The sequence below is a fragment of the Coregonus lavaretus genome (genome assembly GCF_964263955.1).
Source record: "Coregonus lavaretus genome assembly, chromosome: 34".
Lineage (NCBI taxonomy): Eukaryota > Metazoa > Chordata > Actinopteri > Salmoniformes > Salmonidae > Coregonus > Coregonus lavaretus.
In genome coordinates, this window is record NC_140021.1 from 32,350,668 (window position 1) to 32,422,756 (window position 72,089).

General features: G+C 43.0%; 1 protein-coding gene across 1 annotated transcript; it reads right to left on the reverse strand.

The window, feature by feature from the left end:
• Positions 1-13,608: 13,608 nt before the first annotated feature.
• LOC311109034 (CYFIP-related Rac1 interactor B-like) lies at positions 13,609-58,660 on the reverse strand. The gene is made up of 12 exons (XM_084151819.1): positions 58,576-58,660; positions 39,461-39,554; positions 24,827-24,909; positions 24,341-24,462; positions 23,940-24,045; positions 21,031-21,170; positions 18,861-18,938; positions 16,948-17,064; positions 16,723-16,802; positions 15,220-15,346; positions 15,031-15,101; positions 13,609-14,383 (listed from the first exon to the last, which is right to left on the reverse strand). Exons 3-12 carry the CDS (start codon positions 24,897-24,899, stop codon positions 14,320-14,322), a joined length of 978 nt encoding a protein of 325 aa, XP_084007945.1. The 5' UTR covers positions 24,900-24,909; positions 39,461-39,554; positions 58,576-58,660; the 3' UTR covers positions 13,609-14,319.
• Positions 58,661-72,089: the final 13,429 nt, after the last annotated feature.

Here is a 72,089-nt window from a genome sequence, read left to right on the forward strand (position 1 = left end):
ACTGTACTAGAACAACAAGACTCTAAAACGGCCATCTGTTATTTAAAACTGAAATGCTTCTAAGAGACATATACGGTTATTCTTCCCTGGAAAGAGAAAACAGCAGAGGCAGTGGATGAATGGCATGGCAGTGTGACAGCCAGGGCTGAACCAGGCTCCACTCTAACCTAATGTAAGATGAGTCAATTGGGGAAAGAGCAATGGTATTAAGGGTGGACATGAAATTGAACAGCATGGGCAGTGCTAGATAACTACTGCCATGGGGCTTGATTACAGTAATGTGATCAGGAAGGAACAGCTGTGCTGCCCTGTCCTGAGCTCTCTCTCTCACTTACTCTCTCACTCAAAACAGAACAGAGCAGAGTACCACATGGATCATTGTCAGGGGAAAACTGAGGTGGTGTCCCAAATGGCACCCTATTCCCTTTATAGTGCACTACTTTTGACCAGGGCCCATAGAGCTCTGATCAAAAGTAGTGCACTATATAGGGAATAGGGTGCTATTTGGGACAACTCCCTGGAAACTCTGAATACAAGTGCTGGATACAATTTGGAAATAAAGTACTACATGTCGACCTCAGAAATTATACAAATGATTTATATAGCAGATTTTGTATGACTAAATGGAACAACTAAGTTAAATAAAACATATTTAAATATCATATACCGTAGGGCAGGCTATATTCAGTTATCATAAATTCACTGACTTCATGTGTTACATTGCCTCGTAATTGCATTGTTAGATTGTTGGTCTCGATTTAAGGCACAGTGTATTGGTACCCTATTTCTTTATGGCAAAATTCCCCTTCTCACACTTTCCCTTTGTGGTAGCTTTGACTTCCCTGTTTTATCGTCATTTTTCACAGAAACTGTACCAGTACCACAGGTCCTACCAGGACCACCACTGAAACTGAAGGCCAAGCTGAAACATCATCTCATTGGCTGGGAGAGAGCACACCCTGGGATATTTCACACACCCAGACATCTCATTCGGATGTTCCATCAGACATCTCAGTATTGGGATGGCTGAGGACTAACCTCAATTTTGGAGACCTCAACCACAGTTGCACAGTCATCAGGGGTCTCACTATGATTTATGCCTTCCAGACTGACAGTAAACGGTCGCCTCCCCTTCTGAACCACACTCTGAGGAAGTTGGTTTTGCCACTGTAACAGAACAGGTCTGTGTCCCAAATGGCACCTATTCCCCAATACAGTGCACTACTTTTGATCAGAGCCCAAATGGCTCTGGTCAAAAGTAGTGGACCATATAGGGAATAGGGTGCCATTTGGGACGCAGTTAAGGTTGATTACAGTAAATCTGCAACTGGAAGTGCATGTGATGTGATAGTGTTGGGGGCTGTTCTAAAAACCCAGTACGTGTTTTTAACACACTAAAAACAGGAAGAAAAAACTACGTCATCCTAACTGACGATGAATTGAAAACTTTATCATAGTGAAAAAAAGATTTGGAAAAAGATCTAGTACTGTGTTTTGAAATTGAGCATGTCTGCCATGATCCAATCTATGTGCATTACTGAGTGTCTGGTTGCTGATAGCTCTCCCCTGGTCTGATTCAGAGCAGAGTCACTGAAGGGAAGGGTCTGGCTGGGCCAGAAAAACCAGCAGCCCACATACTCTGGATCTGAAAGATCAGATGGTGTCTTGGTGAAGTGATTAGATTATGGGTACGTCCCAAATGGCATTTAGTGCACTATTTTTGACCATGACCCATTTCACTATGTAGCGAATAGGGTGCCATTTGGGACGTCGACCAGGAAGCAGGTAGCCAGTACAAAAAACATAGATAGACAAAGGGTGTTTCTCAAAATGCATACTACCATGCATCGATGCAAGCTTCAAAGGAAAGTATTCACAGAAATATGACGCAACCATGTAAAAAATGACTCAACATTTCTTGAAATCAATGCCGGACATTATTTGAGCGGTAGCGAGAGAAAATACACTACGACTTCGGAATGAAATGTTGCTGGTTCTCGTTATTTTTCTTTTCTTTTTTAGGGGCTAGATCAGCTTTAATATTGCAGATTGACACTACAAGCTTGGCACACCTGTATTTGGGGAGTTTCTCCCATTCTTCTCTACAGATCCTCTCAAGCTCTGTCAGGTTGGATGGGGAGCGTTGCTGCACAGCTATTTTCAGGTCTCTCCAGAGATGTTCGATCGGGTTCAAGTCCGGGCTCTGGCTGGGACACTCAAGGACATTCAGAGACTTTTACTGAGGAGTGGCTTCCGTCTGGCCACTCTACCATAAAGGCCTGATTGGTGGAGTGCTGCAGAGATGGTTGTCCTTCTGGAAGGTTCTCCCATCTCCACAGAGGAACTGTGGAGCTCTGTCAGAGTGACCATCGGGTTCTTTGTCAACTCCCTGACCAAGAACCTCCCGCGATTGCTCAGTTTGGCCGGGCGGCCAGCTTTAGGAAGAGTCTTGGTGGTTCCATACTTCTTCCATTTAAGTATGATGGAGGCCACTGTGTTCTTGGGGACCTTCAATGCTGCAGACATGTTTTTTTCCCCAGATCTGTGCCTCGACACAATCCTGTCTCAGAGCGCTACGGACAATTCCTTCGACCTCATGGCTTGTTTTCCACTCTGACATGCACTGTCAAATGTGGGACCTTATATAGACAGGTGTGTGCTTTTCCAAATCATGTCCAATCAATTGAATTGACCACAGGTGGACTCCAATCAAGTTGTAGAAACATCTCAAGGATGATCAATGGAAACAGGATGCACCTGAGCTCAATTTCAAGTCTCATAGCAAAGGGTCTAAATAACTTACGGACAGGTATTTTTATTTTATTTTTTATTGTAAAACAATCTAAAAACCTGTTTTTGCTTTGTCATTATGGGGTATTGTGTGTAGATTGATGAGGGGATTTTTAAAAATAAAACTTTTTTAGAAAAGGCTGTAACGTAACAAAATGTGGAAAAAGTGAAGGCGTCTGAACACTTTCCGAATGCACTGTATATATAACATTCTATTGGTTACAAGAATTTTGTATAATAATTAAAATTGAAAAACACTAAGTTTTGAATCTAGCGTCATTTTGTGTATCAGTTCATAAACCATGTGCCTTGGTATCGGTACATCAAAAATCTCTTCCCAACTATTTTGCAATCTACAGTCTTTCGCACAGCTGTACGGTCTTTGGTCCTTAAATGAAACTGGTATACTTTTTTATTCATCACTATTTCTATAGCCAATTTTGATCTTCAATGCCGACAGACAAGTTCCTTACTTTCTCCCCCTTCCACTTCCCTCTTCCATTTTTGCGGTAATGCTGTAATTAGTTGGTTGTAATTTTGAGTAGAGCAGACATTTCCATATATTTTTGTTAGCTGCATGTGTGACATAACTCCACCAGTCCTATTTATGATATCATTTACAAAGATATGCTGTTATACTGTTTTTAAATTTGTTTTCCAAAAATATAGTTTTTTTATATTTGAGTTTAACCATAATATTTGTTGTAATATTTGTTCTGTCTTTTCCGGTGGATTAAACTGAAATTGCAACCAATCTTCTATGACTAGTTTTTAAAAAATAGCAATATTCTGGAGATAATTTCATTTTCAAATAACCGAAAGTTAGAGGTTGTAATCTGAATAAAGGGAAAAAGGCCGAGACATTCTTACTAATCTGCTATAAAACCAGTTCGGATTTAAGTATAACTTTTGTATGACTGAAGCCTTTAGTGAGAGGTCTAATGCTTTAATATTTAATAATTTCTTATTAGGACCATTTAATTTTGTCTGGCTTGCTGTTCCAACTAAAATGGAATATTTTTTGCTCATATAATTTAAAAAACAATATGTTAGGTGTAGGCAAGGCCATAAGCAAATAGGTAAACTGGGATATGACTAAAGAGTTAATCAGGGGGATTTTTCCACAAATAGACAGGTATTTTCCTTTCCACGGTAGCAAGATCTTATCTATTTTTGCTAACTTTCTATTAAAATGTATTGTAGTGACATCATTTATTTATTTCGGGATATGAATACCGAGTATGTCCACTTTACCATCAGACCATTTTATTGGTAAACTACATGGTAATGTAAAAGTGTTTGTGATCCAATACGTAATATAGTACACATCATAATTTGGTTGTAATCCAGAGAGGTTAGAAACATTATCTAGATCCTCTATGAGGCTGTGGAGGGATCCAAATTGTGGATATAAATTAAAACATGAATCATCAGTGTACAATGACACCTTTGTTTTTAAGCCCTGGATTTCTAGGCCCTTGATATTATTGTTGGATCAGATTTTAATAAGTAACATTTCGATGGCCATAATAAATAGATATGCCAATAGTGGACAACCTTGTTTTACTCCTCTTGACAGTTTAATACTTTCTGAGAAGTAGCCATCATTTACTATTTTACACCTAGGGTTACTATACATAACTTTACCCAATTGTATAAGAGATTCTCCAAAATTGAAATATTCCAGGCCTTTATATATAAATTCCAATCGTACTTTATCAAAAGCCTTTTCAAAGTCAGCTATGAATACCAGGCCTGGTTTCCCAGATTATTCATAGTGTTCTATTGTTTCCAATACTTGTCTTATATTATCTCCAATGTATCGTCCATGTAAAAAACCTGTCTGATTAGGATGAATAATATCATTTTACATTTACATTTAAGTCATTTAGCAGACGCTCTTATCCAGAGCGACTTACAGTTAGTGCATACATTATTTTTTTATTTTTTTTATACCCCCCGTGGGAATCGAACCCACAACCCTGGCGTTGCAAACGCCATGCTCTACAAACTGAGCTACATCCCCTGCCGGCCATTCCCTCCCCTACCCTAGACGACGCTGGGCCAATTGTGCGCCGCCCCATGGGTCTCCCGGTCGCGGCCGGCTACGACAGAGCCTGGATTCGAACCAGGATCTCTAGTGGCACAGCTAGGACTGCGATGCTGTGCCTTAGACCACTGCGCCAATACTTTTTAAATTCTATGCGCTATGCATTTTGCTAGAATTTTTGCATCACAACACTGAAATGTAAGGGGCCTCCAATTTTTTCAATGGACTGGATCTTTATATTTACCACTTGGGTCCTGTTTCAGTAATAATTTTCCAACAGTCTTGAGGGAGTTCCCACATATGCTGAGCACTTGTTTGCTGCTTTTCCTTCACTCTGCAGTCCAACTCATCCCAAACCATCTCAATTGGGTTGAGGTCAGGTGATTGTGGAGGCCAGGTCATCTGATGCAGCACTCCATCACTCTCCTTGGTCAAATAGCCCTTCCACAGCCTGGAGGTGTGTTTTGGGTCATTGTCCTGTTGAAAAAAAAATTATAGTCCCACTAAGCGCAAACCAGATGGGATGGCGTATCGCTGCAGAAATTTCACAAATTAACTTTTAACAAGGCACACCTGTTAATTGAAATGCATTCCAGGTGACTACCTCATGAAGCTGGTTGAGAGAATGCCAAGAGTGTGCAAAGCTGTCATCAAGGCAAAGGGTGGCTACTTTGAAGAATCTCAAATATAAAATATTTTTTGATTTGTTTAACACTTTCTTGATTACTACATGATTCCATATGTTTTATTTCATAGTTTTGATGTGTTCACTATTATTCTACAATGTAGAAAATAGTAAAAATAAAGAAAAAACTTGGAATGAGTAGGTGTGTCCAAACTTTTGACTGGTACACTACATGCCAATTATTTGATTGTCCGACCGCATTCTGTCCCCTATCAACACTTTGTTAAACTTTTGGTGGCAGCGAGAATGACATAAGAAAGTAGTCAAGATGACTAGCTTGATTGAGCCTCCGCCATGTATTGTATATCTCACTAGGTCAGGATATTTAAGCCTCCATATATCCACTAGTGCCAATATATCCATGACATTCGTCATTTCCTTAAGTGCATAAGGGTGATAATTTTTAGTCCGATTTCCTTTACGGCCCATTGAGGTATTTAAAACCATATTATAATCTCCCACCATAATAATAGAGTCTTGTATTGCTTGTAGGCTTGATCAATTATTATATTTATTTTCAAAGAAGCGTGGATCATCATTATTTGTACAGTATAGATTAATGAGCAAAATTTGGTTATGGTCAAATAACATATTTAAAAGAATCCATCTACCTTGCGGATCTGTTTGAACAATTTGCACATTCGGATCAAAATTATTGCTAATTAATATCATCACCCCTTTTATGTTGCCTGACTACAATATTTTATCTTGATATGTTAATAAATACATGCTGTGTTAGTTTTGGCATGTTTACCTGCCTACAATGCCCACTGTAGTGTGCGTAGATCGCAAGCCCATAGTAAGTCAATAGGGCTAACCAGATAGCCATGAAGAATTGTTAGCTAGCTAGCTACCCACGAAGAACTGACATCTACCTTGCATAACATTAGTTTTAGATTATTTTTGCCTGGCTAGCTAGATTATTACGATTCACATGTAGCTAGCTATGAAGTAAAACATTTGCTTTGTGTATATCTCTATTGTTGCCATTGTCCTGGCTGGAAGAAGGTTCAGTGAATATGGAGGTGAAGCGTGAGGTAATACAGTAGGGGGAGTGCGAGTGCTTCTTTCGTCCTCACAAGAACATACTCAAGAGTAGTAGTAGATTACAGTGACTGTTTCCCAACTGGCACCCTATTCCTTTATAGGGCACTACTTTTGACCAGGGCCCATAGGTAGGAGTGCCATTTGGGATGCACAGGTGATGTTACCTAAGCTCAGCCCAGCTCTTTATTATGCAGTGATAGGCCTACTGTTCATATTAACACAATTATTATTAACAAGTTAATAATAATATTATATTAAAACTCTCATGAAAAAACTATTTAGTAAACTGAAATAAAATAATTAATAAACATGTTTGAAAAACGAAAACTATACTGAAACTATTATCTTTGACTCCAAAACTAACTCAAATAAAATAATTACTGTATGTTCAGTTGTATACATTATTTCTAACAATTTTGGGCAAAACATTTAATGGGGTTTAAAAACATTTAATGGGGTTTAAAAACATTTAATGGGGTTTAAAAACATTTAATGGGGTTTAAAAAATAATCATTCTAATGGGGTTTTCAAGCTTCTGAATCTGGCAGGTCACATTGAGATTTACTTGTAATTTAAAATGTAGATTCAGTGAGATGACATTGCTACGAGCAGCACCTCAGATATTGGTCTCGCTCCCCTGCTCAGACGTAGCATGCATCAACCAATGGTTGCGTACCAATTAATCTACTATGTAGTCGGGCACCAGATTGCTGTAACATGTCATTCATGTTCCTCTGCTCAGACGTTGCTGGCGCATGCCAGATCTTACAATGCCTAGATAGGTATTATATGTATCAACTAACCGCGATACTTCGGCGCTATGGATTGAATCCAGCCCTAAGTTTGTTTGTTTATTTGTGTGTGTGTGTGTGTGTGTGTGTGTGTGTGTGTATGTGTGTGTGTGTGTGTGTGTGTGTGTGTGTGTGTGTGTGTGTGTGTGTGTGTGTGTGTGTGTGTGTGTGTGTGTGTGTGTGTGTGTGTGTGTGTGTGTGTGTGTGTGTGTGTGTGCGTGCGTGCGTGCGTGCGTGCGTGCGTGCGTGCGTGCGTGCGTGCGTGTGTGTGGAGTGCCGGGTGGTCTCGGAGGAGAACCGTTGACTTTCTTAGAAAAGTGAACCCATCTCTCTAGAGAACCAGATGAGCAATGTGTTAGGAGGCTGTGGTTTACGGATAGAGAACACTGTTGTTTTCTGTTGAGTTTTCACTGAAATGAAGAAGATACACATTAAAGACAAATAACTGACAGTTAGTTATTCCTCTTCAGTTTAGCACATGTTATTATGGTAGATATCACACTGTCAGCGTCAGACATTGGAAAATAAAGTAAACATTGGAACCAGATAAACTGATAAACACCGCATGAAATGCAGAGGAGTTCCTACAAGTCATAGTATCAATTTGAAATGTGAGTCAGAAATGGAAAGTACTTTCATTCTCAAAATTCTAATTGCCTGAGTTTCCTGAGAGACCCATGTGAAACGGTCGTAGCGTTGTTTAGTGTAGTAAGGGAGGGGATTAGTGGACCCTGTCGGCCTACCTAGAAGCATGACTGTTAATTAACCTGTTATTGGTTATTAAGGAGGCTGGTGAGGGCCCAAATCAACACTTTATTGATTAGTCACACCAGAAACACCATCTCGTAACTCTTGTTTCTCGATTTGACAACCTTGACAGGACACAGTTACAGCTCCTTCTCAAACACTCATTTGTGTCAGAGGATGCGTCACAAATTGCACCCTATTCCCTAGATAGTGCACAACTTCTGACCAGAGCCATATGGGCCCTGGTCAAAAGTAGTGCACTATATAGGGAACAGGGTGTCATTTGTGATTCACCCAGAGATGGAAAAGATGTTATACACCCTCAGAGCTCACACTGTACCAGCTCTTGTGAAAGTGGGCAGCAGACAGTTGCAGCTTGTGGTTTACCAGGGTCTTCTTGTATCACTATGTTGGCCCACATCTCAGATCTGAGAATAGACTGTACTAAAGACAAAGTGGGTGTCCGTGTTGACAGTATTCTAAGAAGAGATGGTGGACTGTTACGCACACCAGAGGAAATTCTGAGTATTAGAGACCTTCACCCTCAAGGTCGGCATTGCCAACAGGTACCCTGTTATACTGTAACTACAGTACAATACATTTACTATAATTACCTGTCCTGATTCAATACCAAAGTGATCAAACCCACTGAAGCCATTTAGGACCAGGATGAGCCATCACCATACATGGCATGATATACACTCTGTGTGTACCATAAAACATTCTCTATCATCTAGTTCCCAGGTCAAACTGTCATCCATCCATCTCGAGACGTCATGCATGATCAGCAAATCTGACAGAAATGTGTTGTTTCAAAATACCCCTAGATTGACCTCTGTCTGCCCTTTCACTGGCTGTAAGTGAAGCCATATCAGTCACCCTTAAATATGGCCCACCACAACAACTGTATATCGATCCTTTCTCAGAGAGCTGTGACAATGCAAGCCATATGGTGACACACTCCTAAACCCACAATGAGTGATAGGGGTCATGTGAAAGTGATGTACAAGGCTGTGGGGTGTGACCAACATCATAATTCACTATACCTCTGGGGAGCCCTCATCCAAAGGGAAGCCATGATGACTTGTCCGTCTCCCTGTGTGTCTGCCACTGTAAGTATGTTCTGTTCCCTTAGCTTAGCGGGAGGCCCTGAAGGTCATCATCTCCTCTGTTATTTTCTGTTCTCTAGCCCATCTGCTTGAGGTGAGGTGAGGTGGGGAATCAATAATTGGGAGCAGAGTACCCTAAAAACACCAGGGAATTACATGGTACTGTACAGGCTAACCATAATCGCAATTACAAGAAATTAGCATTTTGTAATGTAACATCTTGTCAATTACAATTATTGTCGAATTGTTGAAGATTTGCGGCATATTGGTCATGAATGATGCACAACCAAACCAAAAAACAACAGTAATAGACCATTAGATCTCGATCAGACTATTTTCCCACTGAGAAGGGGAGCTTTCATGCGGATATCACAGTGTTCCTTTCTACTGTAGCTCCATGGGAGCCTCGTGATAACTGATGAGAGAAGAGCGGAGAGCGGAGAGGTACTGCATTGTGTGTCACAGTGGGAGAGGGGCCGGCGAAGAGGAAGGTTGCCACAACACGCTGGGAGGTTGTCAGGGTGACGGAGTGCCATTCGAAGGGAGATGGTTCCACGCCCAACGAGCGCGTTATACATTTTGCATCTGAACTGAACTGTGGTGCTTTGATACAGTTGTATTCCATTTTCACTACCCAATCCTAGACTTTCTGTCTCCTTTTGATTTCCTCCTTCCCTCAAGGACATCCATAGGATGTAAGACCCCACCCAACACCAACCTGCTCTCCCTCTCTCTCCCTCCCTCTCTCTCCCTCCCTCTCTCTCCCTTTCCTTGCCCCTTACTTCTCCTCCCTCCCCGTCTCTGCAAGTGCAGTGATGCTGCAGAGCTGAGGGACACACCCATCAACATGCTCTCTCTCTCTCTCTCTCTGACCCTGAATGTTTCTCTAACATACTGCAGATAATACCGCAGTGCCCACCCAAGGACTAGCCCACTCTCTCTCTCTCTCTCTCTGGCAATGTCATATAAAAGAGAAGACAGTTCGGAAGAATTTCAGAGTGTTTCTACTGTTAGGGTCTTCACATTGTTTATGGGAGAATGAGAGGAAACAAGTGAATGTAGAGGGAGGATGCCAAAAGAAGTGAGCAATGTCACTAGAATGCCCTCTACAAGGAGAGGGAGGTATACTGATCATTCTCCCAGTGTTTTTAGAATTACCCATTAGGAGGAGAGGGCTATAAAAGAGGAAAGCCAATGAGTCAAACACGGTGACACATTCTGTGAATGAATGGGCGGACATGGAACTTGATCGATATCCCGTTAATATTTACAAGGAGAGAAATCGAGAGCTTGGGACTACAAGGTTCTATCTGTAAAAATATGATTCTGAGATAATTGGCTTTAAAGTTCCGAACCCTCATTGGTTTGAATGGTGTCAGCAATTTTTATATTGTATTCCTTTGAACTTAACAACATAAATTGGGGGTATTTAGAGTACTATATAGGTAGAGAACATTAAACAGAACAAGGCTATGTCAATAACTACATTTTGACAAAAATGCAGAGAGAACCTTGTAGTCCCAAGCTCTCGAAGTGTTTCATTAAGAACAAAAAGAGCGCACTAAATTGGAAATGGAAATGTTGACCTACGTGCCATGAAAGGGAAGTCCAATTTTAACGTTGAAGAATCGAACATGATATGAAACCGTTTGTTTATGGCCTCAAATCACTACTCTCTCTCTCTCTCTCTCTCTCTGACCCTGAATGTTTCTCTAACATACTGCAGATAGTACCGCAGTGCCCACCCAAGGACTAGCCCACTCTCTCTCTCTCTCTCTGTCAATGTCATATAAAAGAAAAAGACAGTTTGGAAGAATTTCAGAGTGTTTCTACTGTTAGCGTCTTCACATTGTTTATGGGAGAATGAGAGGAAACAAATGAATGTAGAGGGAGGATCCAAAAAGAAGTGAGCAATGTCACTGGAATGCCCTCTACAAGGAGAGGGAAGTATACCACAGATGTTCCATTATTTTGACCAGGCTCTCCATTGGCCACTCTAATAATGAAAATAAATGTCTTAAAAAATGGAAGGCAGTCGGGAGGAGGTAAGATCAGGTGGGACCATTCTAGTCAATGTGAGAGCAGATACACGTGCGAATAACCACAATGGTTATCTGGGATCCTTGGGACATGGTTACACATTCTGTGAATGAATAGGTGGACATGGAATTTGTTTGATATCCTGTTAATATTTTCAAGGAGAGAAGTCGAGAGCTTGGGACTACAAGGTTCTATCTGCAAAAAGAGGATTCTGAGATAATTGGCTTGAAAGTTTAATGGTCAGCAATTTTATCTTGTATTCTTTTGAACTTAACATGAACTTGGCATATTTATTGTACTATATAGGTAGAGAACATTATGTCATTAATTCAAATTTTGACAAAGAGCAAAAAGAGCACACAAAATTAAACCTGTCAATGTTGAAAGGGAAGTAACATTTTAACGTTCAAGAATCAAACATGATATTAAACCATTTGTTCTGGCCTCAAATCACTACTTCGCTGATGTTTTCCCATCTGTGTCCTTCAAAAAATACATGAAGAAATCAAATTTATGGCAAATATATAAAATTGACCCTTTATCTTGGAGCCAGATTCAATAAAACCTGCATTAGCAATGTTTATGCAGCATCTTTCTTTAGACAACTACACCTTGCACCCACACATATTTTTCTGAACTGGAAGCGCTTACCTGCTGTGATAATGTCACACACCTTTGCTATGTCTTATTCATCAAGTGTCTCAAAGTATGACTGCTGATCCAGGATCAGGTCCCCCCTGTCCATGTAATCATATTCATTGTGATCTAAAAGGCAAAAACTGATCCTAAATCAGCACTCCTACTCTTAGTTACCAAGAATAGCAATGACCAAACGCTGCAGATCCCGAGGACCAGAGTTGCCCACCCATGCCTTATACTGAAGAAATGGTGACCTCTTCTGGCCCTGCCTCCCATGTGTGGTGTGTAGATAGACTAACTGGTGGGGGATAATATAATTTAGCTTTGACTGATTGATCGGTTGTTGCCCTAGCAGTTTATTGCAGTTCCATTAAACTGGAACCTCCATACACAAATTAATGTTATTCTTTTCAGCAAGTCTGTTTGGTGAGTCAAACATCCCGTAACGTACACTACATTACCAAAAGTATGTGGACACCTGCTCGTCGAACATCTCATTCCAGAATCATGGGCATTAATATGGAGTTGATCACCACTTTGCTGCTATAACAGCCTCCACTCTTCTGGGAAGGCTTTCCACTAGATGTTGGAACATTGCTGCGGGGACTTGCTTCTATTCAGCCACAAGAGCATTAGTGAGGTCGGGCACTGATGTTGGGCGATTAGACCTGGCTCGCAGTCGGCATTCCAATTCATCCCAAAGGTGTTCGATGGGGTTGAGGTCAGGGCTCTGTGCAGGCCAGTCAAGTTCTTCCACACCGGTCTCGACAAACCATTTCTGTATTGACCTCGCTTTGTACACGGGGGTATTATCATGCTGAAACAGGAAAGGGCCTTCCCCAAACTGTTGCCACAAAGTTGGAAGCACAGAATTGTCTAGAATGTCATTGTATGCTGTGGCGTTAAGATTTCCCTTCACTGGAACTAAGGGGCCTAGCCCGAACCATGAAAAACAGCCCCAGACCGTTATTCCTTCTCCACCAAACTTTACAGTTGGCACTATGCATTGGGGCAGGTAGCGTTCTCCTGGCATCCACCAAACCCAGATTCGTCCATCGGACTGCCACATGGTGAAGCGTGATTCATCACGCCAGAGAACGCGTTTCCACTACTCCGACACTTGGCATTGCGCATGGTGATCTTAGGCTTGTGTGCGGCTGCTCGGCCATGGAAACCCATTTCATGAAGCTCCCGACGAACAGTTATTGTGCTGACGTTGCTTCCAGAGGCAGTTTGAAACTCGGTAGTGAGTGTTGCAACCGAGGACAGATGATTTTTCAGCACTTGGCGGTCCCGTTCTGTGAGCTTGTGTGGCCTACCACTTCGCGGCTGAGCCGTTATTGCTCCTAGACGTTTCCACTTCACAATAACAGCACTTACAGTGGGGCAGCACTAGCAGGGCAGAAATGTGACGATCTGACTTGTTGAAAAGGTGGCATCCTATGACAGTGCCACGTTTAAAGTCACTGAGCTCTTCAGTAAGGCCATTCTACTGCCAATTTTTGTCTATGGCGATTGCATCACTGTGTGCTTGAATTTATACACCCGTCAGCAATGGGTGTGGCTGAAATAGCCAAATCCACTAATTTGAAGGGGTGTCCACATACTTTTGTATATATAGCGTATTTTATTGTCTAGAAATTCTTTTTCTTGCACTAGCTAAGTTTGACTACATGGTGTTTTCTAGAAAAGATGCAGGTAAGCACAGAGTCATTTGTAGAAAACAGGAGTTCTCTGTTTATTTTTTCCAGCGGCAACATACTGTCAACAACAGTACAGACTCCCAACTTTAAATTGATTTGCACACATCACAGTTTGAAATGTTCAAATGAAAAATACAACACAACTATGAAAAATGGCATACACTCAAAACCTATAAAAAATATAAAACATTAACAGTACTATCTTTTTAATCATCTTAATTCCGACAAGTACCATTCAGAGAACAAAACATTAAACACACAACTGAGCAGACAAATTAAACTTGAACCATTCTTTTTTTAAATAGAAGAAATACATCATTTCGTCATGCAGAAGATGTAATATTAAATAATAAATGAAACAAAAATAATATATATTTCTCTATACATCTCTCTTTTTAAAATGTTCAAGTCAAAGCACTCCCATCCCTTACACAGGGAAAAACAAAAGCATTTTTTTAAAACAACAGAGAATCCACAATGCTTTCACAGCTGCCATCTTGTTGTATGGCCTTTATCGAAAACATTTAAATCTCAGCAACATATTTCTTGGCACATAAAATACGTGCATAATGGCAGTAGCATTTTGCATTATAAAAAGTGCAGCTCTTTCTCCATTTAAAATAAAACAAAACATTCTGTGCACCGACGTCATGGGGAGAGAGCGTCGATGTCTCCCGAAACCGGGCGTGAGGCGAGCGGTTGTACCAGAGTTTCAGTCCTACTGCAGCATGCTCTTGATGGTCTTGTTGGTCGATTCGTCATTCAAATGCTTGGTTGTGTACCTGCGAGGGACAGATGAACAGACAGACCAGACAGAGCGATCAGTGCCAGGATCTGTGAACGTAACACGACTGCTCTCGCAGAGAGTGTGAGAAAGCCTTGATGACAGATTCACAGCTCTGAACTTTGATTTCCAGTCTGGCGTTCTCCCCACAGAGACGGAACGAAAGAGAAATGAAGGCTGGAGGCTTTGACTCAGGAGTGACCTCACGTGACTGGAAGAGAGTGACTGAGCGTGCCCAAAGGACCTGATGATGTGATGTGCAGATGTGAGCGCGGTTGCCACGAAAATGGCTGTGTCAGCTGCGAACAGCTGCGAGAGCGCGAGCCACTTAGATTTAAGAAGAGAGCAGGGGGCCGGGGCTCAAAGAAATGTAATCCTCTCTGATCTTCAATAATCTAAAACTGTGGGATTCCAGATTTAACACAAACACTAAACAACACATATCGATTTTAGTCCCTCTTAACTTGTTAAAAAAAAAGAATAATTAAGGAAATGTGGCCAAATATGGCTGTATTTTATTTCACAGTAAGTATGATACTGTCTGTTAAAGTAAGTGTGAGAGGAAAAAAGTTGCAACAGTATTCAGTAAAACATCTTCTCTGTTAAAGAAAAGCATTGTTCAGCTACAGACAGGGTGGGCCTTACCTGAGAGCGTTTAAAAGACCTTCTACACTGTTGGGCGGTTGATCTCGGAGGACCTTGATGCACCCTTTCATCTGTGAAGCAGAAAACACCATGTTGAGATAAATCAGTTTTGTGTGTGTGTGTGTGCGTGTGTGTGGCCAATCCTCTGGGACTGGGAGCCTTGATGACATAGCTCCACCCTGCACTCACATCAATTTTGGAAGACTTGGAAAAGGCTCCGACAGGATGCACATAGTCGTACAGGATGATGACGCCAACCATGACACGCAGGCAGAACGAGACCGTCTCCTCACTGGTGAAGCGGCTACGGTACTCCCTGGAAACATAGAAAGGCACTGAGATTGCTGATCAAGGATCATGTTTCCCCTGTCCATATAATAAGGTGTCCAATCAAAAATGCCTCTTTTGACCAATGGGTAAAATAATATGTTAATATTTTATAGATACTCCTCTAAGAAAACCAATGGTCCAAACCTCATGTCTCGATCATAATCCGTTCAAAGATATTTAAGTTTTTACCCTTGTAGGATGGCCAAAATTAGGGTGACTAAATCAATGGAGGCCAGAAATAAAAAGGGGTCAACAATCAGGAAAATCATTATGTCAGCTAGACTGGATGCTGTGCGAGAATTAAGGCTAACTGAGGACATAAAACAATATAAAGGTAAGATAGATATTGATTTTGAGACATGACTTGTAGTAGTTTCATATTTTAGTATATGCTTTCATATTAATGCGAAATTCCTGTTATTTTTTTGAAGATTTCTCACAAAAACAAGCATATCTCTGTGAAATGTCAACAGAGCACTGAGCTCACAACATGTAAAATACTAAAAAGTTGCTGCTCAGCGCTCTTTGCTTATTATCGGATGTATTAGGTTATGAAATCCGACTTTTTAGATATAATGTTAATGATATGTTAGAGAAAGCCACCACTGAACAATTCAGAACATGAAGAATCATATATCTAAGTAAAATGTATTTTCTAACATAAAGAAGTGACATTTCATCACCAAAGTGCATTTTTCACCCACTCTGTGTAGAGTGGGTGGACACCCTACACCAGGGTTCCCCAACTGGTGGGGGATTTTATTTGGCCCCCCAAGTAATTTTTTTTCTTCTTTTTGTTAACATAAAATATTGTAAAAACATCAGCAAATCAGCTCGAAGCAGGGGTTGGAACCGGTTCAGGGAACAGAACAGAAAACCGAAAAGAACAAACAATTTTGAGGAACAGACTCACAACCAGGAACAAAAGTGATCTGTACTGTCCCAGAACAGAGACGTTATTTTAAAAGCATGGGAACCGGTTAATCATGTTATTTTATGTTCCAGAACAGTATAGATCACTTTACACGCATAATAGAGAGATATGTGATCGTATACAAATGTAAGCAAGGTTTGAAATGATAATATTTTTGTTAAATATTATATCTGTTTAGGGCTTCTTGCGGCCCATTTGCAGTCTACAAATTCTTTGTAATTATGTTCCGGTCTCCTGACTATCCGCTCAATAAAAAAATCAGCCCGCGGCTGAGTCTAGTTGATGATCGCTGCCCTACACCATTTTCCTTATGATCTTAAAGGCAATACTGATCATAGATCAGCACTCCTACTCTGAGACCAGATCCACGATTTCTGCAGACATTGACATTGTCTTGATTTAGTGAGGAAGTGGATGGGATCACTTACGGCGTTTCCAACATGACTTTGCACACGCTCGCCATCGTGCTTAAGCAGTCTGTCGTGTTCTCGATGGGCAAGTTCTTATTCTAGGCCAACAGAAAGAGACGGGATGTTTTTTACTACAGTAAACCACATTGTTGCATTGGTCACTTCAATTACTGATGGGCAATGTGTCAGATATCAAGTTTGCCAAGTAAGGAAGCTGTGAAACCACTTTCGATGGCCTCTTACCTCTGAGACAAACTTTGTCGTGCCATCGCTTAACGTCTTCAACACGGGCGTGGCGTCGGCGTAGAACAGAGATATCCGATTGGCCAGCTCGTTGTTGACTTCATTCTCCCCCTCTGCCTGAAAAACCAAGGAACTTCATCAATGTTGTCGCTTTACAAACACTGAATATTTTGGAGAAAGTAGATGCTGGTAGAGAAACACTCTATATTCAGTAACGGCAAGGAGACCATTTTTCTGCCTTAAAGACTGAGCCTTTTTTCTCTAATGCGGAATAATATGAATAATCCTCTGGGATGTGAAGACGTGTCACATAAAACAATTATCACATTTGAATAAGAACTAATGTATTTTCCACCAGAACAGATAACGGTCGTGATTCCAGTAGTCAGTGCCTGAACACTGAGAATGAAGTAATGCTCCTCTGTCCTGCTGGGGTGGAGAGTTTTCAGTGCCTGGCTATAGATGGTCTGTGTCCCAAATGTGCCTGGCTATAGATGGGATGCGTCCCAAATGGCACCCTATTCCCTACATAGTGCACTACTTTTGACCAGATCCAGATCCCTGTGGGCCCTGATCAAAAGTAGTGCACTTTATAGGAAATAGGGTGTGTCATTTGAGACGCAGAGACGGGCTCTAGCAGTGACAGATCTGACCATCTGGGGCCATTTTCCTAATGGCATATTCACGTAGGGGGGATAAAGCTACAGCTACATATACTGAACAAAAATATAAATGCAACATGCAACAGTCAACTGAAATAAACTCATTAGGCCCTAATCTATGGATTTCACATGAATGGGCAGGGGCGCAGCCATGGGTGGGCCTGGGATGGCATAAGCCCACCCACTTGGGAGCCAGGCCCACCCACTGGGGAGCCAGGCCCAGCCAATCAGAAGGAGTTTTTCTCCACAAAAGGGCTTTATTACAGACAGAAATACATCTCAGTTTCATCAGCAGTCGAGATGTGGAGGTCCTGGGCTGGCGTGGTTACACGTGGTCTGCGGTTGTGAGGCTGGTTGGACGTACTGCCAAATTCTCTAAAACAACGTTGGAGGCAACAGCTCTGGTGGACATTCCTGCAGTCAGCATGACAATTGCACACTCCCTCAATTTAAGACATCTGTCATTGTGTTGTGTGACAAAACTGCACATTTTAGAGTGGCTTTTTATTGTCCCCAGCACAAGGTGCACCTGTGTAATGATCATGCTGTTTAATCAGCTTCTTGATATGCCACACCTGTCAGGTGGATGGATTATCTTGGCAAAGGAGAAATGCTCACTAACAGGGATGTAAACAAATGTGTGCACAAAATTTGAGAGAAATAAGCTTTTTGTGCATATGGAACATTTCTGGGATCTTTTATTTCAGCGCATGAAACATGGGACCAACACTTTACATGTTGCATTTCTATTTTTGTTCAGTATAGATAAAAATCCAGACGAGATGAACACGGGCAGATTCCGTTCACTTTATTCACTAAAGTAAAAAATTCAGACCTTTCTCAGATGTCCTTGGTGCCATTGAAAAAGGTACACCGGCTGTCATTTTGAAGCATGGCTGTGTGGAGATAGGAGGCTGAATTGTCCTTTAAACGCCTGCCATGCTATCGCAAGAATACATCTCATCTGAATAATACCGCCCCCTGTGCTCCAGTGAGCGCCTCAAACCCCCTTTGAGTCCCCAGTGGCTCAAGTAAACTATTTTCAGACGAGTTGCATACGCCCAAAGGCTGACATATTGTGCATTTTTTGACGGACAATCATCTTCGTCCATCTGTCAGTGCAGCGGATGACTGCCATTGAAAAACCATTGACTTAATCCGTAATTTTCGGACGCAAAATGTCTGTGGCTGTAGCCTCAGGGGGAAAGGACCATCAGCCCCTCAGATTAAAGAGGTCAGTAGTCAGCTCACCGGTGTATTGTTGATCCGCATGCGGCTCAACGTTCTCCTGTAGTAGCTGAAGTCATTCTGGATGGCAGGATTAGTCATCTGCAACACATGGATTAACATGTACATTACAAACAGAAAACTCTCAGGACTTGGCACGTTCTGTGTGTTCTTGTGTGTGTGCATGCATATGGCTGTGTGCGTGTGTGTGTGTGTGTGTGTGTGTGTGTGTGTGTGTGTGTGTGTGTGTGCGTGTGTGTGTGTGTGTGCATGCATATGGCTGTGTGCGTTCGTGTGTGTGTCTGCAACACACAGCATGCGGCAGCAGACATCCAGCTCTCTGAAATACTCCATCATCATGACAGGATGTTTTAGCATACAAGGCAGATACATTGCTGGGGGCGGAGATAGAATGAAAAAAAGACATCGATAAGATTTAATCTTCTATTTATTTATATCCATATTTCCTCGCTTGTCCTTTATAATAGGATGCATTTATTTTCAACTGTCAATTCATGAAATACTTGTTAGTTCCCTTTAGCAGAGCTGCAGTGGCTCATTATGTTTGGCAGTGTGACAGAAGCGTCAACAACACTAAGGATGATGAGGGGCTACTAGTGGTCAGAGGTCACAGGTCAGGACATGTGGTGACACTCTCTGATTTAGGGGGGAGGGAAGGGGTAGCTAGCACCCCCATGTGATTAGCTATAGAACATCGGTGAAGTTCTGTGATTTGGCAACACAACCTCAAAGCTTACTTTGCAGAGTAAGCACACTCCATCTTAAATCTCTAGAGGCAATCGATGCGAACAAAGAAGCGCGGCTTCCCTGCTTCCTTCCGCAAAGAGGATCATTAGACCTTGCCTTGAGCGGAGCTTACCTTCAATAAGCCACTGGCCAATCAGTGGGCCCCGTCCGGCACATTAACCTCCTGCTCCTCCAATGTCCTGAGACGCCTCCCCAATTACCCCTAGCGACACGCTATTAGCCCCTTCGTGTATTAACGCCTGGCCGGCACGAGCAGCTGGGTAATCCCACCACAATAGACTGGTACCCAGTCTGTGTCCACTTAGCTACAGCTAGACGGTCAGTGCTAGCGGCTAGTGCCAGGCCAGCCTATTTCACCAGTGAGTGGCTTTAAAAACACGGCAGGCGGGTGAATGGATGTTCTAACTAGGTTAATGCCCGTCGTCGGCGTATGGGGAGTGAAAAATGTATGAATGGTGTCTGGCATGACACCTTGAACCCCCCTACTTTCACGCTTTTAGTGCCCATGCAGGGTATGGGGGTGCCGGGCAGGAGGGCTGGTTAATTGGTGCGTCGTGACGGAATGCCTGGGGGTGTCAGGGTGCTGGTTTGAGTAGGAGTGTGTGTGTGTGTGTGTACATTTCACTCTGACGCCTTGCGAGCCAGATGAGAGCTCATTTGATTGTTTCTGACGTCCGTATATATTAGGGACTCCCTGACTACTTGGCCAGGCGATTTATGGTAAGTGGAGGAGTTGTCTGTGACTCAGACAAAAAAGGCAATCTGTGGGTTTCTTACCCGGGATCAACTGTAAACCATGTCTCTGTGTGTTGAAGATGGGAGCCCTAGCCAAGCAATGCGTCCCAAATGGCACCCTATTCCCTTTATAGTGCATTACTTTTGACCAGAATCCTATTGGCCCTGGTCAAAAGTAGTGCACTACATAGGGCATATGGTGCCAGTTGGCATGCAAACAAAAAGCACCAGCCTACTACACTATCCTATTCGTCTTCCTGATCCACAACCTCATTGTTCATTCATTCCAGCCGCGTGTATACCAGTGGTATTCAAAGTCAGGGGGGAACTGCAGTTGGGTCAACCCCACATTTGTGGAAATTATTGCAAAAACAATTGCGGCCCCAGAAATGCTGGTGATAAAAAATAAGGATCCAAGTTGTATCATCTGTTAATTGGCTGAGGCTTAATGGTGTACAGCACTAACACCTAAATATAGGTATTAACACCTCGTCATGCCAACGAGAGTTAGCTCGCACGTTATCAGAAGGAATAGGTACACCATGTACATAATAACAACGTAACCATGCCAACAACAGCACCACACAAAGCTATAGCTTAGGATCACATCAAGGGTCGGATGAAATGAGAGAACGGTGGGGACTCTGGGCTAAATTGAGGAAATGGCGGCCAGGGATGTCACGGTACGTACTTTGAGCTCGTCGAAGCGCAGTGTGAAGTGTAGGATCTCGGCAAACTGCTTGGCCAGCGCCTGCTCGCGCTCCAGGTTCTGCGTGGGGTCGTTATATGTCTCGCTGGTCAGGGCTCCCAGTAGGCTGTGCAGCGCCGCCTCTGTAACACACGGACAAGGAGATGGTGTTAGAGACTGTTGTGTGCTGTGACTGATTAGCTAAATATCTGCCTAATAAACGTAATAATCATGAAGTACATCATGATATCAAATGCCAACTAGAATGTCCTGCCTCTGTAAGACAGGGACAAGGAGAGGGTGTCAGAGATGAGGAGGGAGGAAGAAAATATACAATTGTGGATTGTTTGTGAGTTGAATGATAAGCTCAATATCTGCCGAATAAACGGAACGATCGTAAAGTACATAATGTGTGCCAAATAGAATTGCCCTGATGGGGGTAGCTGTACAAAACAGGGACATGCGATTGAGTGGTGATGGTGCCCACTGCCGAGGGCCCTATGACAGTGTGGGGGTGGGGTGGGATGGGGAGGGGGGTCTAGGGAAGAGCTGTCTCTTAGGGTGGGGGAGGGAGATGGGAAAATCACCTAAACAGATGGAGATGAGACTAATTATCTCATTGTAATGAGATATGTGGGGGGTGCTCCATTCATCCAGGCTTACTGCCATTGTTTTGACAGTAGGTAAATACGAAGACTTTACATGGCTTTAAATGGGGAAAACCACACAGCTCTGTAGTCAAAAGCTAGGTAATGGAAAATATATCACTCCCCCACTAGTATCCTGGCCAGCTGTGCATTTCCCAACATTGACTTTCTATAAAGGCAGTGAGTGAGCTAATGCAGTAGATACCCAAATGCTTTTCTGTTTGCATTTCCATGTCTCAAGACAACGAAAGCACCAACATGCTCACCATAAATAAACAATGGCAAAACCATCCATGAGGGAAAATGTGGTTGCAGTCAGAAACTGAAGAAGCATTCACAGTCTAGACTCACTAAGACAACTAGATTTAATATAATGATATAACACGGATGACCCAAGCACACACAGACACACACACACACACACACAGTGTAATCTGGTTGCACAATAACACTAACTTCCACCTGGCTGCACATAATCGTGACTGAGTATCTATTTAAAACTATTACCACTTACAGTAGAACACAGGGACATAATACACACTGCTATAAACCAGACAAAAACAAATGAAGACCTTTAGCCATGATGCTCTCTTAAGATAGACACACAGATCCGCAGACAGAGGTTTTTCGGAGGCAGACTGCGAGCTGGCAGTGAGTAAATTGAGCACGTTGGCTATTCTGTAATGACCCCCATCTGCTTAGGACAACGTATTGCTTCTGCTGCAGCGAGGAGGATGAGGGCTGATTAAAAATGGCCTTAGTGATGCACTTTTTTTCTCCCTAGTCAAAACAGAAGTTGAGATGGGGCTGCTTTTAGGCCTCGTATCTGTCTAGAGTCTGGAAGGGGAGGAGGAGAATGGAGGGGGGAACGTCTGAGCCCATCAGGTCACGGCAGAGCAGGCGAGCGGAATGTGGGTACGTGGACTAGGCAGGCGCTGCTCAGCTCTGTTCACATTGGGAGAGGAGGGGATCAGGAGGGGATGGGTGGGAGGGTCAGAGGGTTGGCAGGTATTCACTCCAACCCTGCTGTCAATGGACTCCTGTCCTGAACACTTCTATTGGTGGAAGCTTAACATTTAATTAAGCTACATCTTGCATTACTTAAAGTGCTTAAACCCAAATGAGGAGTGACACAGTTACAATATTGTGGAAGGTGGTTTCTAATGGTCCTCTGTAGCTCAACTGGTAGAGCACGGCGCTTGAAACGCCAAGGTAGTGGGTTCGAGCCCCGGGACCACCCATACACAAAAATGTATGCATGCATGACTGTAAGTCGCTTTGGATAAAAGCGTCTGCTAAATGGCATATTAATTAATTAATTAATAATATTAATACTAATGTTCGGAAAAACATAAACACAGAGAGGTCTATAAGCCATCTCTCAGCCAGCAGCCATCCTCTCTGTCTGTCTGCAGCGGAGGCAGTCTGCGGAAAAGGTCGGCGAGCGTCTCGCATGTCAGGCAGGAGGCAGCTGAGGCGAAGGTGGCCCCCGGAGTCAGAGCAGTGGAGCGGACGGACGGATGCGTGGGCAGGAGGGGGATAGGGAGACGACCTACTTCATTATATAACACAGACACAGACCCACACAACACAGCCTTGGTGGGCTGGTGCCCACTGTGTTCATTGACTGACTGCAGTCTCAGCCAGCCGTCACTGGGATTAAGGGGTTAAGGTCAGCGAAGCGGTCAGGGACGGACTGCTGGTCACCGGTAAGCAGGCAGCACTAGGCTAGGCTAGCATCCCCCCTCTCTCTGTCTCCAAGGTAATAAGGAGTCCTCAGCTCTGGGTATCACATCTAGCTGGAGTGCAACGCAAGCAAGCGTCACGTTGATGATGGCTAGGAGTGTGTGCACTGTGCATGTTTGTGTGTGTGTGTGTGGTTATGCATGTACATTTCTGCAGCTCAGCAGCCGATATCGCTGATGTGATTGCGCATGCAGATGGTTAAGGTCATGAGAGGAGTGCGTGTATCTTACATATAACCACTAGAGAAGCTGTAGCTAGTGAACCCCTGGTAGAGGCGTGTATCTGACCTTTTACACAAAGCTCTGAAGGACACATCACTAGTCTCAGGCAGGTGTTGGTGTTGGTGTTGTTTTGTAGGGCTACATATCTGACACTAACCTGACGCTCAGGACAGGGGCTGTATGTATCAAGCATCTAGGAGATCTGATATAGGACCAGGTCGCCCTGTCCATGTCATCTTTATTAATTGTGATCTTAAAAGGCGAAACTGATCCTAAAAATCAGGCCCCAAGTACGTACCTAATCTCTGGGAGAACTGGTAGAACTTCTTGAGTTTCCCCACCAGGGGGACCACGGCCGTCCACGCTGCCTCCTGTAACGCATCGTCGCTGGGGTTCTGGATCGCCTGGGGGACAGGAAAGACAAGATGCTGAATAAAGTCTGAAGTTAGTTAGTATCTAGTTTAATCCCGAGTTAGTAGTTTATCTAGTTAGTAGTTTAATCACCTTCTGGGGCCGTATGTATCAAGCGTCTCAGAGTAGGACTGCTGATTTAGGATCAGTTTGGCCTTTTAGATCACAATGGCTACAATTACATGGACATGGGCAGGATCTGATCCTAGATCCTACTCTGAGACACCCTGATCTCCTGGCCCACTCCCTTGTATGAATGAAGGTTTGGTGATGCTTTTAGTATTTGACCTCTCTGATCTCTTCACCCGCTCCCTTGTATGCTTGCAGTTCGTCCAGGATTCCTCTAGCGTCCTTCAGCACCAGGTCCACCTTCTCCCACACCTCTCGTTCTGCGTCCGTGGGCTGGGCATCTAGTGGACACAGGAAGACAATCAAGTGGGTATTTCTATGTCTGGGAGGGAGTCTACAGATATAAGTGAAGAGGCTATAGGCTAGTAGGCCTAGGCTACATCTCCTTTCTAATTGTTACTCCAATCCAGAAATTCAATGTTGTGGAAGGTAGATTCTAATGTAATATTATGTTCGGAACATCCAATCCTACGGCAACAGCATGGCTAAGAGAAGAGCTGATGATGCAAATGGGAAATAGATTAGGTTCTGTAGCCTCTGGGGGTGAGGAGAGGTAAGACGGGGGACCACTAAAATAAGTATGATTGGAAGTTCAAGTGTGTAGATAGGGATTGTAATAAATAAGCCCTCCCCCCAAAAACATACTTTCAAAATCGAGGAAAAAATTGGGCTCCTGTTCCAGATCTGTGCAAGTCAGGACTTTCAGTAGGTTCCCCATGTTACGATACCTGTTGAGACAAAAGGAGAAAACACAACAATATTGTTTAACATGAGTGGAGGCAAGTACACAAAATACATGGGTTTGTTAGTAGTGGGAAGTAGTACGTGTTGTGGTATTGAGGGGCTAGTCAACCCTGGTTCCTCATATGTGCCCCCATGGGCACTTTGTGGTTTTCCTGTACCGAACCCTGGCCCACCAGATGTCCCCAAAAAGCCCACCTAAAATAGGGGACAATTTACGGGAATCACTCTGCCTCGGAGACCAAGTTCAACTGAGTGTGACTTCTCCGCTTTGCTCAATTCCCTGCAGATAAGCATTTACATTTAGCGTATACTAACAGCCGTTATAAGCAGTCTTAAATTAGCTTCTTTGTTATGTGACACATACCCTGTACAACAATTCAGATGTGAACCTAGCAGGGTTCAGAGTTCAGATCCTGACCAATGACTGTCCTCACAATACCAAATGACTTGATCTGATGATCATGATCTGATTCCCGGTGCAAAAGTGAGACGTTTAGGAACTTGTACTGTTTGTGAATGCCACGTGAACAAAAAACACTGCTTCAAACACAGTGAATTTCCATCTCTGGTTGTTTTCAACCAGTCAGATTTCCTGTAAGCGAGGCAGTTGATTCCCAGAAAAGGACGGCAGAGGGGTGTGTGGGGAGGAGAGATAATCTCACCTCAGATGTAGTAGTGTGAGAACAAAGCCCCCTATCCTTCCCTTGCCTCACCCAGCCCCTCTCGTTAGTGTCAATATAAGGCCCACAGATTCACCCAGTAGTACCTGGGAAAAAACGGTGAAACCAACCCCCAAACCGAGCAGAGGGAACCCCTGCTGTCGGCACTGTCGGTTAAGAGGCTCCCATGTTTTGTGTGTTTGTGCGTGCGTGTGTGTGTGTGTGCGCGTGTGTGTGTGCGCAGACGCACATACACACATATGCGTGCGCGCCCACACACCCACCCTATGGATGTTCCTAATACTGACAGGGCAGAGCTTATTCCAAAGCATGTCGTGAAAGTTCATTCCTAGCCAATGACTCAAATTGAGGACAGAATGGAGTATGGTACAGGACCACACATTCTGTACGCGCTACTGTACAACAGAGAACCTTCCAGTCCCGAGGTGCACTTAGACTGTCTGTCACAGCACTGAGTCATTCCCTAGAAAGCCACGTTGAGGAAATATAATAAATACGGAAAATACGGAACAGACAAGCATGTACAGTTCTGCAGAATTGGACAAACTGGAGCATTCACACTGCCCAGACTCAGGAGCTATAGAAGTCTATGATTGCCCCTACAGTATTTTGACTGGTCCTTTTATGACTGTAGTCTATTGGCGATATTTAAAAAGCATCTCAGTGTAGGAGTGCTGATCTAGGATCAGGCCCCCCCCCCAAAAAAAATAAACTGATCTTAGATCAGCACACCTACTCTTAGATGCTTTGTGAATACGGGTCTACGAGTGGTCCTACAGCATTATGACTACTCCTATAGGTAGTGTTACACCCATACCTCCTCCTCCGCCGTAGGCTGACAGAGAGCCACGCGCCAGGCAGCCAGTGGGATATCGGTCATTCTGACTCCCTGTCTGGAGTTGTGTGTTATGTAATCAGGAGTGACAGCCTGGCAAGACAACACCTTCTCTCCACAACTATAAAGCACAGAGGCCTGTTGGGTTTGTACTGTACTGAGAGACAAAGGTCAAATGGCATTGGATCAGGAAATGGCATTGGATCAGGAAATGGCATTGGATCAGGAAATGGCATTGGATCCGAGGTAGAGAGAAGATAAGAAAAACGTTATTGTCCCTGAAGGTACATTTTCTTGGACATTTAAGTGCTGTTGCTGGCTAGTAGTGACACTGAGCTAGACTGAAGACACCTTGTGACAGGTGGAGATGGCTGAGAGATTCAATCTTGGTGACAGGGTAAATACTCTGATTTCTGGTGGCAGGTTAAAACAAACTCAGTGGCTGAGTGAGTACTGGTAAACCTGAGTAAGCTGATTAAGGTTAAAGTCAAGGTAAAGCTTAGTGACAGAGTGAAGCTCAGTGACAAGTAGAAAATAATTTCCAGTGAATGAGTGCAGAAGCAAGGTAATTGACAAAGTGATGACTAGAGACAAGATAAAGCTATTGGCTAGTCACTACATTTTTCCTTCTTGTGGTTGAATAAGTCATGATGAATAAATACAAGTATTATCCTTTTAAACAAGTCTTGGTGTAATCATTTGAAGGAGGCATCGAGGACACATTGTCTTTGCCTGTACACTAGTACTCCCTGCAACTTTCATTAATGATCTCTCCCTCTCCCTGCACTCACTGACCCAGTTTCCATGTGACCCACTGCCCATCTGGGGCACACCCACCTGCCTCCTGCCACCTGCCTCCTGCCATGCCTGGCTCTTTCAGAACAGTCTCCACTAACATGACCTGAATGCAGCTGCTACACCCAGACACCTCACTGGCTACCTTCCTACTCCCTTATACTGGTGGTAGCCAGACAGGTAGCGGACAGACAGGAGAGATGACAGCGCTAGAAGGGAAAAGAAGGGCGGAATAGTTTCAAGTTTTATCAGTCGTATGTCCGGGATACACATGGTATACTTCGTCCAACGAAATGCTTACTTGAAGGTTACTTCTCGGCAATGCAACAACAATAAGAAATAGTAAAAAAATAATACAAACAAAGTAAATGACAGTAGAATATAATAAATATTTTAGCATAATATAATACAGGAATCCACAATTTATAGTATAATATTTACATGTGAATTGGGGAGTGGGAGGGATGGCAGGCAAGTGTATGAATTTAGTATTACAATAAGAGTCTGGTAGCAGCAGGTGTAATTTATACTAAGGTAGGGAGAATCAGAGCAGGTGGTCAGTCCAGTTCAAATGTTCAGCAATCTGATTGCTTGTAGATAGAAACTGTCTCTGAGCCTGTTGGTATCAGACCTCATGCACCTCAATGCTGAACTGTAGTCAATGAACAGCATTCTCACATAGGTGTTCCTCTTGTTCAGATGTGTTACGGCCGTGTGTATAGTGATGGAAATGGGATCTTCTGTGGATCTGTTGGAGCGGTAGGCAGATTGGAGTGGGTCCAGCGTGCCTGGTATGCTGGCCTTGATGTGGGTCATGACCAGCCTCTCCAAGCACCTCATGATGACCGAGGTGAGTGCAACAGGGCGATAGTCATTTGGGCATGTCACCTGGTTTTTCTTGGGCACTGGGACGATGGTGGTTTCCTTAAAGCAGGTGGGGACTACAGAGACCAGTTGAAGATCTCCGAAAAGACGCCCACCAGCTGGTCTGCTGGTATTCAATCTTTTGAGAGTTTTCCTCACGTCAGCCTCGGAGAGCGAAAGCACACGGTCGTCAGGAGCACCTCGTTGATTATCCTCATATGGAGGGGAAGGGGTGAAGTCACGTCACCATGTTGTTGAATGAATAGGCCTTCCCAATGCTTCTCCCCTAGTCCTCTACTGCCCCCTATCAGAGAGGCAGAGTGACTGAGCGGAGTAGTATGAGGCATTGTGCCACTACCAGGCTCAGAGAGCTAAACATGGGCAGCGCCAGGCACCCAGCATCAAAGGCCCACAGCTCCATCGCTCTCGCCCAGTCTACAATGAGGTCATTTTAAGGACGGGGATTTGTGGTGGCTTCGGCTTCGCATTTCAAAGTCCAAGAGAAGATCCTCCAGCTTATGGAAAACCTAATGAGAGATGAAATGAGGACAGGTTTAAACGGTTTAATTACAGACCCCCAGGTTCTCATTCAAACCTAATTAAAAGCTAAACCTATTAATGCTAACTAAAAAGGCTATATATCAAACTTCTACTCGTACATTGAAAATGAAAATGTTTATATTTTGAGCCAAAGTGTATGCACCAGTGATAAATGGGAAATGGTTATGGTAAAGGTTCATGGTAATGATCCATTGCTCTAAATCATGGGGGTGTGAGATGAAGAGGAGTGGAATATTCAAAGTGCTGAGAGTGGAGGAATGCAAGAGAAGAGACAGGAGGGGGGTGGTTTTGCGCCCCTTCCTTGGTATTGGAGGTTCTGATGTGTCAGTGGGAGCCGCGGCCCCGTGGACAGGGTGTAGTTGTTTTTGTTTTGGACACCCTCACTGGGTGATCACGTGCTCTCAGAGAGGGCCAGGCAGCACTGCTTTACAACCGCATGCCCAACGACGCTCTCCAATTGGCTAAGCCATACTGCCCAACCATGCGCTGTATCCATGGACTCAAAAAAAGCTGGTGCCGTTAAAAACAAGCGGGAAGCCAATCAGAGGCGAGCTTGGAGAGAGATGGTACAGTAGTAGTAAGACTTGAAAGTACATGAATATATTAATACAGATGAGGTAATGCGCCAAAAAACGGTGGATTAAGAGGGGAGCGAGGGGAACTGGTGAACAGGCAGTGAAGGAATGTTTTTTCCAGCATCCAGCATTAAGTGAATCATTTCCCTAAAGCAAAATGCAACTTGGTTTTGGCCAAATAGCTGTCATGTTCAAAAAAATTAATACATCTAAATGACAAATATTCATACTGACAATATTCCTGTATGCAAAATATATTTCTTATTTTTTCTTATTTGAGAGCGGACTGGCACAGCCTAGGAGAATGAAACAGTGGAGGAACAACAACATGATGAGTGATGAGATCTCGGCATCAGCCCTGAAGACCCTAATATTCAGTGCCACGCCCATTGAACATGGTGACCCCGGGATGTCATTCCTAGTCACACAGACACACACCACCCACCGTGGAAACGCCCCAAAACACTCCTGGGCTTGAGGCTCCGGGTCTGTAGCAAAGTCCAAGAAAAACAGCTCAGGGCTGCAGGGGGATGATCGTGCTGACATTCCACTACTACACTATTCCCTCTTTCTGCAGCAGCGTGAGGATCCATGTGCCAACCCATTCTTACTACGGCAGTGATGCCCAGCCATTGGGAAAAACAACGCCCTCCCTCCCTCCCCAGACTTCCGTGGAGAGGCTGTGAACTCACGTTGGGGCTTCGAGGGTGGATGGGGAGAGAGTTTGTGTGTGTGCGTACAAATGTATAAGTGCGTATATTTGATTGAAATGCTAAAAATGTGTATTTAGATAAGGATGTATGCTGTGTGTCTACAATATGTGACTATAATATGTGGGGGTGTATTTTGTGTGTGGGGGGGGGGGGGTTGATGCAGTAGAGAGGGAGGCAGCTTTAAACTTGACCTAGATTCTCCGGGTGACAAGCCACATCGCATTAGCCCAGTCGGCCAGGCCCGGTCCGAAATGACAGGCAGAAAATGGGGGAGCACTTCCCAAAATGGGGCTGGCATGCAGCACCTCCCCACGAGGAGCATTACTGCAGTCAATGCACACGTTTTATCTCCTGTTTTGCATCACAATGTAGCCTACTACTTTTACAATTCAACACTCATCAGATTATTGAGGCAAACTACAATTCATCAAAAAAAAAAACTGCATATTTGAAGATAAAAATAAACCTTTGAAATCCAAAGCAACCAACCAAAGCAGCAGAAATCACAGAGAGAAAACTGGGGGGATGAAACCAGGAGATTCAGCTAAGCCCTACTCTATGGACTGCACCTGATCAAAGCCAGAAACCATGGAAACCACTACAGTCAGCTACACACACACACACACACACACAAACACACAAACACACGCGCGCTCACACACACACGCGCTCACACAACTTTGTATTACTATACTTGTGAGGACTTTTTACCGTAATCTTAGCCCTAACCTTAACTCCTAACCCTAAAACGAACTTTTACTCCTAACCCTAAAATAGCCTTTTTAGAAGTGAGGACCAGCCAAATAGCCTCACTTCTCTGAATTTTCCTTGGTTGACCATTGTTGTGAGGACTTCTGGTTGTCACAACTATACTAAAACAATTGTCTTACTTTTTAACTCTTCATTGTTGGGAACACACACACACACACACACACACATTAGAACAGGGCTCTATTGATACAGAGGACAGAGAAAGGGCTTTTGAAACTAACACATTTTCATCAATACATATTTCCTCATCAAGCACACACCGTCAGTGATGAGAGATACTGATGCCTCACCATCATAAAAGAGACCAACAGAATCATTTCAAATGAGCTACTCTCCAAAAGGATTATCTAAAAACTGTAGCCCATTGTACACTTGACTTGATATCGTGTAATAAACCTAATTATCAAATGTTTATGTAATAAATATGTAATTAAAGCGGCAATCTGGGATTCAAACAACAACCAAGTGGCACCCCGGCACTTTTTTGGTAAACAGTTATGGCCCTATTCTTCAAGAAGCAATGGCTACACCTATATCATTAATTCAAAAGTCAAAAAATGTATGTACCAATCCCAGATTGCCCCTTTAACTCTCTCAGAGTGGTTGAGGTAGTACAGTCCATAAAGACAGAACAACCTGGGGATCACTGCAGTGCTGTGGATAAGACCTGGTGACCTCTCCATGAATGAAGAAAGAAAAAACCCGCACTGACAGAAATATTCTTTACGATTTTTTTCACACGAGCAACATGACAACTAGTGACGAGAAGGCCCCTGTAGCCAGACACTTTAATGTGGGGACATGATGTGAGCCAACTGAGGTTCCAGGGCTTAGTGGTTGTACTGCCACTTAAGAGAGGAGGTGATAGAGAAAAGTTGCTGTTACAGAGAGAGGCATTTTATATCCATGCCTTCCTTACAGAGAGCCCTAGAGGCCTGAATGAAGAACTTCTGTTAGGTTGCTTCCTGTGAGCAACAACAGGTGCGCATTTCTTTGTTTATTTTTATTTTGAAGCTCTTGTGGAAAATAGTAGAACATTTTATGTAAATAATATACACTACCGGTCAAAAGTTTTAGAACACCTACTCATTCAAGGGTTTTTCTTTATTTTTACTATTTTCTACATTGTAGAATAGTGAAAACATAAAAACTATGAAATAACACATATGGAATCATGTAGTAACCAAATCTAAATATACTTTATATTTGGGATTCTACAAATAGCCACCCTTTGCCTTGATGCCAGCATTGCACACTCTTGGCATTCTCTCAACCAGCTTCATGAGGTAGTCACCTGGAATGCATTTCAATTAACAGGTGTGCCTTCTTAAAAGTTAATTTGTGGAATTTCTTTCCTTCTTAATGCGTTTGAGACAATCAGTTGTGTTGTGACTAGGTACGGGGGGTATACAGAAGATAGCCCTATTTGGTAAAAGACCAAGTCCATATTATGGCAAGAACAGCTCAAATAAGCAAAGAGAAAGGACAGTCCGTCATTACTTTAAGACATGAAGGTCAGTCAAACCTGAACATTTCAAGAACTTTGAAAGTTTCTTCAAGTGCAGTCGCAAAAACCATCAAGCACTATGATGAAACTGGCTCTCATGAGGACTGCAACAGGAATGGAAGACCCAGAGTTACCTCTGCTGCAGAAAATAAGTTCATTAGAGTTACCAGCCTCAGAAATTGCAGCCCAAATAAACGCTTCACAGAGTTCAAGTAACAGACACATCTCAACATCAACTGTTCAGAGGAGACTCCGTGAATCAGGCCTTCATGGTCGAATTGCTACTAAAGGACACCAATAATAAGAAGAGACTTGCTTGGGCCAAGAAACACGAGCAATGGACATTAGACCAGTGGAAATTTGTCCTTTGGTCTGGAGTCCAAATTTGAGATTTTAGGTTCCAACCACGTGGCTTTGTGAGACGCGGTGTGGGTGAACGGATGATCTCCGCCTGTATATTTCCCACCGTAAAGCATGGAGGAGGAGGTGTTATGGTGTGGGGGTGCTTTGCTGGTGACACTGTCTGTGATTTATTTAGAATTCAAGGCACACTTAACCAGCATGTCTACCACAGCATTCTGCAGCGATACGCCATCCCATCTGGTTTGGGCTTAGTGGGACCATCATTTGTTTTTCAACAGGACAATGACCCAACACACCTCCAGGCTGAGTAAGGGCTATTTGACCAAGAAGGAGAGTGATGGAGTGCTGCATCAGATGACCTGGCCTCCACAATTCCCTGACCTCAACCAAATTGAGATGGTTTGGGATGAGTCGGACCACAGAGTGAAGGAAAAGCAGCCAACAAGTGCTCAGCATATGTGGGAACTCCTTCAAGACTGTTGGAAAAGCATTCCAGGTGAAGCTGGTTGAGAGAATGCCAAGAGTGTGCAAAGCTGTCACCAAGGCAAAGGGTGGCTACTTTGAAGAATCTCAAATATAAAATATATTTTTATTTGTTTAACACTTTTTTGGTTACTACATGATTCCATATGTGTTATTTCATAGTTTTGATGTCCACTACAGCCCCGTCGATGTTAATGGGTGCCTGTTCGGCCCACTTTTCCTGTAGTCCACGATCAGCTCCTTTGTCTTGCTCACATTGAGGGAGAGGTTGTTTCCCTGGCACCACACTGCCAGGTCTCTGACCTCCTCCCTATAGGCTGTCCCACTGTTGTGTCGTCAGCAAACTTAATGATGGTGTTGGAGTCGTGCTTGGCCACGCAGTCGTGGGTGAACAGGGAGTACAGGAGGGGACTAAGCATGCACCCCTGATGGGCCCCCGTGTTGAGGATCAGCGTGGCAGATGTGTTGTTGCCTACCCTTACCACCTGGGGGCGGCCCGTCAGGAAGTCCAGGATCCAGTTGCAGAGGGAGGTGTTTATTCCCAGGGTCCTTAGCTTAGTGATGAGCTTTGTGGGCACTATGGTGTTGAACGCTGAGCTGTAGTCAATGAACAGCATTCTCACATAGGTGTTCCTTTTGTCCAGGTGGGAAAGGGCAGTGTGGAGTGCAATTGAGATTGCGTCATCTGTGGATCTGTTAGGGCGGTATGCGAATTGGAGTGGGTCTAGGGTTTCCGGGATGATGGTGTTGATGTGATTCATGGGTTTTTCCTTTGTTCAAGTATATGCCTTTTGAACCCGGCACCCAAATACTTTTTGTTACTACAAACATTTGAGCTGAGCACACCAATTTCTCTTTCTATGACCTATCCAAGCAGACAGCTATAACATAGGGTGTAATTGGGCAGAGAGCAGCACTTCCCCACAGCCCCAAATCCTCCACCCTGACCTCCACCCTGACCTGAAGGGGGGCACAGGCTGCATGTCGTAGGTCACATGTCGCAGGCAGCTCCCCAGCTCAATCCCTTGTCACGTCTTTATACCCCCCTGCAAACAGCCCCAAACTAACACTACACAAATTACCTTTTGACTGTGTCTGAGTCATACTGTATCACACTCTATAGGCGGTAGAATATAGGCCTATATATCAGCATCTCTTGGAGACAGTGTATTACATTTTTTTATGAAAAGCACATACAGTACACTGCACATTTAAGTAACATAGATTCAGTATGTTACTTTTTTTGAACCCTCACAAGATTAAAGGTGGAGCACAGTGGAGCTTGCTGAGGTTTGTGGAGACGACGGATATCGGTACAGACGTACTGGTATCTCTATTTAGAATGCATTGAGCGCCCTCTGGAGGTGATGGACAGAAGTATATAGAAGACCTTGAGGAGGAAGAGCGACCACTCCCAAACTCTGAACCATGCTAGTGGTATTACACATGCCAGCTTCAGCTACAAATCCTTTAGGTACCGCAACAAACTAAGATAAATATCTCAATCAATGTCCTTTAACAGCTGTCTTCATTTCCCACATATTTGGGTCTACAGTTTAATTTCCCCCTGGACTAAGCTAACCATATATCAAATTAAAACATTCCAAAATCATAATTACACATGCATCAACCTTGACATGCATAATGTGGAGTAACTTTCTACTAAAACCACTTTGGATTAATTAGCATAACTTAATATAAAAAAATATATTATATGCCATTTAGCAGACACTTTTAGCCAAAGCAATTTACAGTAGTGCATGCATACATTTTCATATGGGTGGCCCCAGCGGGAATTGAACCCACAAGCCATGCATGCTGTCATGCATGCTGCAGCCCATCCTCTAAAATAGGGACATCTCCTCAGCTCTCAAACATTGCAGTAACCCCTCAGATTAGCAAACATCTTGCCATGTACTGCATCAAGGGTTAAGGGGGGCTAGTGTCAAATAATTGGGTTAGGGCGCCACCTTGTGCCATTTTGAGAGCAACAGGAAGAACGCAACATTCATTTGGGCAGTTGCACTTTTACAGTGATATTGTAATTTATATGGCCTGCCCTACAAAACAGACAGACGTCTACTAGATCAACAGAAGAGATAGACAGAGAGCAGAGGCAGAGAAACAGAGAGCGAGAGAGAGAGAGAGAGTGAGCGCAGCTGGTGTGATGCTCAGGGGAACGGAGGTTGCCGACGTAAAGAGCATGTTAACCCTACAGGAACATAAATAATAGAACAGTCAGTGGAGAAAATAGGGTCTTTGGCTGACACATCAAACCCCTCTGCATATCACCCACCAGACAGACAGACATATCATCTCCCATTGCCTATGCATGGGGATGTGGGGCCATTTGTTTGCAGAAAAAAAAGTAATTTATATTTTTACATGGTAAAACGCCTTCAGGTACTGTTCTCAGCAAATAAAAAAATCTATAAATCTCCTTCATCAAGACAATCCACAAGTCTGCTTTGAATAAATATTTGCTATGTTGTAGTGTTGTCTACAGTGCTTCCATAAGATTCCAAGGCCAAAGAGCCGTAATCGACAGAGAGTGCTGGACTACACTCAGCATGTAAAATAGGCCTAAACCATGGAGGCAGTAAGCAAAGCTACAATAAACATATTAATAAACCTATTTGCACAAACTATTAAAATGCACAACCCATCATATCTCAAGATCTTTAAAATGTAGGTTATACCTGATATTCTCCATCACCACCTGGTGGCACTATTGCCTAGTTTAATTTTTTTTACCAGCGCCGCAATAAAAATCTTTACCTCAGGCTATGTTACAACACCTCTTACACCTCGATCAGACCAACAGCATTATTGCGTTTTGGTACACCAGAAGTACATTAATTTCCATTGGAATGCTGCGTTTAACTTACAGCATTGCATTGCAGAGGCAGTTGCAGTGCGTTCTGTGTGGTGCAGTTGTTGGATTTATCCAATGTACGCATCAAATTGTATGTGTAGACCTGACAGAAATAGTAGCAAAAGGTGAATGTTGAACTTTTGTTGAACACATATCCACTAAAAATGTTTACATAATAAAAAATGTGACTGCAGAATTTATTAAGCTGCGTTGACGCAAAACACTGTCGGTCTGATTGAGGTGTAACGTTGCGCCGGATGTCATGCATTTCAAATGGGACATCCACAATGGACTGGAATAGCAACGCCCCCTTGAAGGCTCCGTTGCGCGACAGACGCCGCACACTTTAGAATTTTCCAAACTTTGTATCTTCTTCAGCCCAGCCAGAGTCTGTCAAAGAACAGGAAGTTACCAAACCACAGAAGAAGATGAAAATATGTGGTTATCAGTGATGGCTTTATGGGATCCTTAGCAACTTGTAAACAATTACCCATTCCTATATATACCCATTCCAAATACACATTGGCTGTTACTGTCTTGAATGAAAAGGTCATTTTTTGCAATCTCAAAAAATAAATGCGATCTCTGACGAGAGAAAGGCTCTCCTCCTCTTGCATTACAAACACAAGACTTGTCCAAAGACAGCATGAAGATAGGCAGTGATGTAAAGTACTTATGTAAGAATACTTTAAAGTACTACTTAAGTAGTTTTTGGGGGTATCTGTTCTTTACTATTTATATTTGACAACTTTTACTCCACTACATTTCTAAAGAAAATAATGTACTTTTTACTCCATACATTTTCCCTGACACCCGAAAGTACTCCTTACATTTTGAATGCTTAGCAGGATAGGCAAATGGTCCAATCAATGCACTTATCAAGAGAACATCCCTGGTCATCCCTACTGCCTCTGATCTGGCGGACTCACTAAACACAAATGCCTTGTGCCGAAAATTGTGCCGTCTGGTTTGCTTAATATAAGGAATTTGAAATGATTTTTACTTTTACTTTTGATACTTCAATATATTTTAGCATACATTTACTTTTGATACTTAAGTATATTTAAAACTATATATTTAACTTTTACTCAAGTAGTATTTTACTGGTTGAGTCATTTTCTATTAAAAGGTATCTTTACTTTTACTCAAGTATGACAATTGGGTACTTTTTCCACCACTGAAGATAGACGAAAACTGCTTCTCTAATAGAAATCCCCGATCACACTTGTAGGTGAGGTCATGGCGAAGGTTGACTTGCTTAGCTCATGCGTAGAAACACGTCATTGGGTCTAACAGTCATCTCACGCCAAACTGTGCATGTGCAGGCCATCAAATCAAAGGCACTCCTTTGATATAAAGTTGTTTTGGACGAAAATGAAAACGTGTCAGTTTGTCACTTTCACGAGGTTGGAGTAATAACATGTTCAACTACTTAAGACATTGGCTCGAATCTAGGTTGTGCCTTTCGATTATGAGAAATATAAGAACTAAGGAAGAATTTTTCACTTCTCTCATTGACTTCTCAAACCCCAAACCCCGGCCTCGTCTGTTTGGTCTGTTTCGCAAGCGTTCCTGGAAGTATTTCGATGTTGCACCTCTGGGTTTGAAAATGGTGTGGTAATACCGGTGAAATGGAATTGAAAGACAGCTGAGCTATTTCCTGTAAATAGTTGTTTATATTTAGTATATTTGTTTTCATTATGACATAATAAAAATGTGTACTCAAAATATGCCACTAAACCACGTCTCAAAATATGTCACTAAACCAGGACTCAAGACAATTTCATGGTACTGACCGTGTTCTACAATATACTGTATAAATATATTTTTTTAATGGTTTGCAATATAAATGTCTTACATATGTTTTATTAACAATAAAACACATCAATTAAAACAAAAATAAGTGTCATTATCTGACACTTTTTAAAGTGTTTTTCCTGGTGGTTAAAGCCGTCATAGAATGACCCACCACACAAAACATATTAAATGAAATTGGCTTATTTAGTCCTAGACTGCTTGCCTTGGATTGTCTGCAGCTGTATCAGACAAACAGCTAGGAAGCTGTGGTGAGTGGGTGAGGTGGGCAGGTGATGTAGCAGTGTGCTATGACATCTCTGATTAGGCCCAAGATTGACAGCTCAGCCACCACGCCATGGTAACGGACTCCAAGGAGACTGTAGGGAAAATATAAAAAGGGGTGGGAAAATGCCACAAGCAGGAAATATAGGAGAAAGGAATGATGTTGTCACTCAGTCATAGATACCCATTTCTAATGCTGACTGTACCAGTGTCTCTGAGCTGTGGAAGATTCTAGGCTTAGATATGGTTACGGCTTGTTGTGTAGCTGTGGAAGATTCTAGGCTTATATGTGGTTAGGGCTTGTTGTGTAGGTGAGGTGCTACAGGAAACAACGGTGAAAACCTCCATCTGGATACAGCCAGATTCAGACACAACAGACGCATAAGCTTCCACAGAAGAACACCTTACCTTTGATATAACAGCACAAAATACTGAATGTGTAAGGGGTCAGGGACCTAGTGAAAGTGTTACCTAGTGAACCTGGGACCCTTTGAACACATTGACAACTGTCACCCACAAAGCATTGTTATCTGTCACTCCACAAAAGCCGCGATAACTACAAAAGCTGCAACAACTACTTTAAGGTCTCAGAGCAGGTGACGTCACCGACTGAGCACTACTAGAGCACACCACTAACAAGCTAGCCATTTCACATCGACTACACTAGCATTACAAAAATAAACAGTTTAATCACAAATGTTCAGACATCAACCCGGCCAAACTGTATCTATTAATCAGACAGAAAAACATTGAGACCTAAGCCCCCTGGACTAAGCTCTTGTTTGTAGTCGAGAACACGTTCAAACACTTGACTGTCTTGGCTGCCAGCTTCACTTCTGTGAGGTCAGACAACCGCCGGTGACCCTGTGACGACCCTAGTTAGATAAGCAGCACCGCCACCCGGCCTTGGAGAACAGAGCAGGAAGTTGAGGCACTCACATTACACAGACCCATTCCACAGCCCACAATGCACTTCATTTCCATACCAGCATTACACAAACCGTATACACATCGTGACCCTGATGGGGAAAAAGTGAAACGCAAGCATTCTTCTAGCTCCAAATAATCCCAACAGGAACTTGAAGGAAAAAAATTACAATTGAAATTGAGAGAAAAACAATGCTTAAGTGTGACCTCAGTTAAAAAGACAATGCTTGTCTTATTGCTGAAGTTCCACTAAATTGTTTTACAGATAGAAAGGCCTTGTAGCAGATAGCATGTTTTGCTGTGGTCTTGCAGTTGAAACCTCAGGTTAGATGAGTCAGAACATGACAGCAGTAGGTGTTGATAGCTCCAGGGTGAAGTTTCCCCTAGGCACAGAACTACTGTAGAATCAGCTTCCCCCTCCCCCAATTCTAATATTAACCATTAGTGTTGAAAATGCTAAACTGACCCAAGATCAGCATCTAGGGGCAACTTTGTGTTGATACTAACCAGCAGAAGAAGCTCTCTGGAGGTGTCAGTCAGGAGGAAGGAGGCCCAGCCTGGCGGTTGGCCAAGGTCACAGTCCTCCAGCGGAGATCGGGTTCTGAAAACACATGTTAAATGAGTCTGAGTGAGTCATATCGTCCTCTCAAAACAGATACAATAAAGTCTTTCATCTCATTTTCTTGTTCCTTCAAAGTCAAAACCTTTTGGCGACAAAACTTAACCTGAACAATATTCAACTTTCGATATTCCTCTCGGCCTACCTCTGGTCCAATCATCACGTAAGCAGGTCCAGCAATTCACGTGGCCACAACAAACATTTCCAACCTCTAGGACCTTGTTTATCGACCATGCATCGCACCGATCAATAGATTACCGAACACTTTTAACACTACCGGCCACATGAATACAATGTTACCAGAGGTTGAGAATTTGTTGGACACCAACTGTGGCTAGTCAGTCACAAGTGCAGCCCTTTGTGATTCTCTTGCAGACTGGTTTTCTTGAGGGCAACGTTGCAGCAGTCTGATAGAAATCGGGAGCCACAGCGGCCACAGACACACACCACTTTCTGTTGTGCAACACATCCTCTCTTTTAGTGTGCACTTCGGCTTTTCCACTGCACTCCCTGGTCCATTTCCTCCTGTGAGGCTACAATCGACATAACATCGTTGGTGTTAGTTCAACCAAGACTCGTGTTCACTGCAATCAACTCAGCCAACGGTTTGAGGTGCAAGACGGGAGGAAACTATTCTCATTGTTTCTAGTTCTATTGTCACAACAAACTTTATTTTTTGCATAGTCACCCACATAAAGCCTTTTGAACTTTATTACACACCAAATAGACAGAGCCATGTTTATAACCACAAACCAGGCTTTATAGCTAGTTGACCCAAGGACTAGTTCCAGCACTGGGTCCAGACTCCTGACCCACCCTTAAAGTGGTAAAGAGAACCCTAATGGCAAGATGTGCTTCAACCTGATTATTATTATTATTATTATTTTTTTAACCATTTTGGATTTGAAAGGTTACTTGAAACAAACCACAACCACACTCCCCTTTGAGCTCTCTGGCCCTTTTCAGAGCGTGGTTGAGTGCAGGTTCAGTAGACTGTGAGACAATTAGGACTGGGGCACTGTACTATCCACCAGCCTGCATACAAATAGGCTGCAAACAAATGGCCTGCCATAATGGACTAGCGGTGGTCATGCATGAATGTGATCGGACTTCTAGCTCTGAGACTTTCGCCTACAACAACTGAGCTAGTCGCTCTAAGAGTGAGCTGTCAACATCAAAGATATCTAGGCTCTGAGATGGCTGGAAAAAAAGTACCTGCATAGTACTACTCTGGTGGCTATGGGATATCAAATCTCTACTTCTTCTCAGATCGGCCTTATGTTTAATTGCAGAACCTTATTACCCCTGTAATACCCTTCTTCTACCATTCATTTAACCATTTGTTTATGATACACTAGGTTTTAAAGAGGGAAGTATCTCCATTGTAAGGGGCTGTAGGTCTATATCAAATAGAAATGGACTTGGCTGGTCACTGTGGACATTCTTAAGTGACATCGGTGCCAGGGCATCATGGTATCAGTTACAGTATGTATCACCAACAGACTTCAAGGATTGTTAGGCAGATTGGGCCAATTTAGCAACACCAAGATGGCTGGGTATGAAAGACACAAAGCAACGTTGCATATTACAGAGGAACAACAGCAGTCGCAGCATCCCTCTACCTCATCATGCTGAATAAGAATGATTCACTCATGAGCAGAAATAGAGACGATTCTGTCAGAGTAGTAAAATGACAAAAAAGGCAAGCCAAACAACGAACATACAAAATAATGTATCTTTCGTCTCGCTGCGTTTCATAAATTTCCTTCAATTTACAAAAGGCTGAATGTACATCCAGTATCTCACTGGAGAATGCATCCGAGCGAATGAAACAGTGCCCCTCTGTCTCGGTATATGTAGCTTATCTATCTGATGCTGTCTGGTCAAAAAGAGTATGACATTGTTGCCACCTGTAGCATTGAATGCAAGGGAAGCCAGTGAGCATTTGGCCTCCCTTAATACATTTTTTATTAAATAATAGCCAATCAGCGTTGAGCTAAACTGAGTGAGCTCAGCTGTGAATGGTCCTGGTGCCCGAAAAACAAGTGTCAAGGGAAGCCAGTTTGGATTTGGCTTCAGACCAATCACATCAGAAGCCAAACGTCATTGACAGAAAACACTTGAATTGTTGCTAAAAATCGTCCCTTTCCTAAATTAGAAAAAAAAAAGAAAGAAAGGGGGGATACCTAGTCAGTTGTTCAACTGAAATGTGTCTTCCGCAAATTAACCCAACCGGTGATAGGGATTTGGACTTGTGGTTTTACTTAATTCTCTGTACTAGCCAATTATTATAACGGCGATTCTGATGCAACCATAAATTAATACATTATGCCCCAGGCCTGAGAGGATGGAAGTTCAACATGTAGCTAGATGTGGTATGCTAATGTTAACTAGCTGGCCTGGCACAACGTTGCCCATGAAAGGAAGTTAGGCTAGCTAGCAAGCATTTTAGCCAGGTCACCTAGCACAACAAAAACTAAAAGCGTGTACTGTATGACAGAGTCATAGACCGTTTAGGCAACATGAAAGAGGAGGATGACATTTGCATTTCTCTACAAGTAGGGCGAGTCAACATGTTTTTCTACTTGCATGCACACACACACAGAAATCAGTCCCATGGACAGCCACATCATATTTAGCTTACGTTGATTGGACTAAATTGTTTTTGGCATCTTTTAGTCGTCACTGTATCAGACTACAGTGAGGGAAAAAAGTATTTGATCCCCTGCTGATTTTGTACGTTCGCCCACTGACAAAGAAATGATCAGTCTATAATTTTAATGGTAGGTTTATTTGAACAGTGAGAGACAGAATAACAAAAAAAAAATCCAGAAAAACACATGTCAAAAATGTTATAAATTGATTTGCATTTTAATGAGGGAAATAAGTATTTGACCCCCTCTCAATCAGTAAGATTTCTGGCTCCCAGGTGTCTTTTATTCAGGTAACGAGCTGAGGTAAGGAGCACACTCTTAAAGGGAGTGCTTCTAATCTCAGCTTGTTACCTGTATAAAAGACACCTGTCCACAGAAGCAATCAATCAACCAGATTCCAAACTCTCCACCATGGCCAAGACCAAAGAGCTCTCCAAGGATGTCAGGGACAAGATTGTAGACCTACACAAGGCTGGAATGGGCTACAAGACCATCGCCAAGCAGCTTAGTGAGAAGGTGATAACAGTTGGTGCGATTATTCGCAAATGGAAGAAACACAAAATAACTGTCAATCTCCCTCAGCCAGGGGCTCCATGCAAGATCTCACCTCGTGGAGTTGCAATGATCATGAGAACGGTGAGGAATCAGCCCAGAACTACACGGGAGGATATTGTCAATGATCTCAAGGCAGCTGGGACCATAATCACCAAGAAAACAATGGGTAACACACTACACCGTGAAGGACTGAAATCCTGCAGCGCCCGCAAGGTCCCCCTGCTCAAGAAAGCACATATACAGGCCCGTCTGAAGTTTGCCAATGAACAACTGAATGATTCAGAGGAGAACTGGGTGAAAGTGTTGTGGTCAGATGAGACCAAAATCGAGGTCTTTGGCATCAACTCAACTCGCCGTGTTTGGAGGAGGAGGAATGCTGCCTATGACCCCAAGAACACTATCCCCACCGTCAAACATGGAGGTGGAAACATTATGCTTTGGGGGTGTTTTTCTGCTAAGGGGACAGGACAACTTCACCGCATCAAAGAGACGATGGACGGCGCCATGTACCGTCAAATCTTGGGTGAGAACCTCCTTCCCTCAGCCAGGGCATTGAAAATGGGTCGTGGATGGGTATTCCAGCATGACAATGACCCAAAACACACGGCCAAGGCAACAAAGGAGTGGCTCAAGAAGAAGCACATTAAGGTCCTGGAGTGGCCTAGCCAGTCTCCAGACCTTAATCCCATAGAAAATCTGTGGAGGGAGCTGAAGGTTTGAGTTGCCAAACGTCAGGCTCGAAACCTTAATGACTTGGAGAAGATCTGCAAAGAGGAGTTGGACAAAATCCCTCCTGAGATGTGTGCAAACCTGGTGGCCAACTACAAGAAACGTCTGACCTCTGATTGCCAACAAGGGTTTTGCCACCAAGTACTAAGTCATGTTTTGCAGAGGGGTCAAATACTTATTTCCCTCATTAAAATGCAAATCAATTTATAACATTTTTGACATGCGTTTTTCTGGATTTTTTTGTTGTTATTCTGTCTCTCACTGTTCAAATAAACCTACCATTAAAATTATAGACTGATCATGTCTTTGTCAGTGGGCACACGTACAAAATCAGCAGGGGATCAAATACTTTTTTCCCTCACTGTAAGCATAAGTGATTAGATGATGTTGAAATGTTGAAGTTAAAATGGTGCTGGAATACTGGAGGCAGATTTCTTTGCAACTTGCGGTAACTCTACGTGGTTCTAAATAAATAGTTGTTTAGTAGTCCGAAAATGTCAGAAACATTACCTTGCTTGACTGTAGGTCATGTAACTGTTTGTTACGTGCAATATGTTTTGTGGACTTCACCGGACAGATGTTGCTCTCCGGTTTTGTAATGAAACAAATCAGTGGTTGAATTTATTCTGCCATTGTGTCTTATTGTCTCGGCCTTAGGCCTATATATCACGGTGTCAAGGCATATGAACTAACAGGTTATAGAGCAAACAACACAATTATCACAACACATAGGTTGTAATATGGCTTTTTTTTCTGGCTTGACTTCCCCAGTCATTTTACCCACGCACCGCTACTGAAGACATGACTCTGCCTTTGTGCTGTAGCATTTGTGAATTTTGTCTGTTGTATAATCAATTCTATACAATAGTTTATACTGAATTAAGCGTACATTTTAGTTAACTTTAATTTCTTCCGTTAGGTTCTAAGTGAATACAACCCTGCAGGATTCACACACACACACACACACACACACACACACACACACACCAGCCACTCACCTAGCGCCCCCGCACCAAACCTCCATCCTACAGCACATAATGCTGGAATAATCCTACAGAAAGAAGAATTTAGTTGTCAGCTAATGATTTTAAGGTTAGCCATAAGCAGTGAATTACGCCTGCATACTTCTGTTTGGAGCGCTGTTTTATTCAAATAAAAGTTGTGGTCTTTGTGTCAGCTATTAATGAGCTATTAAATTGTATTAATGCTTTGTATGAGGACACGAAAGAAACACAAAAAGCTATTATCTCTTATACCCCTACCTTGACCTATCATTACATAAGGCTGCTGTTTGCAAAATATCTGACCAGCCAACTTATTGAGATATTTTAATTCCCCATATCAAAGCCTGAAAGCAGCAGCTTCTCCCTTTGAAGCAATATGTAATTATGCCCTCCGACTGTGAAACCTAGAGATGACACACAGCTTGACTACACCAGTTGCATTCTCTCCCTTATTTTCAGTCGCTAGGCTACTTGATAGCTCAATCGTGATCTCAACTTCATTCTTTACTACGGTAGAGTATAGTGGTAGCCCTCTACATTTTGAAAATCAGCCTTGTTTAGGTAGGATCTGTCAGTGATTGTTACAGTACTCAATATTCAATGTTTTTTTTTACTGACTTAGAAAGAGTGCACGGTATTTTCATTAAGCAACTTGGGCTAGCTTAGGTTTCCATCAATGCATGTTTTTATTGCCTGCCTGGTGCTTGTTATGTGAATGGAGACTACTGAGGCGGCCTCAGAGCTTCAATTCTTCTCCACAGTGCCTAATTTGTTTTCATATATTTTGTTGCATTGTCACATTTCATGCATACAGATCTGCCTCAGTTTTCGTCCTTCGTTGAAATAAGCTGCGTTTTGGCCCTAGGGCTTATATAACCGGCTCTAGTTTTAATATGATCTTTCACATTCCCTCGTATAAAAGCGTGAGTCAGTTTTCCTCAGCTCTCAGCCCTGTCTCACTCACAGCAAAGAACTGGAAGCTGTTGCCATGGTAACAATCAGTAATTACGTATTAATTTAGCACCAGCATGCTAAAAATATTTTCGGAATACTCTAAAATCTCAGGATATAAAAGTAACGTGGGGAAAAAAACTAAATAATGCCAATAGGAAATCGTATAATTCCTGATCTACAGCAATCCTTTAAGTTGACCTAAAAATATATCAAATACTTAGGATGCTTAATAAGTGAAAACAAACAACAAATATGTAAAGATAACTTTATCCTATTATTCAACAATATGAAAACGGATCTAATTAAATAGAACAATCTTCCCATAAATCTTACAGGTAGAATAAATATCTTCAGAATGGCATTGCTCCCAAAGTTTTTATATACACTACCGTTCAAAAGTTTGGGGTCACTTAGAATTGTCCATTAAAATAACATCAAATTGATCAGAAATACAGTGTAGACATTGTTAATGTTGTAAATGGCTATTGTAGCTGGAAATGGCTGATTTTTTATGGAATATCTACATAGGCGTACAGAGGCCCGTTATCAGCAACCATCAGTCCTGTGTTCCAATTGCATGTTGTGTTTGCTAATCCAAGTTTATCATTTTAAAAGGCTAATTGATCATTAGAAAACCCTTTTGCTTTTGTTAGCACAGCTGAAAAATGTTGTGCTGATTAAAGAAGCAATAAAACTGGCCTTCTTGAGACTAGTTGAGTATCTGGAGCATCAGCAATTGTGGGTTCTATTACAGGCTCAAAATGGCCAGAAACAAATAACTTTCTTCTGAAACTCGTCAGTCTATTCTTGTTCTGAGAAATGAAGGCTATTCCATGCGAGAAATTGCCAAGAAACTGAAAATCTCGTACAACGCTGTGTACTACTCCCTTCACAAAACAGTGCAAACTGGCTCTAACCAGAATAGAAAGAGGAATGGGAGGCCCCGGTGCACAACTGAGCAAGAGGACAAATACATTAGTGTCTGGTTTGAGAAACAGACGCCTCACAGGTCCTCAACTGGCAGCTTCATTAAATAGTACCCCCCCCCCCCCCCCCGACCCTAAGCACACTGTTGGAAGGTGAACCTTTGCCCCAGTCTGAGGTCCTGAGCGCTGTGGAGCAGGTTTTCATCAGGGATCTCTCTGTACTATGCTCCGTTCATCTTTCCCTCGATCCTGATTAGTCTCCAGTCCCTACCGCTGAAAAACATCCCCACAGCATGATGCTGCCACCCCCATGCTTCACCATTTTCCTCCAGACGTGACGCTTGGCATTCAGGCCAAAGAGCTCAATCTTGGTTTTATCAGACCAGAGAATCTTGTTTCTCATGGTCTGAGAGTCCTTTAGGTGCCTTTTGGCAAACTCCAAGTGGGCTGTCATGTGCCTTTTACTGAGGAGTTGCTTCCGTCTGGCCACTACCATAAAGGCCTGATTGATGGGGTGCTGCAGAGATGGTTGTCCTTCTGGAAAGTTCTCCCATCTCCACAGAGGAACTCTGGAGCTCTGTCAGAGTGACCATCGGGTTCTTGGTCACCTCCCTGACCAAGGCCCTTCTACTCCAATTGCTCAATTTGGCCGGGCGGCCAGCTTTAGGAAGAGTCTTGGTGGTTCCAAACTTCTTCCATTTAAGAATAATGGAGGCCACTGCGTTCTTGGGGATCTTCAATGCTGCATAAATGTTTTGGTACCCTTCCCCAGATCTGTGCCTCAACACAATCCTGTCTCGGAGCTCTACAGACAATTCCTTCAACCTCATGGCTTGGTTTTTGCTTTGACATGCACTGTCACCTTATATAGACAGGTGTGTGCCTTTCCAAGTCATGTCCAATCAATTGAATTTACCACAGGTCAACTCCAATCAAGTCATAGAAACATCTCAAGGATGATCAATGGCAACAGGACGCACCTGAGCTCCAATTCCGAGTCTCATAGCAAAGGGTCTGAATACTTAAGTAAAAATGTATTTCTGTTTATTTATTTTTTTTACAAAAATGTCTAAAAACCTGTTTTCGCTTTGTCATTATGGGGTATTGTGTGTAGATTGATGAGGAAAACATTTATTTAATCAATTTTAGAACAAGGCTATAATGTAACAAAATGTGGAAAAAGTCAAGCGGTCTGAATACTTTCCGAATGCACTGTATATCTACCTAAATTACCTCGTACCCCTGCACATCGACTCGGTACTGGTACCCCGTGTATATAGCCAGGTTATTGTTACTCATTGTGTATTTATTCCTCATGTTATTATTTTTATATTATTTATATTTTCTCTCTGCATTGCTGGGAAGGGCCCGTAATTAAGCATTTCACTTTTAGTCTACACCTGTTGTTTTAAATAATTGATGATTTTTGATTTTATTTTATTCTCCAGGAAGATCAGGATACTCTGTCCTCCGCCCTTTATCTTTCGAAGGCTATTTCTATCCCAATATTGAGTGTCTGTATGCAAAGGCCATTTTGCATGTTTCCATGTCCATGCTAAAGATACTCACCACATACTGTACAAGAGTCAGACGGCTATAACTGGATCACGTACTGGAATGCTAATGATGAAGCATCCGCTGAAAGAGTTATGTGATGTTCATAACCTTCCTATAACACAGTGCTATCACACAACCCATTAACATGTCAGGAGAGATGATGTTCTCTTAAAACCAAGAATGATTGGTAAGGTTTCAGTTAGGATATTTGAGGTTCATATAATGGACAGTCAGGCTTCCTACCCAAGAGAGGATGAGGGTGCATTGTGTGTGGCTCTCTGATCACTGGCATGAAAAGGATTGGGAAGTGAGAAAGTTAAGAGGAACGCGTCACAGAACCTGCCAGTAGTGGTGCGCGGGTCAGCTGTTTGTTCACCTGCAACCACCCGCAATTGCTAATAACCCATCTACAAGCGCAACTATATGTGATAAAGTGAAAATCTGAGGCCCACACTGACCCTAACCCGTAAATATAGAAATTGCGGGGCCTCCCGAGTGGCGCAGCAGTCTAAGGCACTGCATCGCAGTGTTGAGGCATCACTACTGCCTGGGGTTCGACCGGGAGTCCGATAGGGCGGTTCACAATTGGCCCAGTGTCGTCCGGGTTAGGGGAGGGTTTGGCCGGAGGGCTTTCCTTGGCTTATCGCGCTCTAGCGACTCCTTGTGGCGGGCCGGGCACCTGCAAGCTGACTTCAGTCGTAGGTTGAACGGTGTTTCCTCCAACACATTGGTGTGGCTGGCTTCCGGGTTAAGCGAGCAGGTGTTAAGAAGCAGCGCGGCTTGGTGGGTCATGTTTCTCGACATTCGCCTCTCCCGACCCCGTTGGGGAGTTGCAGCGATGAGACAAGATCGTAACTACCAATTTGATTTCACGAAATTGGGAGAAAAAAATTATACAATAATAATTTATAAAAATATACATATATAGAAATTGCGCTGTAGGCTACAGTCAGCGACAGAACAATTTTTTGACAGGGGGTGCAGGATTACTTTGGGCCTAATTTAGATGTTTCTACTATTTTCCGACATTTTGGTAGGCTATTTGTTAGTCAACTTGTCTATAATTAGATACATACAGCTTATTTTCTGTCATTATACTGTATGTTGCCATAGAAGACTAAATAAACCCTTGCTTACCAGAATGTGATAAATTATAGAATGAATGCTTCAATCTAATTGACATTGGTAAAGTTCTCTCTGTCATCTATGCTTCATTTGAGGAGCAAAGACATTTAGGGACTGGGGAGAAAAAGTAATCTCTCAACAACAAAAAATGGGGGTGGGGGGAAATGGGAAAGGGTTTCTGTGCAAAATTTCCAAATGACATCAGTTTGACCTGCTGTAAGGAAATAAAAAGTTGTGAAAACAACCCAACATTTTTCTGCTAAGATTTCAATTCGGCTTAGAGGCATATTTTAAGTGGTTTAAATACTATCAGCTTTCATGATGCTGATAAAGATAGCACCTCTACAGACGTATCTAACTGCGCATTAGCATTCTCTCAAGATGCTGAAAGAAAGAAATCCCATTTCTCCACTCCTGTTCCCGAGTTAAAATGTACATTTGGTGTATAATTTTACTGCAAGAAATGCTTGATTCTGCAGGAGTTAATATTAAGGATATGTGAGAGGTTACAGTCAGTGTCCAGATTTCAGTTTCCATTTAACCCATCTGAACAGTAGGTTAAAGTTCCCTTGACGTGCCATAGGCCTATTTGAAGTCCCCATCTTGTGACTGTCTAATTTGTATAGCGCCTAACAGTTTTCATTACATTTAGATTTACATTTTAGTCATTTAGCAGACGCTCTTATCCAGAGCGACTTACAGTTAGTGAATGCATACGTTTTTTTTTCATACTGGCCCCCCGTGGGAAACGAACCCACATCCCTGCCGGCCAAACCCTCCCCTACCTTGGACGACGCTGGACCAATTGTGTGCCGCCCATGGGTCTCCCGGTTGCGGCCGACTGCGACAGAGCCTGGACTCGAACCAGGATCTCTAGTGGCACAGCCTTAGACCACTGCGCCACTCAGGGGTCAATACATAACATAGGCACTGTTATCATCCTCTTTTAACATTACGCCAAATCTTTCCCAAACATTACTTTTCTGGACCTCCCTTCTCTTTTTCAACTCTCCGTTTTTTTTATTTAATCCGACATTGTCCTTTTTGGCTCAGTGGATCTAGGTTTACTTTTTCTGCCCATTCCTAAAGGTTTTTGGTGATTGGTGTGTAGGCTATTTGGCATGCGTAAAGTTAGGCCTTAAAGCTTACGCACTGATGCCCGATAGCCTAAAAAAGAATGAAAGAAAAACCTTACTATAGCCTATAGATATAAATTGCACAATTTTTGTCATGTATTGTTTTCTCTTTATTCAACCCACCCGTCACCAACCCTCCCTTTATCCACACAATATTTCATGACCCTAAACCCACCGGCCTATATACAGTACCAGTCAAAAGTTTGGACACACCTACTCAGGTTCTCTTTACTTTTACTATTTTCTACATTGTAGAATAATAGTGAACACATCAAAACTATAAAATAATACATTCAGTGGGGGGAAAAAGTATTAAGTCAGCCACCAATTGTGCAAGTTCTCCCACTTAAAAAGACGAGAGAGGCCTGTAATTTTCATCATAGGTACATGTCAACTATGACAGACAAAATGAGGGAAAAGAATCCAGAAAATCACATTGTAGGATTTTTTATGAATTTATTTGCAAATTATGGTGGAAAATAAGTATTTGGTCAATAACAAAAGTTTCTCAATACTTTGTTATATACCCTTTGTTGGCAATGACACAGGTCAAACGTTTTCTGTAAGTCTTCACAAGGTTTTCACACACTGTTGCTGGTATTTTGGCCCATTCCTCCATGCAGATCTCCTCTAGAGCAGTGATATTTTGGGGCTGTCGCTGGGCAACACGGATTTTCAACTCCCTCCAAAGATTTTCTATGGGGTTGAGATCTGGAGACTGGCTAGGCCACTCCAGGACCTTGAAATGGTTTTTACGAAGCCACTCCTTTGTTGCCCGGGCGGTGTGTTTGGGATCATTGTCATGCTGAAAGACCCAGCCACGTTTCATCTTCAATGCCCTTGCTGATGGAAGGAGGTTTTCACTCAAAATCTCACGATACATGGCCCCATTCATTCTTTCCTTTACACGGATCAGTCGTCCTGGTCCCTTTGCAGAAATACAGCCCCAAAGCATGATGTTTCCACCCCCATGCTTCACAGTAGGTATGGTGTTCTTTGGATGCAACTCAGCATTCTTTGTCCTCCAAACACGACGAGTTGAGTTTTTACCAAAAAGTTCTATTTTGGTTTCATCTGACCATATGACATTCTCCCAATCCTCTTCTGGATCATCCAAATGCACTCTAGCAAACTTCAGACGGGCCTGGACATGTACTGGCTTAAGCAGGGGGACACGTCTGGCACTGCAGGATTTGAGTCCCTGGCGGCGTAGTGTGTTACTGATGGTAGGCTTTGTTACTTTGGTCCCAGCTCTCTGCAGGTCATTCACTAGGTCCCCCGTGTGGTTCTGGGATTTTTGCTCACCGTTCTTGTGATCATTTTGACCCCACGGGGTGAGATCTTGCGTGGAGCCCCAGATCGAGGGAGATTATCAGTGGTCTTGTATGTCTTCCATTTCCTAATAATTGCTCCCACAGTTGATTTCTTCAAACCAAGCTGCTTACCTATTGCAGATTCAGTCTTCCCAGCCTAGTGCAGGTCTACAATTTTGTTTCTGGTGTCCTTTGACAGCTCTTTGGTCTTGGCCATAGTGGAGTTTGGAGTGTGACTGTTTGAGGTTGTGGACAGGTGTCTTTTATACTGATAACAAGTTCAAACAGGTGCCATTAATACAGGTAACGAGTGGAGGACAGAGGAGCCTCTTAAAGAAGAAGTTACAGGTCTGTGAGAGCCAGAAATCTTGCTTGTTTGTAGGTGACCAAATACTTATTTTCCACCATAATTTGCAAATAAATTCATAAAAAATCCTACAATGTGATTTTCTGGATTTTTTTTCTCTCAGTTTGTCTGTCATAGTTGACGTGTACCTATGATGAAAATTACAGGCCTCTCTCATCTTTTTAAGTGGGAGAACTTGCACAATTGGTGGCTGACTAAATACTTTTTTTCCCCACTGTATGGAATCATGTAGTAACCAAAAAAGTGTTAACCAAATCAAAATATATTTTATATTTGAGATTCTTCAAAGTAGCCACCCTTTACCTTGATGACAGCTTTGCACACTCATGGCATTCTCTCAACCAACTTCATGAGGAATGCTTTTCCAACAGTCTTGAAGGAGTTCCCACATATGCTGAGCACTTGTTGGCTGCTTTTCCTTCACTCTGCGGTCCAACTCATTCCAAACTATCTAAATTGGGTTGAGGTCAGTGATTGTGGAGGACAGGTCGTCTGATGCAGCACTCCATCACTTTCCTTCTTGGTAAAATATCCCTTAAACAGCCTGGAGGTCTGTTGGGTCATTGTCCTGTTGAAAAACAAATGATAGTCCCACTAAGATCAAACCAGATGGGATGGCGTATTGCTGCAGAATGCTGTGGTAGCCATGCTGGTTAAGTGTGCCTTGAATTCTAAATAAATCAATCACAGACAGTGTCACCAGCAAAGCACCCCCACACCTCCTCCTTCATGCTTCACGGTGGGACCACACATGCTGAGATCATCCGTTCACCTACTCTGTGTCTCACAAAGACACGGCGGTTGGAACCAAAAATCTCAAATTTGGACTCATCAGACCAAAGGACAGATTTCCACCGGTCTAATGTCCATTGCTCGTGTTTCTTGGCCCAAGCAAGTCTCTTCTTATTATTGGTGTCCCTTAGTATTGGTTTCTTTGCAGTAATTCGACCATGAAGGCCTGATTCATGTAGTCTCCTCTGAACAGATGATGTTGAGATGTGTCTGTGACTTGAACTCTGTGAAGCATTTCTTTGGGCTGCAATTTCTGAGGCTGGTAACTAATTAACTTATCCTCTGCAGCAGAGGTAACTCTGGGTCTTCCATTCATGTGGCAGTCCTCATGAGAGCCAGTTTCATCATAGAGCTTGATGGTTTTTGAGACTGCACTTTCAAAGTTCTTGAAATGTTCCGGCTTGACTGACCTTCATGTCTTAAAGTAATGATGGACTGAAGTTTCTCTTTGCTTATTTGAGCTGTTCTTGCCATAATATGGACTTGGTCTTTTGCCAAATAGGGCCATCTTCTGTATACCACCCCTACCTTGTCACAACACAACTGATTGGCTCAAACGCATTAAGAAGGAAAGAAATTCCACAAATTAACTTTTAACATGGCACACCTGTTAATTTAAATGCATTCCAGGTGACTACCTCACGAAGCTGGTTGAGAGAATGCCAAGAGTGTGCAAAGCTGTCATCAAGGCAAAGGGTGGCTACTTTGAAGAATCTCAAATATAAAATATATTTTGATTTGTTTAACACTTATTTGGTTACCACATGATTCCATATGTGTTATTTCATAGTTTTGATGTCTTCACTATTATTCTACAATGTAGAAAATAGTAAAAATAGTAGAAAAACCCTGGAATGAGTAGGTGGGTCATACTTTTGACTGGTACTGTACATGGGGACTGTGGTTATGAGACAATTAGCGCATCACTACTAGCCAGCATCTCCCAGAACTGGCACATAAACTGACTCATACACAAACAAATCAGAGGAATAACATAGAAACGTAGGCCTACACGTTCCCCTTTAACTACCCCCATCAATATACACCCCACAACTACTATAGGCCCTGCCTACACAATTTCAACATCATCCTTCTTTAAGGTTTTTACAGCACCGAGCATGAGTCATACAACAAAGGCCCACTCCAACACGTTTTAAAACTGCTCACCAAAGAAGGCTGAGCTACTAGCACCACAGGGTTTCCGTCAGATATGTTTTCAAGGCGGGGTGCAAAGGCCCCTGAAGTAACAGCAACAGCAAAGGTCGGTGACACCAAAATATTTCCTAAGACTGTCTGCGCCACTCACAATGATGTCACTGTAGATATGCCTACTACGTCTCCATCAAGAGATACCTTTGTCCTTGCAAATTAACAAAAAAATAGGTTACCCTATAGGATAACCAGAATTTGCGCCTGCTGTTTTTGGTATGCTAGACAGATGAACCTTGACTTTTTCCACTGCATGAGTGAAGACTGTCATGTCTTCACAAAGAGTGCTTGTGGACACGCACAGACATGCAGTGTAGCTGAGAGACGGCGCGTTCATCACAGCCAGTAGGGCTTTTTAGGTTGCCCTGTGCCCTTGTGCAGAGAACAGACCTGCTGAATCCTGGACTAGCACCAGTAGATTTCAGTCTTCCTTGGCCAATATGTGAGGGCCAGGAATTCGGAGCATTCTTATTGAACCCCCCCCCCCCCCCCCAAAAAAAAGCAAGTATAAGATAAATGCTTTAGTCTTGAGTCGATCATGAATCACAAGGCATTTCTTTTATGCGTTTTATGTCTGTTAGACAGCACCAACAAAAAGCAAAAGGTAAGAGCGGACCCTCTGCACTCAACAACTAGGCTCTATTCAAATACCTTTCAAATACATCCCTTCCTTGAGGTAATCACTGATCATTAAAGTGAGTAGATGCAACGCTTCCTCCCCATTGGTTAAAGGCAAGCAATCTTACTATGTCAGATGAGCTATTTCCTCAAAGAAAGAAGGAAGGGTGCATGTGTTTACTATTCAAAATGGCCTTACTGCAGCGGGTTGTTTGGTGGTTTTTTTCCAGAGGTCAATGATGTGTAGTTGCAAGTGACATCATCTCAAGCAACTTTGCTGTTACATGAAGCAACACAAACTAGATTAAAATTGCATGCAAAATTCACAGCAACTTCCAGGCAACTAACTGCCATTAAGTTACTGTGAAATGCACAGTAACCTCTTAACAGTGCAGCTCTTTATTGTCACATGCTCTTACAAAGATTGCAGAACTGACAGTGTTAAAAGAGGTGCTCAACCTTTGACAACATAACCATCAACCACTTAAACTGTTACAACACTTCCACTGACGGTTGGCACAAATACCCAAAATTCAGTAACTTGTTGTTTAGCGTACTTTCACTGCAACCAGTAGCCTGTAGTGTACCGTAAAATTACAGGCACTTAAAACCCTCTAAGGTCGATGTCCGAGCCCGCAGAAATCTAATAAGCATAATACAAAAATCAGTTTAAGCTAGAGACATGTTTTTTTGCATTGGATGCATCTAAATCCACCGCATTCGCGTATGTAACACATGTCAAAGTGGAATTTTGTTTGTAGACATATTTTTTTATTAATTGTTAATTAAAGCTGAAATGTCTTGAGTTAATAAGTATTCAACCCCTTTGTTATGGCAAGCCTAAATAAGTTCAGGACTAAAAATGTGCTTAACAAATCGCATAATAAGTTGCATGGACTCATTACGTGTTCAATAATAGTGGTTAACATGATTTTTTTATGACTACCCCATCTCTGTACCCCACACATTCAATTATCTGCAAGGTCCCTCAACCACGTATTGAATTTCAAGTACAGATTCAACCGCAAAGACCAGCGAGGTTTTTCAAAGAAGGGCACCGGTTGGTATATGTGTAAAACAAAAAGCAGACACTGAATAACCCTTTGAGCATGGTGAAGTGATTCATTAGGCTTTGGATGGTGTATCAATACACCCAGTCACTACAAAGATACAGGCGTCCTTCCTAACTCAGTTGCCGGAGAGGAAGGAAACTCCTCAGAGATTTCACCATGAGGCCAATGGTGATTTTAAAACAGTTACAGAGTTTAATGGTTGTGATATGAGAAAACTGAGGATGGATCCACAACATTGAAGTTACTCCACTATACTAACCTAAATGACAGAGTGAAAAGAAAGGAGCCTGTACAGAATACAAATATTCCAAAACATGCATCCTGTTTGCAATAAGGCACTTAAGTAATAATGCAAAAGAAATGTGACAAAGAAATTTACTTTTTTTCCTGAATTACAAAGCGTTTATTTATTTTATTTTATTTTTTGTCATTTAGCAGATGCTCTTAACCAGAGCGACTTACAGGAGCAATTAGGGTTAAGTGCATTGCTCAAGGGCACATCGACAGGTTTTTCACCTAGTCGGCTCTGGGATTAGAACCAGCGACCTTTCGGTTACTGGCACAACGCTCTTAACCACTAAGCTACCTGCCGCCACGATGGGTCAAATCCAACACAACACATCACTGAGTACCACTCTTCATATTTTCAAGCATGGTGGTGGCTGCAACATGTTATTGGTATGCTTGTCATCAGCAAGGACTAGGGAGTTTTTTTTAGGATAAAAAGAAACAGAATACAGCTATAAGCACAGGCAAAATCGTAGAGGAAAACCTGGTTCAGTCTGCTTTCCAACAGACAATGGGAGATGAATTCACCTTTCAGCAATAACCTAAAACACAAGGGCAAATCTACACTGGAGTTGCTTACCAAGACAACATTGGTAAGCAAAAAAAACAAAAACAAAAAACAAAAAAAATTGAATGTTCCTGAGTGACCTAGTTACAGTTTTGACTTAAATCGGCTTGAAAGTCTATGGCAAGACTAGAAAATTGCTGTCTAGCAATGATCAACAATCAACTTGACAGAGCTTGAAATTTTTTTTAAAGAATAATGGGCAAATATTGTACAATCCAGGTGTGCAAAGCTCTTAGAGACTTATCCCAAAAGACTCACAGCTGTAATCGCCACCAAAGGAGCTTCTAGATTCTATTGACTCAGGGGAGTGAATACTTATGTAAATGTCATATTTCTGTATTTCATTTTCAATACATTTGCAAACATTTCTAAAAACATGTTTTCACTTTGTTATTATGGGGTATTGTGTGTAGACAGACGGGTAAGAAAGAAAATCAATTTATTCAACTTTGAATTCAGGCTGTAACACAACAAAATGTGGAATAAGTCAAGGGGTATGAATTGTTTTTGAAGGCATACAAAAACTGCAAGTAGATTAGCCTATACTGTGTACCTTCTAAAAAGAAATTACTATGAAATTATGCTCCAGAATTGATTGAGACTAAACTGAAACGCAATGCAGTCACATAGATATGAGTCATCGTGCCATACAGGATGAGTAGATTGATATTCATGTGAGAATTTACTGGGTCAACTCAACTGAGCTCCCACTGCAGAGAGAGGCTTTCATGGTGATTTCACATAAAGGAGCAAACCCAGCCAGGCTGAGCAGACAGCAGCAACACACATAATTGTTACTTAACTGTGGGCCTGGCTGCATATTGGTCTTATGGGATTAATCTAAAATGATCTTTCTCTGGGTTAATGACCCATTAAATTACAGTTATGCGATAACTCATTCACAGGGTTCCCACATAGAGGAACAACTCCCACTTTGTAACTTTAGATTCAACTGGCTGAAAATGAAAGTAAAATTAGGGCTATATGTCTCTCAGTAGTAACAGAGATACTAACACATGGTTGACACAACAAAGCACAGAGAGAATTCCTTTATTTACAGCATCTGTTCCTACAATGGACAGGCAGTGGTGTGTTTGCCCCATACAAGCGCCATGCTGGCAAAGCCTGTTTACCCTCTGGTGAGCCATGGAGGTAACATCATACGATGGACCACAGTGTCCCTCTCTTTAGGCTACGCTATCACAGCGCCATACCTAAGTGAAAGGAATATGGTTGTTGAGTTGTGCTACTAACTTATAATAACACTCCATTATGGGTCTCTGTAGAATACATCTCAGATCTGTATAATTTTGGGGGAAAAGTAGGTTATTATAAATTATATCACTATAGCCTACATACAGAGCACTGAGATTAAGTGTGTGATATGTGTACAGCAGATGTTGCACTCAACATCATGTCAACATACCACATGACATTATTACACTAACTTTCTGAACATTTCCACTTCCACTTTCAAGGTATGAGACTGCAGAGGCATGGAAGGGGGTTAAGATGGGACGGAAATTCTTGATCTTCATATTCAATATGAATGCTTATCACATAATCTCCATTTAAATCATAAACCCAGTCATCAGGCAATCTTGTAATTAGGCTACACTGCACTATGACGAATGCTCTGTCATCAAGATGAAGCAGCGTCTGCACACAAACGTGATATGCTACATACAGGTAAATGCCAAAATAATGGAAACACGAGTAAATGAGGGATATAAAGTATATTGAAAGCAGGTGTTTCCAAATATAAGTTTCGTTCATGGAGCAAAATAAAAAGACCCTACGAATTAGGTCAAGGTGTTTAATTAATTTAGAGGAAGGAAGTTATAGATGCACTTAAATGAACACTAAAAACAGATACACACTAAAATGTGTAGCCATATTACATTAAACAAAATGCTTATATTTTTGCAATGTTCTGGACTACTGCAGGCAATGCAATGCTTTTCATACACAACGGTGAGAGAGAATAACACAGACCCCAATGAATGATACTCCTGCTCTAGGCTACTCTGTCTGCTCCTATCACAGCAGCACAATTACTTAGCCAACACCAATAATAACAAAACAGTATTGTGTTGGAGATTTTCTAAACAAATAACATAAAAAATATATTTTACCTTGATGCTCGAAGTACAAGAAAAGGAAGTCGTCGTCCACCTGGTTGCACGATAGCAGCTCAAAGAATAACGAGTTGCTTCAGCTGTCTGCTATTTCCGGATTTGGTCGAACGTCATGGAAAAATCTAAATGGGATCCTTGGGACGTCCCAACTCTGACGTCACCACATTGAAATTGAAATTTTAAAACGAGTAAGGCAAGGATGATTTAGTGTGAAGATATGTAGAAACTGCTTCGCCAATAGAAATCCCCGATCACTCTTGTAGGCGATGTCATGGCGACGTTGGGCAACTATAGAGCTAATCAACACAGAGTTTCTAAACCCAGAGGCGCAACATCGCAAGACTTCCGGGAACAATTGTGAAGCAGACCAAGCAGACCAGGCCGGAGTTTGGGGTTAGAGAAGTCAATGAGAGAAGTGAAACATTCTTCCTTAGTTGTTAATTTTCTCGAAATCTAAAGGCACAACCTATATTAGAGCCAATGTCTGAAGTAGTTGAACATGTTGTTACTTCAACCTCGTGAAAGTGACAAACTGACACATTTTCATTTTCATCAAAAACAACTTTATATCGAAGGCGTGCCTTTGATTTGATGGCCTGCACATGCGCAGTTCGGCGCGAGATTTCTGCGCATGAGCTTAGCTAGCCAATGTCGCCATGACATCGCCTACAAGCTGAGCAGGGATTTCAGTGGATACCTCAAAGTACCCATAAAACCTAGTGGTCAAACACAGAAATGGTTCCAATCGTTTTTGTACCATAAATTTTTCACATAGTGAATTTTACAAAAACTTCAAACAAAGTATGTGTTTGGTGTAGGCTTAACTTGCCGTGACATTTTGATAACTGTGTAATTCTCTCTTGGACAAGGTGATTTTTATCAATATATTTGCCTCAATTTACTCAATTTCCTCAAACCCTCAAAAAGTTATACAGCTGCACCATCGAGAGCATCCTGACTGGTTGCATCACCGCCTGGTATGGCAACTGCTCGGCCTCCGACCGCAAGGCACTACAGAGGGTAGTGCGTAAGGCCCAGTACATCACTGGGGCCAAGCTTCCTGCCATCCAGGACCTCTATACCAGGCGGTGTCAGAGTTTGGCTCTAAAAATTGTCAAAGACTCCAGCCACCCTAGTCATAGACTGTTCTCCCTGCTACCGCACGACACGCAGTACCGGAGCGCCAAGTCTAGGTCCAAAAGGTTTCTTAACAGCTTCTACCCCCAAGCCATAAGACTCCTGAACAACTAATCATGGCTACCCGGACTGTTTTGTTTAGACATCAAGTCTGTTTTGTAGTTGCATGACTGGAGACAAATATTCAAAGGCACAGTATTTATTTGTTCAGAGTGGTAGGTACATGCATTCACACAGTCTTGATTTGTAGGATCCTTCCCACTGTATGATTGATACAGTATGTCAAGTGATAAAATCTCAAGTTATCAATTAAAAGTTTATGGAAAAACTGCACTTGTCCTCATGTGAAAATTACAGTTTATTAAATATTCTAGAGCTGCAATGTCATCAATTAAATCAAACTTGATTTATATAGCACATTTCTTACAACAAATGTAGTTCAAGGTGTTCAAAGTCATACGTTGAAAGGCACGTGGCACTTAAAATACTTCTTCTTGGCAGGTCTCTATAGGTGACCAGGCTATACTATCTACCACATGTGAATGCAACCGTGGAGCTCATAAGTGTAGCCATGCGGCAGCATTGGCTATTTTCGCAGTTCACAATATCAGCTGTATGGATGTGGAATTCGAGTGGAGGAAGCCACCCCCTTTGTTGTGTGGAGCTTCCTTTTCTGGTAAATGCAGAGCCATTTTTCTTTCCCAATGGAAAATGGCAGCTGCCTGAGCATTTGCAATAATGAAATGATTAAAGTAGTTAGCAGATGTTTCAGTTTAGCTCATTTTGCTGTTAAACAAGGCCATATACACATGTAACAGCACAGTGTTATGTCACTCCTCCTCAAACTATAATTTAGCCAGGTGAATTTGTAGATATATCTGCACAGTATGTTTGTTTGTAAGCTAACTAGCCAGCCAGTTTAAGTTGAATGATTAACTGACTATATTTAAATTAACTGCCAACATCAAAGCAAAGCAGCATCAAAGAAAAGGGCTACCTTCTATCCCAGCATCTGGCATCATCCCTCGTGCCTGGAACTTCAATGTTACCGTTGAACTCCAAATAAGAAGTAAGTAGAGTTGGATAGGTCACACCCTATGAAAATCATCTGGACTGCTTAACGAGAGAGAGAGAGAGAGAGAGAGAGAGAGAGAGAGAGAGAGAGGGAGCGAGAGAGAGAGAGAGAGAGAGAGAGAGAGAGGGAGAGAGAGAGAGAGGGAGAGAGAGAGGGAGGGAGGGAGAGACTGTATCAACATCTTTATCTGGACAGAAAACGCATTCTTTATTATAACACAAATCCACCTTGGACAATGTGACAAGTGGTTCCTCAACACCCAATCCTCATTCCTCATTGTTTGTTCTGGTTTCCCAATCAACAGTCAACATCATTTCTCTTTCCCACCGGAAAATGGCACCTGCAGACCCAAGTGTTGTCACTGGGTTTCCAGTTCGCCCATCTGGACGGAGGAATTATCTGGAATGCTCAACTAGATGATCAGGACAGGATCTGAAAGGAACTGATATGCAGGGATGGAACATAAGGATTTTGAGCACTGGCCAGTAGACCATGATTTCTACCAGCCCGGGGAACATTCAGGTCCTAAACCTGTGGGATGTGATGTTTGTAAAGGCAACATTTCACTGTTGTGTCAGGTTAGTTTGGCACATTGCCCACTAGCCCAGTCTGAAAAGTACTAGCCTCGGGCGAGCTTAATTTCCATCCCTGCTGAAATGTACAGTGCATTCGGAAAGCATTCAGACCCCTTGACTTTTTCCACATTTTGTTACGTTACTGCCTTATTCTAAATTTGATTAAATTGGTTTTTTCCCTCATCAATCTACACACAATACCCCATAATGACAAAGCAAAAAAAGGTTTTTAGAAACTCCGCCATGGTTCGTTGGACAAAGCCTATGTGGAAATAAATGGTGCTTTGTAGGGTGTTTTGGGATAAAAGCCGAAAAGAAAGTCTGTGGGAAACACAGATCTTATACGTTTTGTTCTATGAGATAATCTTCATCAGCTTTTTGTGAATTTTGAAGCATTTAGGGAGTGAACGTTATTTATAATAAGGGTTACGTGGAGAAATCAGACCTCTCTAAAATGAAAGTGTAAATGGATATATTTTACCTAAACCCTCCCTGAATGCTTGAAAAAACAAACAAGTGACCCTCCCCTATCCCCAAAATAATAATTTAAAAAAATTAAGTGGATAGCAGAGAACATTTCTACTATTTACCCTCACTTCTTGGACAGACCAGAGCCTTAGATACATAGTTATAGAAACTGTTCTTCGTCCTGTAAGCACTACAACTGTTGTCTACAAAGCATGTGACAGATAAAAACATTGATTTGATTTGATTTGTTTGAACCACACGAACGTGACCAAAGACATGACTGAAACAGAACCAACTTGCTACGATACATGTTAGGCCCCTTGATAACAATCGAGCAAAGTGTCCATGCCCTGAAGAATTCAGGCTGTTCTGGAGGTACTAGATGGTACCTAATAAACTGTCCACTGAGTGTATACAAATGAATGTCACATTTGATGCTCTCTCTCACTAATTGATTGTACAATGTAGGCCTACACACATATGATTTCAGTTTGTGTGAGTGTGTAATATGGGGGTTGGAGACATGTTTATTTCAACATTATGAAGAAAAACTTGAATAAACAATAGCAACACTGCCACATTGATTTGATTTGTTTGAACCACACGAATGTGACCAAAGACATGACTGAAACAGAACCAACTTGCTACGATACATGTTAGGTCCCTTGATAACAATCGAGCAAAGTGTCCATGCCCTGAAGAATTCAGGCTGTTCTGGAGGTACTAGATGGTACCACCTGGACTAGCTGGCGAGTAGTTATTAGCAACGGTATAGTTGTTTCACGCCTGAGAGTGCCTGTAATTACGCCAGCTGGCTGCCTACAATAATTACATACAATAATTGCCTACCATTCAGCTGTTTTCTAACCTCATTGTCTGAACCGTTAACATTAGGTAGCAAGTGGCTACTGTGCTTGAAATTTAGCTAGCTTGTTGCTACCTGGATAGCTACTAGTAAACAATAGCTGGAACGACCTAGCGAACAGACGCGAACTGGCTGAGTCAATTCAGTGGCTAGCTTTGCACTTGGCTAGCTAACAGTAGCTGCTAGGGGTAAGTCATAACTTACATTTGTGTTTTGTTTTTTACATATTGGTAGCCCGAGTCGTTCAAGGAATTCGGGACATGGGTGACTAGTTAACGTTAGCTTGGCTCTCTCTGTGTGTTCGTGCCGTGAAAGGAGGGGTTCTTCTTTGTCTGAAAGCAATGGCTAGCTAGCTTGCTAACTATTCTAGCTAACTAACTGGCTGAATAAGTTGACGACGGACTCGCTTAAGCTGTCGGGACTAACCCACAACGTTAGACACGGACACGAACGATCTGCTTGCGTGTTGATACACTGGTGGTTTGTTGTGGCCGAGTATTGGCGCTAAACCGTGTTGTTGGAGTCCGGCATGCTAGCTGGCTGTGGTGTCTTATGACTAGGTGCCTGGACGATTTTCACGGAATAATACTGTACCTAGTTAGCTAGCTGAATAAACTAAGTTAGTCTATTCCTAGAAAACATTGAACCGCTGTAGTTTACAACAATTATAGTTTCTGAGGTGGAAGTTGGGAGAGTTATATTTGGGAGTTGTGGTGAGGGAGGCCCCGCTCTCTCCTTTCCCAGATGTTTAGTTCATTTCATTCCGATCTCCTCTGCATTATTGTAGCCATTTGCTGCAGCCTGTCAACTATGCCTCTGCCTATCCCTGTTCTCTCCTCTCCGCACAGGCTATACAAACGCCTCACACCGCGTGGCTGCTGCCTCTCTAACCTGGTGGTCCCTGCACGCACCACCCACGTGGAGTTCCAGGTCTCAGGCAGCCTCTGGAACTGCCGTTCTGCTGCCAACAAGGCAGAGTTCATCTCAGCCTATGCTACCCTCCAGTCCCTCGACTTTTTGGCGCTGACGGAAACATGGATTACCACTGAAAACACTGCTACTCCTACTGCTCTCTCCTCGTCTGACCATGTGTTCTCGCATACCCCGAGAGCATCTGGTCAGCGGGGTGGTGGCACAGGAATCCTCATCTCTCCCAAGTGGACATTCTCAATTTTTCCCCTGACCCATCTGTCTATCTCCTCATTTGAATTCCATGCTGTCACAGTCACTAGCCCATTTAAGCTTAATATCCTTGTCATCTATCGCCCTCCAGGTTCCCTTGGAGAGTTCATCAATGAGCTTGACGCCTTGATAAGTTCCTTTCCTGAGGATGGCTCACCCCTCACAGTTCTGGGGGATTTCAACCTCCCTACGTCTACATTTGACTCATTTCTCTCTGCCTCCTTCTTTCCACTCCTCTCCTCTTTTGACCTCACCCTCTCACCGTCCCCCCCTACTCACAAGGCAGGCAATACGCTTGACCTCATCTTTACTAGATGCTGTTGTTCTACTAATCTCACTGCAACTCCCCTCCATGTCTCCGACCACTACTTTGTATCCTTTTCTCTCTCGCTCTCCTCCAACACTACTCACTCTGCCCCTACACAGATGGTAATGCGCCGTCGCAACCTTCGCTCTCTCTCTCCCGCTACTCTCTCCTCTTCCATCCTATCATCTCTTCCCTCTGCTCAATCCTTCTCCTTCCAATCTCCTGATTCTGCCTCCTCAACCCTCCTCTCCTCCCTTTCTGCATCCTTTGACTCTCTATGTCCCCTATCCTCCCAGCCGGCTCGGTCCTCCCCTCCAGCTCCGTGGCTTGATGACTCATTGCGAGCTCACAGAACAGAGCTCCGGGCAGCTGAGCGGAAATGGAAGAAAACTAGACTCCCTGCGGACCTGGCATCTTTTCACTCCCTCCTCTCTACATTTTCTTCATCTGTTTCTGCTGCTAAGGCCACTTTCTACCACTCTAAATTGCAAGCATCTGCCTCTAACCCTAGGAAGCTCTTTGCCACATTCTCCTCCCTGCTGAATCCTCACCCCCCCCCCCCTCCTCCCTCTCTGTGGATGACTTCGTCAACCATTTTGAAAAGAAGGTTGACGACATCCGATCCTCGTTTGTTAAGTCAAATGACACTGCTGGTCCTGCTCACACTGCCCAACCCTATGCTTTGACTTCTTTCTCCCCTCTCTCTCCAGATAAAATCTTGCGACTTGTGATGGCAGGCCGCCCAACAACCTGCCCGCTTGACCCTATCCCCTCCTCTCTTCTCCAGACCATCTCCGGTGACCTTCTCCCTTACCTCACCTCGCTGATCAACTCATCCTTGACCGCTGGCTATGTCCCTTCCGTCTTCAAGAGAGCGAGAGTTGCACCCCTTCTCAAAAAACCAACACTCGACCACTCTGATGTCAACAACTACAGACCAGTATCCCTTTTTCTTTTCTCTCCAAAACTATTGAGCGTGCCGTCTTTAGCCAACTCTCTTGCTATCTCTCTCAGAATGACCTTCTTGATCCAAACCAGTCAGATTTCAAGACTGGTCATTCAACTGAGACTGCTCTTCTCTGTGTCACGGAGGCTCTCCGCACTGCTAAAGCTAACTCTCTCTCCTCTGCTCTTGTCCTTCTAGACCTGTCTGCTGCCTTTGATACTGTGAACCATCAGATCCTCCTCTCCACCCTCTCCGAGCTGGGCATCTCCGGCGCGGCTCACTCTTGGATTGCGTCCTACCTGACCGGTCGCTCCTACCAAGTGGCGTGGCGAGAAGCTGTCTCCGCACCATGTGCTCTCACCACTGGTGTCCCCCAGGGCTCAGTTCTAGGCCCTCTCCTATTCTCGCTATACACCAAGTCACTTGGCTCTGTCATCTCCTCACATGGCCTCTCCTATCATTGCTACGCGGATGACACACAACTAATCTTCTCCTTTCCCCCTTCTGATAACCAGGTGGCGAATCGCATCTCTGCATGTCTGGCAGACATATCAGTATGGATGACGGATCACCACCTCAAGCTGAACCTTGGCAAGACGGAGCTGCTCTTCCTCCCGGGGAAGGAATGCCTGTTCCATGATCTCGCCATCACGGTTGACAACTCCGTTGTGTCCTCCTCCCAGAGTGCGAAGAGCCTTGGCGTGACCCTGGACAACACCCTGTCGTTCTCCGCTAACATCAAGGCGGTGACCCGATCCTGTAGGTTCATGCTCTACAACATTCGGAGAGTACGACCCTGCCTTACACAGGAAGCGGCACAGGTCCTAATCCAGGCACTTGTCATCTCCCGTCTGGATTACTGCAACTCGCTGTTGGCTGGGCTCCCTGCCTGTGCCATTAAACCCCTACAACTCATCCAGAATGCTGCAGCCCGTCTGGTGTTCAACCTTCCCAAGTTCTCTCACGTCACCCCGCTCCTCCGCACACTCCACTGGATTCCAGTTGAAGCTCGCATCTGCTACAAGACCATGGTGCTTGCCTACGGAGCTGTGAGGGGAACGGCACCTCCGTACCTTCAGGCTCTGATCAGTCCCTACACCCAAACGAGGGCATTGCGTTCATCCACCTCTGGCCTGCTGGCTCCCCTACCTCTGCGGAAGCATAGTTCCCGCTCAGCCCAGTCAAAACTGTTCGCTGCTCTGGCACCCCAATGGTGGAACAAGCTCCCTCACGACGCCAGGACAGCGGAGTCACACACCACCTTCCGGAGACATTTGAAACCCCACCTCTTTAAGGAATACCTGGGATAGGATAAAGTAATCCTTAACTTGAATAAACAATAGCAACACTGCCATGTTGATCTGAGCCTTGCTGTTACAAAAACACATTAGTGTCTGACGTTCTGTCACAGATGCACCTCCTCCGACTTCACTTTTCAACTTTCTTCTGCACAGTTGGTTGCTTTCGCCTTACCATTCAAACGCGCCCAAAGGTACTCCTTCAATATAAAGTTGTTTTTGAGGTTGGAATAATAACATGTTCAGCTACTTAAGACGTTGGCTGAAATCTAGGTTGTGCCTTTTGATTTCAAGGAATTGAACTAAGGAAGAATTGTTCACTTCTCTCATTTACTTCTCAAACCCCAAATCCCGGTATGGGACTTCCTAAAAATGCCACTTCGATACAGCTACAGTGGCTTGCAAAAGTATTCACCCCCCTTGGCATTTTTCCTATTTTGTTGCCTTACAACCTGTATCATTTCATTTACATGCCTACCACTTTGAAGATTCAAAATATTTTGTAGAGCCACCTTTTCAAGCAATTACAGCTGCAAGTCTCTTGGGGTATGTCTCTATAAGTTTGGCACATCTAGCCACTGGGATTTATGCCCATTCTTCAAGGCAAAACTGCTCCAGCTCCTTCAAGTTGGATGGGTTCCGCTGGTGTACAGCAATCTTTAAGTCATTCCACAAATTCTCAATTGGATTGAGGTCTGGGCTTTGACTAGGCCATTCAAAGACATGTAAATGTTTCCCCTTAAACCACTCAAGTGTTGCTTTAGCAGTATGCTTAGGGTCATTGTTCTGCTGGAAGGTGAACCTCCGTCCCAGTCTCAAATCTCTGGAAGACTGAAACAGGTTTCCCTCAAGAATTTCTCTGTATTTAGCGCCATCCATCATTCCTTCAATTCTGACCAGTTTCCCAGTCCCTGCAGATGAAAAACATCCCCACAGCATGATGCTGCCACCACCATGCTTCACTGTGGGGATGGTGTTCTCGGGGTGATGAGAGGTGTTGTGTTTGCGCCAGACATAGCGTTTTCCTTGATGGCCAAAAAGCTAAATTTTAATCTCATCTGACCAGAGTACCTTCTTCTATATGTTTGGGGAGTCTCCCACATGCCTTTTGGTGAACACCAACTCTGTGGAGTGTACGGCTTAAAGTGGTCCTATGAACAGATACTCCAATCTCCGCTGTGGAGCTTTGCAGCTCTTTCAGGGTTATCTTTGGTCTCTTTGTTGCCTCTCTGATTAATGCCCTCCTTGCCTGGTCCGTGATTTCTGGTGGGTGGCCCTCTCTTGGCAAGTTTGTTGTGGTGCCATATTCTTTCCATTTTTTTATAATGGATTTAATGGTGCTCCGTGGGATGTTCGAAGTTTCTGATATTTTTTTATAACCCAACCCTGATCTGTACTTCTCCACAACTTTGTCCCTGACCTGTTTGGAGAGCTCCTTGGTCTTCATGGTGCCGCTTGCTTGGTGGTGCCCCTTGCTTAGTGGTGTTGCAGACTCTGGGGCCTTTCAGAACAGGTGTATATATATTGAGATCATGTGACAGATCATTTGACACTTAGATTGCACACAGGTGGACTTTATTTAACGAATTATGTGACTTCTGAAGGTAATTGGTTGCACCAGATCTTATTTAGGGGCTTCATAGCAAAGGGGGAGAATACATATGCACGCACCACTTTTCCGTTATTTCTATTTTAGAATTCTTTGAAACAAGTTATTATTTTCATTTCCCTTCACCAATTTGGAATATTTTGTGTATGTCCATTACATGAAATCCAAATAAAAATAAATTTAAATTACAGGTTGTAATGCAACAAAATAGGAAAACGCCAAGGGGGATGAATACTTTTGCAAGGCACTGTACTACCGGAAGTTACTTTTAGTAGCAGATTAGGAGAGCATTTTCGCTAACCCTACCCCTTTTCCTAACATTAACCTTATATCCTAACCTGCTACGTTAATTATCCACTGCTCAATGAGAAAAGTGAACAATCTGTTGCGTAAGTTCTCCTATTCTGGTACGAAAAAGTCACTTCCAGTCTTAGCTGTATCAAAGTGGAGTGTTTTTAGGGAATATTGACTGGTCTGCCAAGTCTGCTTCGCAAGCGTTCTGAGAAGTCTCAAGATGTTGGGCCTATGCGTTTAGAAACTCTGTGGTTAAGGTTAGGGTTAAGGTTTAACGTTAGGTTTAGGTAAGGGTTAGGGTAGGGGTTAAAGACAAAGGAACTTTGGCGACTACTAAGTATTTTTTAATAACCTTTTATTGCAGTGGGCTGAATCAGGGTCACACAGAGTGTTTCTTGGTATTCATAAACAAACATACTTTGAAACAAAAGTATACACCTCACACGCTTTAAAAAAAGACACCTGTACCATGTCAGATATAGAGTTGAAATATATTCAACTTTGAGTTTGCATCCCAATATTACACTTTATATACAGTACCAGTCAAAAGATTGGACACACCTACTCATTCAAGGGTTTTTCTTTATTCTTACTATTTTCTACATTGTAGAATAATAGTGAAGACATCAAAACTATGAAATAACACATATGGAATCATGTAGTAACCAAAAAAGTGTTAAACAAATCAAAATATATTTTATATTTGAGATTCTTCAAATAGCCACCCTTTGCCTTGATGACAGCTTTGCACACTCTTGGCATTCTCTCAACCAGCTTCACCTGTAATGCTTTTCCAACAGTCTTGAAGAGTTCCCACATGTGCTGAGCACTTGTTGGCTGCTTTTCCTTCACTCTGCGGTCCAACTCATCCCAAACCATCTCAATTGGGTTGAGATCGGGGGATTGTGGAGGCTAGGTCATCTGATGCAGCACTCCATCACTCTCCTTCTTGGTAAAATAGCCCTTAAACAGCCTGGAGGTTTGCTGGGTCATTGTCCTATTGAAAAACAAATGATAGTCCCACTAAGCCCAAACCAGATGGCGTATCACTGCAGAATGCGATGGTAGCCATGCTGGTTAAGTGTGCCTTGAATTCTAAATAAATCACAGACAGTGTCACCTGCAAAGCACCCCCACACCATAACACCTCCTCCTTCATGCTTCACGGTGGGAAATACACATGCGGAGATCATACGTTCACCCACACCGCGTCTCACAAAGCCACGGTGGCTGGAACCAAAAATCTCAAATTTGGACTCCAGACCAAAGGACAAATTTCCATCGGTCTAATGTCCATTGCTTGTGTTTCTTGGCCCAAGCAAGTCTCTTCTTATTATTGGTGTCCTTTAGTAGTGGTTTCTTTGTAGCAATTCGACCATGAAGTCCTGATTCACACAGTCTCCTCTGAACAGTTGATGTTGAGATGTGTCTGTTACTTGAACTCTGTGAAGCATTTTTTTGGGGCTGCAATTTCTGAGGCTGGTAACTCTAATGAACTTATCCTCTGCAGCAGAGGTAACTCTGGGTCTTCCATTCCTGTGGCGTTCCTCATGAGAGCCAGTTTCATCATAGCGCTTGATGGTTTTTGCGACTGCACTTGAAGAAACTTTCAAAGTTCTTGAAATGTTTGGGATTGACTGACCTTCATGTCTTAAAGTAATGATGGACCGTTGTTTCGCTTTGCTTATTTGAGATGTTCTTGCCATAATACTTGGTCTTTTACCAAATAGGCTATCTTCTGTATACCCCCGCTACCTTGTCACAACACAACTGATTGGCTCAAACGCATTAAGATGGAAAGAAATTCCACAAATAACTTTTAAGAAGGCACACCTGTTAATTGAAATGCATTCCAGGTGACTACCTCATGAAGCTGGTTGAAAGAATGCCAAGAGTGTGCAAAGATGTCATCAAGGCAAAGGGTGGCTTTTTGAATAATCTCAAATATAAAATATATTTTGATTTGATTTGTTTAACACTTTTTTGGTTACTACATGATTCCATATGTGTTATTTCATAGTTTTGATGTCTTCACTATTATTCTACAATGTAAAAAATAGTTAAAATAAATAAAAACCCTGGGGGGAGCGCGGCTCAAGCCGCAGGACGACGCTGACAAGAGGAAAGGTCCCGAGGACCAGGAGCTGGCTGGTCACTTCTGCTGAGGCGCGGGAACCTGTCGAGCCAGCTGAGGCGCGGGAACCTGTCGAGCCAGCTGAGGCGCGGGAGCATGTCTAGCCTGCTGAGGCGCGGGAGCCTGTCGAGCCTGCTGAGGCGCGGGGGCTTCTGCTGAGACATGGGAACCTGTCGAGCCAGCAAGGGAACCTGTCGAGCCAGCTGAGGCATGGGAACCTGTCGAGCCAGCTGAGGCTTGGGAACCTGTCGAGCCAGCTGAGGCTTGGGAACCTGTCCAGCCAGCTGAGGCATGGTTGGTGGTTGCATCTGCTGCCAAGGCATGGCCGGTTGCTTCGGCTGTGGCATTTGGACCCGACATCATCACTGTTGCTTCCATTTGTGAGGCAGTATTCTGTAACGCAGACGCCGGGAGTCGAGAAGCAAGTACAGGGGTATTAATAATACAATACACAATACAAAACAAGAGTAGCATCTGGACATGAAAAACATAATAAATAATAATAATATGCCATTTAGCAGACGCTTTTATCCAAAGCGTCTTACAGTCATGCGTGCATACATTTTTGTGTATGGGTGGTCCCGGGGATCGAACCCACTACCTTGGCGTTACAAGCGCCGTGCTCTACCAGCTGAGCTACAGAGGACCATAACTAATACTGCCTGGGGAATGAACCAAAGGAAGTGATAGATATAGGGGAGGTAATCAGTGAAGTGATGGAGTCCAGGTGAGTCTCATAATGAGGCAAAGGTGCGCGTAACGATGGTGGAAGGTGTGTGTAATAATAAGTAAACTGGCAACGTCGAGTGCCGGAGAGGAGGAGCGGGAGTAGACGTGACAGAGATGCTCTTTGGGAAGAATTAATTTATATGAAAAGGGGTGCCCAAAAATTGGGGCATGGTACCAAGGAAGTCCTTGTGGATAGGAACACATCCATCCATCAGAGCATTAGGAGGAATAATGTACCACTGTTTAAAAATGCTAAAGCAAAGCCAGTCACAAAAGAGAAAAGGCAACTATCAGCATAAAACATTTATTGTACACTTTTCAGCCGACTTTACATTGCGATCAAATTCCGAGATGGAAACCTGGACGAGTTTTTCACTCATGAGAATAACCCATGTCCGGAATGCTTAACCTGCCAACCCTAAAATCTGATCTACTAGGCCTGATCGCTGTAGATTCCTACCCACCAGTGCCCTCTTCTTTTGATGCCAAAATCATTGTCATGGTCCATTCCTTGCCTACCCACAAATTTCCACATTTGCCGAATATGGCAGTAGTGCCTTGGGTAGAGCACCAGTTGAAAAACTGCAATAGAATCGATATTGTGTGAGACACATACAAAGAAGATAGTCTAAAAGATTAAATGAGAGAGAAGCAAGAAAAAGGCATCCGAAAGAAAGTTGGGGAGACAACCAAACTTCCATGTATGTTCTCTGACTTTCACAGAAATCCTAATAACTAGGGGTGTAACGATCCATCTACTACATCGATGTATCGATTTATATTCCTATGAATCAACTACATCGATCTGTGCTCGGCGAGTTGGCCTTTTGGACAACATATATCAATCTAACATCGTTTTAAAATGTAATAAATCGATTGTATCGATACTAGG

Bases quoted from the DNA above. Each gene is read 5' to 3' on its own strand.
- LOC311109034 (XM_084151819.1), bottom strand. From the start codon at position 24,899: ATGGGGAACCTACTGAAAGTCCTGACTTGCACAGATCTGGAACAGGAG. The intron at 17,065-18,860 runs GTGAGCTGACTA...TTGGTTTTTCAG, and splicing joins TGCGGATCAACAATACACCG to GCAGAGGGGGAGAATGAAGT. The intron at 16,803-16,947 runs GTAAGAGGCCAT...CTGTTGGCCTAG, and splicing joins CGACAAAGTTTGTCTCAGAG to AATAAGAACTTGCCCATCGA.